This window comes from Macaca mulatta, chromosome 19 (assembly GCF_049350105.2).
Source record: "Macaca mulatta isolate MMU2019108-1 chromosome 19, T2T-MMU8v2.0, whole genome shotgun sequence".
NCBI classification, from domain to species: domain Eukaryota; kingdom Metazoa; phylum Chordata; class Mammalia; order Primates; family Cercopithecidae; genus Macaca; species Macaca mulatta.
In genome coordinates, this window is record NC_133424.1 from 22,368,843 (window position 1) to 22,440,931 (window position 72,089).

A 72,089-nucleotide genomic window follows, 5' to 3' on the forward strand; every position below is an offset into this window, starting at 1 on the left:
TTGTATTTTTAGTACAGACGGGGTTTTACCATGTTGGTCAGGCTGGTCACGAACTCCTGACCTCATGATCCACCCGCCTTGGTCTCCAAAAGGGCTGGGATTACAGGCGTGAACCACTGCACCTGGTCAAGACAAAAATTTTTTAAACCAATTACAAACAAAGTGACTCTTTCTCTGTATAAAATGAATAAAACCATCAATAAGTTTATCTCAAGAGTACAGGATAAGTTGAACACTGTATAATCTACATGTCTACATAAAATAGGCACAGTCTACATGTAGACACAGTTACATGTCTACATAAAATAGGCTTGGTAACTAGAAATAAAAGAATATTTTATTTTACTTTCTAAATATACAAGGTATTTCAAATAAAGTACAGCAAACGTACATAATAAACTACTGAAAGCTTGTATTTTAATGTCATAAATGTAATAACTACGTTGGTGTTCAAGATTTTTATTAAACATTGCATCCATGGTTTTAGCCAACAGGTTAAAATGAGAAATCAGTTACACGATTATACTGGCAAAGCAGAACTAGTCGATAAACTAATAAACTATTGGTTCTACCTAGGTAGATTGGATCCTTGCAAAGCAACTAACACAAAAATTGTGCATATATATCGAGGATTTAAAACTTCTAGGAGAGGCCTGGTGGGGTGGCTCATGCCTGTAATCCTCGCACTTTGGGAAGCTGAGGCGGCAGATCATGAGGTGGGGAGTTCGAGAACAGCCTGGCCAATATGGTGAAACCCTGCCTCCACTAATAATACAAAAATTAGCCGGGCATGGTGCCTTGGGAGGCTGAAGCAGAAGAATCGCTTGAACCTGGGAGGCGGAGGTTGAAGTGAGCCAAGATTGCGCCACTGCATTCCAGCCTGGGTGACAAAGTGAGACTCTGTCTCAAAAACAAAAAACAAAATATAACAAAAAACAAAACTTCCATGAAAACATGAAGAACAATATTGTTATTATAATTGTGGGAAAATAAAAACTTCTTAGACATCGCACAATATAAAAATTATACATAGGCTGGGAGCGGTGGCTTGTACCTGTAATCCTAGCATTCTTTGAGGCCCAGGCAGGCAGATCACTTCAAGTCAGGGGTTCCAGACCAGCTTCACCAACATGGTAAAACCCTGTCTCAATTAGAAACACAAAAATCAGCAGGGTGTGCTGCGCATGTCTGTTGTCCCAGCTATTCGGGAGGCTGAGGCATGAAGAGCGCTTGAACCCAGGAGGCGAAGATTGCACAAAGATTGCAGTGAGCTGAGATTGCGCCATTGCACTCCCTGGGTGATAGAGTGAGACTTTATCTAAAAAAAAAAAAAGCATTAAAATATTTATAAATTAGACTATATCAATTTTAAGAATTTTTGATTATCAAAAACATAAAAGCCTGTTTTAATAAAGATGGTGAAAAGGCAAATCATAACTGGGGGAAAATCGTTTAAAAACACATAGTACAAAAAATTAGTATTTAGAAAATATATATTACAGAATATGTATGAATAAACAAGGAAATGGAAAACATAAATAGGACAGATGACAAGTCTTAAAGCACAAACTTATGAAAAATGTTAACTTCATTAGTAACTATGGAAATGCTCAATAAAACTATAAATAGTATGTCTAATTAACCATTTTGTCAAAAAATTATGTCTAGCAATTCCAAGAGTTGGTAAAAGCTATGCAATATCTGGAATGCACAAATATCCACTGGCAATAGACTTGATTTATAAATTGATGTATATTTACACTATGCAATAGTGAAAATGGAGAGCTATAGCTATGCAAAGCAACATGAAAATAAAACAATTATAAATAAAAAAGCAAGTCAGATGAAAACTCATGCTAGCATGTATAGACAGGCAAATAGTATGTAACGCTGAAACATATACTGTTAATAGACAAAATTGCACAAAGTACATAATAACACAAAATTCAGATAGAGGTCACTATTGGGTAGGAGGTTAATAGAAGACTTTAGAGGTATTGACAGGAGTGTGTGAGGATTTTATGCAGCAAGACTGAAAGTTTTATAAGAATAAAGAGCAAAATTTATTTTTTCTCCATTTTATCTCCTAAGGCTAGCAGAAAGTATGGCACAACGTGTGTGCTCCACACACATTTATCAGTTAAATGAATAAATTCCCCTTGTAAACGGTCGAGCTGTGCAAACCAAGACTTTATTTATTATTGTTTAGTTGATACAATCAAATAGAAGGTAATAAACTGTAAAATTCAGAAAGCACTGTTGAAAGTTTGATGTTACTTCGGCATTCTTAGGTAAAATAGAGTAAAATTTTTAGTTTCTAAGTTTGTGACCATTATAAAATTAAATTGCCACGTGAGAATGAAAAATGAAATCTTACTTTAAGCGAGCATAATTTGAGAGGAAAAGGCGAAAAGAGAAAAGAAAAACTGAAAACTCGGTTGGGTCAGATATGCCAGTTCTACTCTATACTTTCTTTTTTTGGAAATAGTTCCCTCCTGACGCAGAGGGAGGCTGGCTGGGGCACCCTGGGCCCCTCTGTCCTTGTCGCGGTGGCAATGACTGATATCTGCTTAGGCGCGAGGGGTGCGGCCCTGCGCTGGGCTTGAGCCTGCCCGGCCCAGCCCCTCCTCACTTCCCTGGACTCTTCACGATGTCTACCCGCCCCCGCACAATCGTGAGCGTCCCTCTGGTGCAAGGGGAGGTGGCAGCAGAAAACCAGTGGGAGGAACTGGCCCCGCAGGTCCAGGAGGGCTCGCCCAGCTGTGGGAAATGCCCTGGTTGACGGCGGATTTCCGTGCACCGAGCTGAGCCCCGACCCCGGCTTTGAGCTCAGGGGTCCCCGCGCTGGGCGACCTTAGGCGTGGGTGCTCCGGCTGCTGCGGTGGTTCCTGCTGTGCTCAGCTGGGTCACGAGTGGAACTGGTGCCCGCCAGAAGTGAAGGAGGTGCCCCGCAGGCGGGAGGAGGCGGTAGCCGTGGTCCCTGTAAACCAGGCCTTGCTGACAAATCTCAGACGCCAAGAACAGAAGAACGGAGAGTTTCAGCCAAATGGACGAACTGTTGGAGCGGCTGAGGGTGAAGCTGCCCAAACTCCTCAAAGCGGAGCAGCGAAGCAAACACCAGAGGAAAAGAAAAATGAAAGTCAAAGAAAATTAGCAGGAACCAAAGGCAGATGCTAACGCAGTGCAAAACAGTTCACACCATGATAGAAAGAGTTGATGAGTCTCAGAAACTCATCTTAGTGACAGAGCGAAAGGACAGCAGTGAACGTGGTAAGGTGCTGACGATTCTGGTCCACTAGGACAGTAAATACCATCACAGTCACCACACAGTGAGTTACACCTGCATCATTTCCTATTTATTCCTAAATGAATAAAGGTGATTCTCATCACAAGTGCAAATAAAAAGTTATTTATCTTTTTTTTTAAACTGAAGTGTCATGCTTTAACTTTTTTTTTTTAGTTCTTATAATTTTGAAAATGAAATTGGCCGGGCGCGGTGGCTCAAGCCTGTAATCCCAGCACTTTGGGAGGCCGAGACGGGTGGATCACGAGGTCAGGAGATCGAGACCATCCTGGCTAACACAGTGAAACCCCGTCTCTACTAAAAAATACAAAAAAAATAGCCGGGCGAGGTGGCGGGCGCCTGTAGTCCCAGCTACTCGGGAGGCTCAGGCAGGAGAATGGCGCAAACCCGGGAGGCGGAGCTTGCAGTGAGCTGAGATCCGGCCAGTGCACTCCAGCCTGGGCGACAGCGCAAGACTCCGTCTCAAAAAAAAAAAAAAAAAAAAAAAAGAAAATGAAATTGACATTTGTATGGCTTATGAAGTTTTCGATAGTCTTGCATTAGTTGAATTGTTCTAAGTAAGTATATTGTAAACTAAGAAGAGTAAACTGTATGTGTTTTACATATTAAAGGCTCAAAGTAACAAATAATGTATCTGTTTATGATTTGAAAAGTTAAAAGTTTGATTATTTATCCATACATACACAGAATAGTGTATCATGCTAAAACATTTGTTTTTTAAAGTGGCAGCCATAGTTCCTGCCTGTCTGGATATATTTTGGACTTTTGTATGTTAAATACAACGCAAAAAAACTTTATTATGTTTCAGAAAATCTTAGATTGGTATACACAAACAAACTTCAAAGGAATATCATATGGTGTTCCTTTAAATTAAGCATTTAAATGAAAGCACAGCAAGGCTTTCTTAAGATGCTAATCTGCTCTATATAAAAATTTCTAAAAGATTGTAAAAGATTTGTAAAAATCGGAGATCCATTCCAAGATAGCCAAATAGGAAGAGCTGTGGTCTGCAGCTCCCAGTATGATTGAAGCAGAAGATGGGTGATTTCTGCATTTCCAACTGAGGTACCTGGTTCATCTCATTGGGACTGGATGCACAGTGGATGCAGCCCATGGAGGGTGAGCTGAAGCAGGGCAGGGCATCACCTCACTCAGGAAGCACAAGGAGTTTGGGGATTTCCCTTTCCTAGCTAGGCAAAGCCGGAACAGACTGCACTTGGAAAAACAGGACATTCTCATCCAAATGCTGCACCTTTCCCAAGGTCTTAGCAACCAGCAAACAAGAAGATTCTCTCCTATACCTGGCTCAGCTGGTCCTGCACCCATGGAGCCTTGCTCACTGCTAATGCACCAGTCTAAGATCAAATGGCAACACAGCAACCTGGCTGGGGGAGATGCATTCAACATTGCTGAGGCTTGAGTAGCCAAACAAAGTGGCTGGGAAGCTCGAACTGGGCAGAGCCCACTGCAGCTCAGCAAGGCCTACTGCCTCTATAGACTCCACCTTTGTGGGCAGGGCATAGCTGAACAAAAGGCAGCAGACAGCTTCTGCAGATTAAAACGTTCCTGTCTGACAGCCCTGAAGAGAGCAGTGGTTCTCCCAGCATGGCATTTGAGCTCTGAGAATGGACAGACTGCCTCCTCAAGTCAATCTCTGACCTCATGTAGCCTAACTGGGAGACACTTCCCAGTAGGGGTCGAGAGACACTTCATATAGGCGGGTGTCCCTCTGGGACAAATCTTCCAGAGGAAGGATAAGTCAGCAATATTTGCTGTTCTGTAATAACTGCCATTCTGCAGCATCCACTGGTGATAATCAGGCAAACAGGGTCTGCAGTGGACCTCCAGCAAATTCCAATAGACCTGCAGCTGAGAGACCTGACTGTTAGAAAGAAAACCAGCAAACAGAAAGGAATAGAAGCAACATCAACAAAAGGACATATACACCAAAACCCCATCTGTAGGTCACCAACATCAAAGACCAAATGTAGATAAAACCACAAAGATGGGGAGAAACCAGAGCAGAAAAGCTGAAAATTCTAAAAACCAGGACACCTCTTCTCCAAAGGATTGCAGTTCCTCACCAGCAATGGAACAAAGCTGGATGGTGAATAACTTTGATGAGTTGACAGAAGTAGGCTTCAGAAGGTCGGTATTAACAAACTTCTCAGAGCTAAAGGAGCACGTTCAAACCCACCACCAGGAACCTAAAAACCTTGAAAAAGGGTTAGACAAATGGATAACTAGAATAAACAGTGAAGAGAACACCTTAAATGACCTAGTGGAGCTGAAAACCATGGCATGAGAACTTCGTGACACATGCACAAGCTTCAATAGCTGATTCAATCAAGTGGAAGAAAGGCTACCAGTGATTGAAGATAAAATTAATGAAATAAAGTGAGAAGACAAGGTTAGGGGAAAAATAGTAAAAAGAAATGAACAAAGCCTCCAAGAAATATGGGACTATGTGAAAAGACCAAATCTACGTCTGATTGGTGCACCTGAAAGTGATGGGGAGAAAGGAACCAAGTTGGAAAATGCTCTTCAGGATATTATCCAGGAGAATTTCCCCAACCTAGTGAGGCAGGCCAACATTCAAATTCAGGAAATACAGAGAACACCACAAAGATACTCCTCTAGAAGAGCAACTCCAAGACACATAATTGTCAGATTCACCAAGGTTGAAATGAAAGAAAAAATGTTAAGCGTAGCCAGAGACAAATGTCAGGTTACCCACAAAGGGAAGCCCATCAGACTAACAGCGGATCTCGCAGCAAAAATCCTACAAACTAGAAGAGAGTGGGGGCCAATATTCAACATTCTCAAGGAAGAGGGTTTTCAACCCATAATTTCATGTCCAGCCAAACTAAGCTTCATAAGTGAAGAAGAAATAAGATCCTTTACAGACATGCAAATGCTGAGAGATTTCATCAGCACCAGGCCTGCCTTACAAGAGCTCCTGAAGGAAGCAATAAAAATGGAAAGAAACAACGGGTACCAGCCACTGCAAAAACATGTCAAACTGTAAAGACCATCAATGTTATGAAGAAACCATCAATTAACCAGCAAAACAAACAGCTAATATAAAAAAGACAGGATCAAATTCACACAAAACAATATTAACCTTAAATGTAAATGGGCTAAATGCCCAATTAAAAGACACAGACTGGCAAATTGGATAAAGAGTCAATACCCATCTGCGTGCTGTATTTAGGAGACCCATCTCACATTCATATACACACATAGGCTCAAAATAAAGGGATGGAGGAAGATCTACCAAGCAAATGGAAAACAAAAAAAAAAGCAGGGGTTGCAATCCTAGTCGCTGATAAAACAAAATTTAAACCAGCAAAGATCAAAAGAGACAAAGAAGGATATTACATAATGGTGAAGGGATTAATACAACAAGAAGAGCTAACTATCCTAAATAGATATGCACCCAATACAGGAGCACCTAGATTCATAAAGCAAGTCACCAGAGACCTACAAAGAGACTTAGACTCCCAAACAATAAAAACGGGAGACTTTAACACCCCACTGTCAACATCAGACAGATCAACAAGACAGAAGGCTAACAAGGATATCCAGGACTTGAACTCAGCTCTGCACCAAGCAGACCTAACTAACATCTACAAAACTCTCCATCCCACATCAACAAAATATACATTCTTTTCAGCACCACATCACACTTATTCTAAAATTGACAACATAATTGGAAGTAAAGCATTCTTCAGCAAATATAAAATAACAGAAATCACAACAAACTGTCTCTCAGACCACAGTGCAGTCAAATTAGAATTCAGGATTAAGAAACTCACTAAAAACTGCAAAACTACATGGAAACTGAACAAGCTGCTCCTGAATGACTACTGGGTAAATAATGAAATGAAGGCAGAAATAAAGATGTTCTTTGAAACCAATGAGAAAAGACACAACATACCAGAATCTGTGGTGCACATTTAAAGCAGTGTGTAAAGGGAAATTTATAGCACAAAATGCCCACAAGAGAAAGCAGGAGAGATCTAAAACTGACATCCTACAATTGCAATTAAAAGAACTGGAGAAGCAAGAGCAAACAAATTCAAAAACTAGCAGAAGGCAAGAAACAACTAAGATTAGAACAGAAGTGAAAGAGATGGAGACACAAAAAACCCTTCAAAAAATCAATGAATCCAGAATTTGTTTTTTTGAAAAGATCAACAAAATTGACAGAACACTAGCAAGACTAATAAAGAAGAAAAGTGAAGAATAAAAAGGATGCAATAAAAAATGATAAAGGAGATATCACTACTGATCCCACAGAAATACAAACTACCATCAGAGAGTACTATAAACACATCTATGCAAATAAACTAGAAACTGTAGAAGAAATGGATAAATTCCTGGAAACATACACCTTCCCAAAACTAAACCATGAAGAAGTTGAATCTGTGAATACACCAATAACAGGTTCTGAAATTGAGGAAATAATGAATAGCCTACCAACAAAAAAGGTCCAGGACCAGATGGATTCACAGCAGAATTCTACCAGAGGTACAAAAAGGAGATGGTACCATTCCTTCTGAAACTATTCCAATCAATAGAAAAAGACAGAATCCCCCCTAACTCAATTTATGAGGCCAGCATCATCCTGACAAAAAAGCTTGGCAGAGAAACAACAAAATAGAATTTTACACCAATATCCCTGATGAACATTGATGCAAAAACTCTCAATAAAATACTGGCAACCCAAATCCAGCACCACATCAAAAAGCTTATCCACCACAAGCAAGTCAGCTTCACCCCTGGGGTGCAAGACTGGTTCAACATGTGCAAATCAATAAACGCAATCCATTACATAAACAGAACCATCGACAAAAACCACATGATTATCTCCATAGATGCAGAAAAGGCCTTTGACAAAATTCAACAGCCCTTCATGCTAAAAACTCTCAATAAACTAGATATTGATGGAATGTTTCTCAAAATAATAAGAGTTATTTATGACAAACCCACAGCCAATATCATACTGAATGGGCAAAAACTGGAAGCATTTCCTTTGAAAACTGTCACAAGACAGGGATGCCCTCTCTCACTACTCCTATTCAACATGATGCTGGAAGTTCTGGCCAGGGCAATCAGGCAAGAGAAAGAAATAAAGGGTATTCAGTCAGGAAAAGATGTAGTCAAATTGCCCTTGTTTGCCGATGACTTGATTATATATTTAGAAAACCCCATCATCTCAACCCCATGTCTCCTTAAGCTGATAAGCAACTTCAGCAAATTCTCAGAATACGAAAGTTTTCAATGTGTAAAAATCACAATCATTCCTATACACCAATAACAGACAGAAAGCCAAATCATGAGTGAACTCCCATTTACAATTACTACAAAGAAAATAAAATACCTAGGAATACAATTTACAAGGGATGTGAAGGACCTCTTCAAGGAGAACTACAAACCACTGCTAATGAAATAAGAGAGGACACAAACAAATGGAAGAAATTTCCATGCTCATGGAAGTCCTTGCCCATTCCTATGTCCTGAATGGTATTGCCTAGGTTTTCTTCTAGGATTTTCTTCTAGGGTTTTTATGGTTTTCTGGTTTTAGGTCTAACATTTAAGTCTTTAATCCATCTTGAATTAATTTTTGTATAAGGTGTAAGGAAGGGATCCAGTTTCAGCTTTCTACATATGGCTAGCCAGTTTTCCCAGCATCATTTATTAAATATGGAATTCTTTCCCCATTTCTTGTTTTTGTCAGGTTTGTCAAAGATCAATGATTGTAGATGTGTGGTGTTATTTCTGAGGCCTCTGTTCTGATCCATTGGTCTATATCTCTGTTTTGGTACCAGTACCATGCTGTTTTCGTTACTGTAGCCTTGTAGTATAGGTTGAAGTCAGGTAATGTGATGTCTCCAGCTTTGTTCTTTCTTGGCAATGAGGGCTCTTTTGTGGTTCCATATGAACTTTAAAGTAGTTTTTTCCAATTCTGTGAAGAAGGTCAATGGTAGCTTGATGGGGATGGCATTGAATCTATAAATTACCTTGGGCAGTATGGCCATTTTCACGATATTGTCTTCCCATCCACGAGCATGAAATGTACTTCCATTTGTGGTGTCCTCTTTTTTTTTTGAGACGGAGTCTCGCTCTGTCACCCAGGCTGGAGTGCAGTGGCCGGATCTCAGCTCACTGCAAGCTCCGCCTCCCGGGTTTACGCCATTCTCCTGCCTCAGCCTCCCGAGTAGCTGGGACTACAGGCGCCTGCCACCTCGCCCGGCTAAGTTTTTGTATTTTTAGTAGAGACGGGGTTTCACTGTGTTAGCCAGGGTGGTCTCGATCTCCTGACCTCATGATCCGCCCGTCTCGGCCTCCCAAAGTGCTGGGATTACAGGCTTGAGCCACCGCGCCCGGCCTGTGGTGTCCTCTTTTATTTCATTGAGTAACTCTGCTTGAAGAGGTCCTTCACATCTCTTGTAAGTTGGATTCCTAGGCATTTTATTCTCTTTGAAGCAATTGTGAATGGGAGTTCACTCATGATTGGCTCTCTGTTTGTCTGTTATTGGTGTATAGGAATGATTGTGATTTTTGCACATTGAAAAATTTTGTATTCTGAGACTTTGCTGAAGTTGCTTAGCAGCTTAAGGAGATTTTGGGTTGAAACGATGGGGTTTTCTAAATGTACAATCATGTCATCTGCAGACAGGGACCATTTCACTTTGTCTTTTCCTAATTGAATACCCTTTATTTCTTTCTCTTGCCTGATTGCCCTGGCCAGAACTTCCAACACTATGTTGAATAGGAGTGGTGAGAGAGGGCATCCCTGTCTTGTGCCAGTTTTCAAAGGGAATGCTTCCAGTTTTTGCCCATTCAGTATGTTATTGGCTGTGGGTTTGTCATAAATAACTCTTATTATTTTGAGATACATCACATTAATACCTAGTTGACTGAGAGTTTTTAGCTTCAAGGGCTGTTGGGTTTTGTTGTATGCCTTTTCTGCATCTATTGAGATAATGATGTGGTTTTTGTCATTGGTTCTGTTTATGCAGATTAAGTCTGCAGAAGCTGCCTTTTGTTCAGCTATGCCCTGCCCCCAGAGGTGGAGTCTAAAGAAGTAGGCAGGCCTCTTTGAGCTGCGGTGAACTCCACCCAGTTTGCGGTTCCCAATGGCTTTGTTTACCTACTCAAGCCTCAGCAATGGCAGACGCCTCTCCGCCAGCCTCACTGCTGCTTTGCAGTGGGATGTCAGAATGCTGTGCCAGCAGTGAGTGAGGCTCCACGGGCATGGGACTCTCTGAGCCAGGCATGGGATATAATCTCCTGGTGTGCCATTTGCTAAGACCATTGGAAAAGCACAGTATTAGGGTGGGAGTATCCCCATTTTCCAGATACGGTCTGTCAGGGCTTCCCTTGGCTAGGAAAGGTATTACCCCAATGCCTTGAGCTTCCTGGGTGAGGCGATGCCCTGCCCTGCTTCAGCTCACGCTCTGTAGGCTACACCCACTGTCCGACAAGCACCAGTGAGATGAACCCAGTACCTCAGTTAAGAATGCAGAAATCACCCATTGTCTGAGTCACTCATGCTGGGAACTGTAGACTGGAGTTGACCCTACTTGGCCATCTTGGAACCTTTATCAACTATTTATAAGTATTCTTAACTTACAACAATATAGTTGTTTGCATCAGTGAAACAAAAATCCATTTTCTATTTTTTTTTTTTTTCTGAGACATACTCTCACTCTGTCTGTGGTTGGCACGCAGTGGCATAATCTCAGCTCACTGCAACCTCTGTCTCTCAGATTCAAGTGATTCTCCAGCCTCAACTTCCTGAGTAGCTGAGACTACAGGCATGCACCACCATGGGCAGCTAATTTTTATATTTTTAGTAGAGATGGGGTTTCACCATGTTGGTTAGGATGATCTTGATCTCTTGACCTTGTGATCTGCCCACCTCAGCATACCAAAGTGCTGCAATTACAGGTATGAGCCACTGTGCCCAACTGAAAAATCCATTTTCTTCTGCAGTGAAACACAATAGAAAAATGCTAGTTCTTTTACCACAGCTTTAACTGGAAGGATGTGTTTTCCTTTAAGAAATCAAGTTTAAGTTGCAAAGCCAGTAACAGCCTCTTGGGAAAGCTGGTCTCATACCTTGTCTACACAGTCCTCATACAGAATTCCTGGCCTATGGTGAGTAAAAAAAATGTCACTTTGTAACAGAATCAGAAACAGTCTGCTCTTGGAGCCTCAGAAACACAGGAGTTTAACCAACTCACAGGTATTTAAGCATACAAATCCATGGCTTGGCCCAGCTTTAAAAAGTCCTATCTAAGATTTCTTTCGGAACAGAGTTCCATCAAAGCCTATCAAAAAGGCCTATGGAGAGATAGTTATTCTTGCTGCACTATGGCCAAATAGGCTGAGCATAATACTAAAGTCTATTTTGCAAACAATTCAGACTCTTGTGAGTTGTTTTTAACAAAACAAAATCTTAAAAAAAAAATTATGCTTCAAAACTTATCATACATTTCTCGTGAACTTCTAGTCTCATTCATTGTTTTAAAGTTTTTGATGACATTTTAAACTAACCCTGCTTATTCCTGAAAGCCAACCAGAAATCTCTGCCTGTGGCTCAGAAAAAAAAGAAAGGGATGGGTAATGTAAAAATCTAAATCAATACTCTAGTTCTAAGCAATTATTCTGTAAATCTGGCTGGGTGATGGTAATAAATAAGGTGCCAATAACTCACAAGTTTCTTTTTTTTTTTTTTTTGAGACGGAGTCTCGCTCTGTCGCCCAGGCTGGAGTGCAGTGGCCGAATCTCAGCTCACTGCAAGCTCCACCTCCCGGGTTTACGCCATTCTCCTGCCTCGGCCTCCCGAGTAGCTGGGACTATAGGCGCCTGCCACCTCACCCGGCTATTTTTTTGTATTTTTTAGTAGAGACGGGGTTTCACCGTTTTAGCCAGGATGGTCTCGATCTCCTGACCCCGTGATCCGCCCGTCTCAGCCTCCCAAAGTGCTGGGATTACAGGCTTGAGCCACCGCGCCCGGCCCACAGGTTTCTTTTATCAGAAAGTAAGATCAAGGGAGCTAACCAAAGCCAAGTCTCATGCCCCCAAATCTTAGCAAACATAACTATAGCTACCAGTTATCGGGGTGTGTCAGCAGCCTCAACATTTTTAGACTTTTCCTACCCTCATTTCATTTCATTGCATGTCCTCTACTAAACCAGATTGTTTATTTTTCCCTAAAAACTATCAAGCTCCAAGTGGTAATGCAAATGGAATGATGCATAAACACACGTTTCTTTTGAGACACTTAAACCAGCCCTGGAAGAAATTATAGCTGCTGTTTTCTACACAGCACCCCTCTCCAGCGAGGAATAGCCAAAAATATCAATGCCTATTCTCCCTAACAGAAGTTAGGATCTCCACTCCTGAGAGGTGACTGAGAGGGATTAGCTAGCTAGCCTAAGGTAGACAGCGAGGGAAGGGTCCTCAGAGAGCCCCCAACCCATGAGTCAGTGCCTCATAACCACATACCTACCAACCTAGGCAAAATGGCACACACCTGAAATCCCAGTGACTCAGGAGGCTGAGGTATGAGAATTGCTTGAACCTTGGAGGCGGAGGTGGCAGTGAACTGAGATCACGCCATTGTGCTCCAGCCTGGGTGACAGAACGAGACTCAGTCTCAACAAACACACACACACACACACACAAACCTCATCTTTCATCAATATTTTAATAGTTTTATGTCTGAGTACTTAAGCCTCAAGGACAGGACCCTGGATGATGATAAGAGCATATTTAAATTCACAAAGTAAAAAATGACCATCGGAGTCTAAAGTGATGAATACAGCAACATAATACTTCACAAAATCATTCCGGGTATGTTTGACAAACAAGAAGGTTGCACAGGACCTTCTTCTGCTACTCATGTGAAGTGTTCTTCTCTCTCACTTTAGTCTCAATTCCCAACCTTACAACTACCTCATACTCACATACACAGAATGAGAAAAATTAAGAAGGCCATGATTCACATTTTATTCTGTCGTTTCCATATTGCTGTTATAATTGTGTTGAAGTGCACCCTCTTTCACCAGAACACTTTTGTGAATGTGAATACACTGACACTGGAGAAGACCATCTCAGCACACTCACCTGAATGATCCCTTTGCTTTACAGGCATTAAAAATGCCTTCGAGGAGTGAGAGTGACTGCGGATTGAGTAGCGTTATACATTGAAAAACATTTGTCAATTGTTTGAAGATTACATTGCACAGTCTACAACTTTTAAAATATAAAATGCATAGCATAAACACTGCAGAAGAAAACAGAATAAAAATAAGGGAGTTGACCACAAAAGACAGCCAAAGCTGTATTATAGCAATATAGAAAAATATATATCTACTGTCAGAAGAAGGTAACTTGAAGTATTTCAGAGATGTTCTCTAACAAACTAAAAATATTTTTAGTTTTAGATTCTGTAAAAAATATTTAAGCATTTTTAATTTTCCAAAAAATGTGAGTGCATACTTTGTCAACTTAGTTTTTCTGAACAATTTAAATAGAGTAAAATAATGTATTTAAAATACCTTTTCTGGTAATAGAGCAGTTTAAAGATTAAAAAAGTAAAATTTTACAAAATTATATGCTGACCAATTTAATCAGAAGCTTCTTTCTTACAACTGTGAGAAATGACACAAAGATTCAACTTTTATGTTGGGCAGAAGAGAAAATGATTACCGGGTCTAGAAAATTGTTGTTTCACTAATCAATGTTGATTTTTAATGCTATAATGTCTCAGATCATGTTAATAATAAAGTAATGGCCTTGATCCAAAAATTTGTTTAAAAATTTATTGTTTCAATCAGCCAAAATATTAACCAAAAGAAGGCATAGAGGCCGGGCGCGGTGGCTCAAGCCTGTAATCCCAGCACTTTGGGAGGCCGAGACGGGTGGATCACGAGGTCAGGAGATCGAGACCATCCTGGCTAATACGGTGAAACCCCGTCTCTACTAAAAATACAAAAAACTAGCCGGGCGAGGTGGCGGGCGCCTGTGGTCCCAGCTACTCGGGAGGCTGAGGCAGGAGAATGGCGGGAACCCGGGAGGCGGAGCTTGCAGTGAGCTGAGGTCCGGCCACTGCACTCCAGCCCGGCGACAGAGCGAGACTCCGTCTCAAAAAAAAAAAAAAAAAAAAGAAGGCATAGAAATAAAGGCATTTAACAGTCAGAATTTATAGTATAAAATTAAAATGTGTCTAGAAATACAAAGAAAAAAAGAGATGTATAAATAAGAAAAGGAAAAAAAGTAGATTATTTACAATAGCTAAGGTATGAAATTAACCTAAGTGTCCATCAACAGTTGAATGAACTTTAAAAAGTGGTATATTTACACAATGGAATGCTCTTTATTCCTTAAAATGAAAGAAGTCTTAGAGGTGGGCTCAGCAGTCTGTATCTTAGTAAGCCTTGCAGGGACTCTGGTGCATGCTGAAGTTTGAGTATCACTGAAATGGATAGTGTCAATTTGATTGCTGGGTCACCATGTCTGAATGTTAAGAACATCTGGAGACAGACCAGTAAGTATATTGTAGCTCTTTCTCCAGCCATAACCAGAAAGTCTTTGCTTTCCCTTTGCCTTGCACCATGATTGTAAGTTTCTTGAAGCCTCTGCAGCTGTGTGAAACTAGAAAAAGATGCACACCCAAAAGCCTCATTAGAGTTTAAACACAGTTGTGGAAAAGAAAGCAACCCAACCTGGTGTGAAGATGAGAATGAATACCTTTATGATGATCTACTTCCAGTTAATAGTGATTCGAGAATTCTTAAGACAGCACTCAGCCACCAATGCCAATGAATAAGATTTTGCATCACAGTTGAAATCTGTTCACCACTCCTTTTGTAGATGTTCTGAATTGTGTACCAGAAGTCAAGCGTTATTGGGATCCCACCCCCAATATTTCAATGTAGCTTCTGTTTTCCCTAAGTGTCGGGCAGTCTGAGAAATAAAAAGAGTACAAAGAATTACAAAGAGTACAAAGAGAGGAATTTTGCAGCTGGGCCTCCAGGGGTGATGTCACATATTGATAGGACCGTGATGCCCACCTGAGCTGCAAAACAAAGATCATATGCTTCTGATGAAACAGGGCAAGGACAAAAGCAAAGATCACAAGGCAAAGGGCAAAAATTAGAATTACTGATTTTTATTTTCTGAAAGATCTATTGACAGTAATTGCACCCTTAATGCTTTTATTTAGTATGAACTCTCTGATGTTTAATAAGATGTGAGAAGATATTAGTGGCATTCAAAATTTTTTTTTTCCAGAGTTGCCCAGGCTAGTATAAATGCTTTCCTTTGCAATAAGGCATGAGCATTGGTTAAATGTTTTGCCACACTGTTTATTATAGCAGTTTTCTTCAGTATGAGTTATTTTACCTACAATCAAGTGTGACAGCCATTTAAAGGCTTTATCACATTCTTCACATTCCTAGGATTTCTCATCAGTATGATTTCTTTTATATTCTTTTATATTCAGAAAAGTCTTGAGGTGTTGCCAAAAGCATTGTCACATCTTTCAGGTTGTAGAGTCTGGTTTGTAGAGTCTGTTAAGAATTGAGGATCTATTAGAGGCTTTCCCACATTCTTCACACGTGTATGGTTTCTCTAGAGTGTAAGTTGTCTTATATGTAGTAAGCCTTAAGGACTGGTTAAAGGCTTTGCCACATTCCACACAATTGTAGGAATTCCCTCCAGTATGAATTACATGAATGTTTAGTAAGGATTGAGGAACAGTGAAAAGGCTAGCCACGTTTTTCACATTTGTAAGGTTTCTCTCCAGTATGAATTCTCCTGTGTTTAGTAAGGCTTGAGGATCAGTTGAAGGCTTTGCCACATTCTTCACATTCGTAGGGTTTCTAGTATGAATTACCTTGTGTTTAGTAAGGACTGAGAACTTACTAAAGGCTTTGCCACATTCTTCACATTTGTAGGGTTTCTCTCCAGTATGAATTACCTTATGTTTAGTAAGGATTGAGAACATACTAAACCCTTTGCCACATTCTTCAAATTTGTAGAGTTTCTCTCCAGTGTAAATTTTCTTGTGATAACTAAGGTTTGAGGGCCACTTATAGGTTTTGCCACATTCTTCACATTTGTAGAGTTTCTCTCCATTATGAACTACCTTATGTTTAGTAAGGATTAAGAACATACTAAAGCCTTTGCCACATTCTTCACATTTGTAGTGTTTCTCTCCAGTATGAATTACCTTATGTTTAGTAAGGATTGAGAACATACCAAAGCCTTTGCCACATTCTTCACATTCGTAGGGTTTCTCTCCAGTATGAATTTTCTTATGATAACTAAGGGTTGAGAACCAGTTAAAGGCTTTGCCACATTCTTCACAATTGTAGGGTTTCTCTCAAGCATGAATTCTCTTGTGTTTACTAAGGCTTGAGGGCCAGCTGAAGGCTTTGCCACATTCTTCACATTTGTAGGGTTTCTCTCCAGTATGAATTTTCTTATGTTTAGTAAGGATTGAGAACGTACTAAAGCCTTTGCCACATTCTTCACATTTGTAGGGTTTCTCTCCAGTATGAATTACCTTATGTTTAGTAAGGATTGAGAACATACTAAAGCCTTTGCCACATTCTTCACATTTATAGGGTTTCTCTCCGGTATGAATTTTCTTATGATAACTAAGGGTTGAGGGCCAGTTATAGGCTTTGCCACATTCTTCGCATTTGTAGAGTTTCTCTCCAGTATGAATTTTCTTATGATAACTAAGGGTTGAGGGCCACTTATAGACTTTGCCACACTCTTCACATTTGTAGAGTTTCTCTCCAGTATGAATTACCTTATGGTTACCAAAGACTGAGAAAGAGCTGAAGACTTTACCACATTCTTCACATTTGTAGGGTTTCTCTCCAGTATGAATTTTCTTATGTTTAGTAAAGATTGAGAACGTATTAAAGTCTTTGCCACATTCTTCACATTTATAGGGTTTCTCTCCAGTATGAATTACCTTATGGTTACTAAAGACTGAGAAACAGCCGAAGGCTTTACCACATTCTTCACATTTGTAAGATTTCTCTGCAGCGTGAATTTTCTTATGAAAACTAAGGGTTGAGGACCACTTACAGGCTTTGCCACATTCTTCACATTTGTAAGGTTTCTCTCCAGTATGAATTTTCTTATGATAACTAAGGGTTGAGGGCCACTTATAGGCTTTGCCACATTCTTCACATTTATAGGGTTTCTCTCCAGTATGAATTTTCTTATGATAACTAAGGGTTGAGCGCCACTTATAGGCTTTCCCACATACTTCACATTTGTAGAGTTTCTCTCCAGTATGAATTACCCTATGTGTAGTAAGGATTGAGAACATACTAAAGCCTTTGCCACATTCTTCACATTTGTAGGGTTTCTCTCCAGTATGAATTTTCTTGTGACAACAAAGGGTTGAGAACCACTTAAAGGCTTCGCCACATTCTTCACATTTATAGGGTTTCTCTCCATCATGAATTCTCTTGTGTTTAGTAAGGTTTGAGGACCAGCTGAAGGCTTTGCCACATTCTTCACATTTGTAAGGTTTCTCTCCAGTATGAAGTACCTTATGTTTAGTAAGGCTTGAGAACACACTAAAGCTTTTGCCACATTCTTCACATTTGTAGGGTTTCTCTCCAGTATGAATTTTCTTATGATAACTAAGGGTTGAGCGACACTTAAAGGTTTTGCCACATTTTTCACATTTGTAGGGTTTCTCTCCAGCATGAATTCTCTTGTGCTTAGAAAGGTTTGAGGACCAGCTGAAGACTTTGCCATGTTCTTTATATTTGTAGAGTTTCTCTCTGGTATGAATTACCTTGTGTTTACTAAGGACTGAGAACTTACTAAAGGCTTTGCCACATTCTTTACATTTGTAGGATTTCTTTCCAGTATGAATTCTCTTATAATAAGTAAGTGTTGAGGACCAGTTAAAGGCTTTGCCATCTTCTTCACATTTGTAGGAATTCTCTCTAGTACAAATTCTTTTATGGTGAGATAGGTGTGAAAGCATGCAAAATGATCTGACATATTCTTTACATTTCAAAAGTTTCTTTCCAGTATGTCTTGTCTTATGTCTGTTTGAATTTGAACGTTTATTAAAGACGTTTGCATATTTGCCACATTGAAATACTTTGCTCTGTGTAGTTGTCAAACTCTGGTTAAGCCGATTATAACCTTTTTTGTGCACCTTACACTCATCCACATTGGTACAATCAATTTTTAACTGTAAATTCTCACGTCCACATTTTTCATATTTTCTCAATATCACTTTTTGGAGAGAATCTTCTATGCCCTGCTCTGGCCAAAGGTCTTGAGCAAAATGAGAACATATAACTGAAAAGAAATAAAAACAACAAATTAGTCCACTTATTAGACTCAGATAAATATAGTTTCCAAATCTAACCTATAAATTATTCAAACTACATAAGCAAGATGACATTGCAAATGACACAGGCCCTAATTCTTCACAGACATATAAATGTAATGAAAACATACAGACCAAACTACGTATGAAGATAATTTATACATGAGTTAAGTGTGTGCAGTGCCTGAATTAAGCCCAATGCAAAGAGCCACATAGAAGAAAGAAAAGTTTGTTAAATTTACCCAATACAACTCTTTCTGCTCCTCAATATTACCTAGTCCCTTCAGAAGTAAATTGTCAACTTGTTTGTTTGTTTGTTTGTTAAGGAAAGTAAAATATTGGCACATACGATTTAATTTCTGTCTTCCACGGTCCTTACCACACACTGGTTTCTGTCTCCCACGACAAAAAGTGCTGACAGATATGGTGATATACTTTGAAATGACACTTTTGAGTCTGCTGAGACCAAAGGTAAATGCACTGCAGCAGAGCACTGCAGTGCTGCAGAGAAAGAACAGGTGTACCAAGTGATTACTTTTCAGAAGAAACATAAATAATCTCTCTTAACTAAAACTAAACACAAAATTTCAGACAAGACAAATCTGAAGACGTTTGAGAGACCCACATAATCTCTAGCCAAGATCATTATTTTCTGACTGTGCCAGGACAAAGCTACATTATAAACTTTGTGACAGGTAGCCTTTTTAAATGTCCAAATCTCAAAGATTACAATCTATACAAAATAGGGCAATATAATCTCATCAAAAATATTATAAAATTTTCATAAAGAAACCATTAAAATGTATACACTAATTTTAAAAACTGAATAACATTCGGTGAGTGAAATAGGAAAACAAAAGAGTATAGAAAATCAGAAAAATGAGGATAAGAAAAAAAATAACCAGTGAATTGTCAATAAAAGATTTGCAGGCCAGAAGAGAATTGCATGATATAGTCAAAGTCCTAAAAAAAAAAAAAGAAAAAAGAAAAAAAAAATAGCAAACAAGTGAGAATAATACCATCAGCAAATCTGTCCTGTCTAATAGGAAAAAACAAACAAAAGAAAGAAACTTTCATAATAACTAAATTCTTAAGAAGTATATTGGGACTGCATATGTCTTCCATAGGAAACATGCCGAAAGCAGTTCTTACCACTGAAAATAACATAATACAAGAAAAAAATACATTATTTTCTAGAAAAGATATGCACATACAAAAAATTGAATTTCTAGCATTATTCTAATGGTGCAGAAAAGATTTTTAATTATTCTCTAACATTTGAGAGATAAAAGCATAGGAATTATTATAAACATCTGTTAATGAATATACAACATAAATAGATAAACTTAGCAACATCAGTGACAAATTTAAGGGCAGACATAATCAGGAAGAATTTTTTATGCAACCAAAGTTAATTTTTCACCTGATTAAAGTATGTTGTTGTATTTTTAGAGGTTTTATGTAATCCCCAAGATACCACACACATAAAAACTATATATATATACAAAAGAAAAATAAGAAAGTGAAAGCATATCAATACAAAAATCAGAAAGAAACAAAGGAAGACAGAGAGAGAAAATGAGGGACAACAGGCAAGAATCAAATAGAATAGGTAATAAAATAAAAGTAACGCCTTCACTTTCCAAAATGTATTTAAATATATGGAAAATTAACTTTCAAATCAACAGATTTTTTATAGATTTATTAACATTTTTTCTTTTGAGACAAAGTTTTACTCTTGTCGCCCAGGCTGGAGTGCAATGAGACTATCTCAGCTCACTGTAACCTCTGCCTTTCAGGTTCAAGAAATTCTCCTGCCTCAGATTCCCAAGTAGCTGGGATTACCAAAGTCCACCAACACGCCCAGCTAATTTTTGTATTTTTAGTAGAGATGGGGTTTCACAATGTTGGCCAGGGTGGTCTGGAACCCCTGACCTCAGGTGATCCACCCACCTTGGCCTCCTAAAGTGCTAGGATTACAGGCATGAGTCACTGTGCACGGCCTATTAAATATTTTAAATATCAAGAACCAACTTGCCTTTCTACAAGGATCAGTTGAAATCTAATATTAAAAAGGCTCAAAGTAGCAAGATGGAAGTAGACATTTCATGCAAATATTAATCAAATGAGAGTAGAATAAGTCAAAATAATATTACACAAGCTAAATTTTTAGTCAAGGACTCATATGTTATAAAATGCACTTGACAGTGAAACTCCAAAGAGACAAAGAAAGATATTAAAAATAATAGATTAAGTGGGAACCTGTGAAAACTTTGAATACGTGTGTGTGTGTGTGTGTGTGTGCGTCACACAGGATTACAAATATATAAATCAAATACTGACAGAGTAGAAGAAACACAAGGAGAGCAATATAATTATAGTAGGATATTATTATACCACACTTTCTGTAATAAAAATCAAAATAGAGGAGGCTGGCAAGATGGCTGAATAGGAACAGCTCTGGTCTGCAGCTCCCAGGGTGATCGACACAGAAGGTGGGTGATTTCTGCATTTCCAACTGAGGTACCCGGTTCATCCCATTAGGACTGGTTGAACAGTGGGTGCAGCTCACTGAGTAGGAGCCAAAGCAGCGTGGGACATTGCCTCACGGGGAAGTGCAAGGGGTTGGGGAACTCCCTCTCCTAGCCAAGGGAAGGGTTTAGGGACTGCACCATGAAGCACAGTGCTCTCCAGCACAGATACTGTGCTTTTCCTGTGGTCTTCATAAGCTGCAGACCAGGAGATTCCCTCCGGTGCCTATGACACCAGGTCCCTGGGTTTCGAGCACAAAACTTGAAAGCACAAAGACTGAACTGGGTGGAGCCTACCGCAGCTCAGCAAGATCAGACTGTATCTCAAGATTCCTCCTCTTTGGGCAGGGCATCTCTGAAAAAAGAGGCAGCAGCCACAGTCAGGGGAATATAGATAAAACACCCATCTCCCTGGGACAGAGCACCTGGGGTAAGGGACAGCTGTGAGTGCAGCTTTAGCAGACTTAAACATCCCTGCTGGACAACTCTGAAGAGAGAAGTGGATCTATCAGCACAGCATTCGAGCTCTGCTAAGGGTCAGACTGCCACCTCAAGTCTCCTGATGCTCTGCTAAGGGTCAGACTGCCACCTCAAGTCTCCTGATTGAGACTCCTGATTGCCACCCGTGTCTCCTGATTGAGAGACACCTCCCAGTAGAAGCTGATAGACACCTCGTACAGGAGAGCTCTAGCTGGCCTTTGGCGGGTGGCCTCTGGGACAAAGCTTCCAGAGGAAGGAACAGGCAGCAATCTTTGCTGTTCTGCAGCCTCCACTGGTGATACCCAGGCAACCAGGGTCTGGAGTGGGCCTCCAGCAAGCTCCAGCAGATCTGCAGCAGAGGGTCCTGACTGTTAAAAGGAAAACAAACAGAAAGGAATAGAAGCAACATGTACAAAAAGGATGTTTACTCAGAGACCCCATCCGAACGTCATCAACATCAAAGACCAAAGATAGATAAATCCATAAAGATGGGGAGAAGTCAGCGCAAAAAGGCTGAAAATTCCAAAAACCAGAATGCCTGTTCTCCTCCAAAGGATCACAACTCATCACCAGTAAAAAAACAAAACTGAATGGAAAATAAGTCTGATGAATTGACAAACTCAAATTTGACAAATTTCAGAGGTGGGTAATAACAAACTCCTCCAAGCTAAAGGAGCATGTTCTAACCCAATGCCAGGAAGCCAAGAACCTTGAAAAAAAGGTTAGATGGATTGCTAATGAGAATAACCACTTCAGAGAAGAACATAAATGCCTGATGGAGATGAAAAACACAGCATGGCCAGGCGCGGTGGCTCAAGCCTGTAATCCCAGCACTTTGGGAGGCCGAGACGGGCGGATCACGAGGTCAGGAGATCGAGACCATCCTGGGTAACACAGTGAAACCCCGTCTCTACTAAAAATACAAAAACTTAGCCGGGCGAGGTGGCAGGCGCCTGTAGTCCCAGCTACTCGGGAGGCTGAGGCAGGAGAATGGCGTGAACCTGGGAGGCGGAGCTTGCAGTGAGCTGAGATCCAGCCACTGCACTCCAGCATGGGTGACAGAGCGAGACTCCGTCTCAATAAAAAAAAAAAAAGAAAAACACAGCATGAGAACTTCATGAAGCATGCGCAAATATCAACAGCTCAATTGATAAAGCGGAAGAAAGGATATCACAGATTGAAGATCAATTTAATGAAATAAAGCAAGAAGACAAGATTAGAGAAAAAAAAGAATAAAAAGAAATGAACAAAGCCTCCAAGAAATATGGGACTATGTAAAAAAAGACCAAATCTATGTTTGATTGGAGTACCTGAAAGTGACAGGGAGAATGGAACCAAGTTGGAAAACACTCTTTAGGATATCATCTAGGAGAATATCCCCAACCTAGCGAGACAGGCCAACATTCAAATTCAGAAAATACAGAGACCACCACAAAGATACTCCTCGAGAAGAGCAACCCCAAGACACAGAATCGTCAGATACGCCAAGGTTGAAATGAAAAGAAAACGGTAGAGGGCAGCCTGAAAGAAAGGCTGGGTTACCCATCAAAGTAAGCCCATCAGACTAACAATGGATCTCTCTACAGAAACCCTACAAGCCAGAACAGAGTGGGGCCAATACTCAACATTCTTAAAGAAAGGAATTTTCAACCCAGAATTTCATATCCAGCCAAACTAAGCTTCATAAGTAAAGGAGAAAATCCTTTACAGACAAGCAAATGTTGAGAGATTTTGTCACCACCGGGCCTGCCTTACAAGAGCTCATGAAGGAAGCACTGAACATAAAAAGGAAAGACTGGTACCAGCCACTGCAAAAACATACCAAATTGTAAAGACAATTAACACTATGAAGAAACCGCATCAACTAATAGGCAAAATAACCAGCTAGCATCATAATGACAGGATCAAATTCACACATAACAATATTAACCTTAAATGTAAACATGCTAAATGCCCCAATTAAAAGACACAGAATGGCAAATTGAATAAAGAGTCAAGATCCATCGCAGTGATGTATTCAGGAGATCCATCTCACATGAAGAGACACACAGAAGGCTCAGAATAAAGGGATGAAGATCTACCAAACAAATGAAAACAAACAAACAAAAAAAGCAGGGGTTGCAAATCTACTCTCTGATAAAACCAGACTTTAAACCAGCAAAGATCAAAAGAGACAAAGAAGGTCATTACATAATGGTAAAGGGATAAATTCAACCAGAAGAGCTAACTATCCTAAATATATATGCACCCAATACAGGAGCATCCAGATTCACAGAGTTAAGTCCTTAGAGACCTACAAAGAGACTGAGACTTCCATATAATAACAGGAGATTTTAATACCCTGCTGTTAGATCAATGTGACAGGTTAACAAGGATATCCAGGACTTGAACTCAGCTCTGCACCAAGCAGACCCAATAGACATCTACAGAACTCTCCACCCCAAATCTACAGAATATACATTCTTCTCAGCACCACATCTAAAATCACTCCTCAGAAAACGGAAGAGAACAGAAATTACTACAAACTGTCTCTCGGACCACAGTGCAATCAAATTAGAACTCAGGATTAAGAAACTCACTCAAAACTGCACAACTTACATGGAAACTGAACTACCTGCTCCTGAATGACTACTGGGTAAATAACAAAATGAAGGCAGAAATAAGATCAAGTCAGCTTCATCCCTGGGATGCAAGACTAGTTCAATATACATGAAACAATTAACATAATCAATCACATAAACAGAACCAGTGACAAAAACCACATGATTATCTCAAAAGATGCAGAAAAGGTCTTCAACAAAATTCAACAGTCTTCATGCTAAAAACTCACAATAAACTAGATATAGATGGAACGTATCTCAAAATAATAAGAGCTATTTATGACAACCCCCACAGACAATATCATACTAAGTGGGCAAAAACTGGAAGCATTCCCTTTGAAAACTGGCACAAGCCGGGCACGGTGGCTCAAGCCTGTAATCCCAGCACTTTGGGAGGCTGAGACGGGCGGATCACAAGGTCAGGAGATCGAGACCATCCTGGCTAACACGGTGAAACCCCGTCTCTACTAAAAAATACAAAAAACTAGCCGGGCGAGGTGGCGGGCGCCTGTGGTCCCAGCTACTCCGGAGGCTGAGGCAGGAGAATGGCGTAAACCCGGGAGGCAGAGCTTGCAGTGAGCTGAGATCCGGCCACTGCACTCCAGCCTGGGCGACAGAGCCAGACTCAGTCTCAAAAAAAAAAAAAAAAAAAAAGAAAACTGGCACAAGACAGGGATGCCCTCTCTCACCACTCCTATTCAACACATTACTGGAGGTTCTGGTGACAGCAATCAGGCAAGAAAAAGAAATAAAGGATATTCAAATACGAAAAGAGGAAGTCAAATTGTCTCTATTTGCAGATGACATGATCGTATATTTAGAAAACACCATTGTCTCAGCCCAAAATCTCCCTAAATGGATAAGCAACTTCAGCAAAGTCTCAGAATACAAAATCGATGTGCAAAAATCATAAGCATTCCTATATCCTATACATCAATAATAGAGTCAAATCATGAGTGAACTCCCATTCATAATTGCTACAAAGAGAGTAAAATACCTAGCAATACAACTTACAAGGGATGTGAAGGACCTCTTCAAGAACTGCAAACCACTGCTCAAGAAAATAAGAGAGGACACAAAAAATGTAAGAACATTCCATGGCCAGGTGCAGTGGCTCATGCCTCTAATCCCAGAACTTTGGGAGGCCGAGACGGGCAGATCACAAGGTCAGGAGATCGAGATCATCCTGGCTAACACTGTGAAACCCCGTGTCTACTAAAAATACAGAAAATTAGCTGGGCATGGTGGCGGGTGCCTGTAGTCCCAGCTACTCGGGAGGCTGAGGCAGGAAAATGGTGTGAACCTGTCAGGCAGAACTTGCAGTGAGCTGAGATCGAGCCACTGCACTTCAGCCTAGGCAACAGAGTGAGACTTCGTCTCAAAAAACAAACAAACAAACAAAAAAACAGAAAACAAAATGCAAGAACATTCCATACTCATGCATAGAAATAATCAATATCATGAAAATGGCCACACTGCCCAAAGTAATTTATAGATTCAGTGCTATCCCCATCAATCTCCCATTGACTTTCTTCACAGAATTAGAAAAAACTGCTTTAAATTTCATATGGAACGAAAAAAAAGCTCATATAGCCAAGACAATCCTAAGTAAAAAGAACAAAGCTGGAGGCATCATGCTACCTGACTTCAAACTATACTACAAGGCTATAGTAACCAAAATAGTATGGTACTGGTATCAAAACAGAAATATAGACCAATGGAACAAAGAGGCCTCAGAAATAACACCACTCATCTACAACCACCTGATCTTTGACAAAGATGACAAAAACAAGCAATGGGGAAAGGATTCCCTATTTAATAAATGGTGTTGAAAAAAATGGCTAGCCATATGCGGAAAACTGAAACTGGTCCCCTTCCTTACACCTTACACAAAAATTAACTCAAGATGAATGAAAGACTTAAATGTTAACACCCCAAACCATAAAAACCCTAGAAGAAAACCTAGACAGTACTATTCAGGACACAGGCATGGACAAAGACTTCATGACTAAAACACCAAAAACAATGGCAACAAAAGCCAAAATTGACAAATGGAACCTAATTAACTAAAGAGCTTCTGCATAGCAAAGGAAACTATCATCAGAGTGTACAGGCAACCTACGGAATGGGAGAAAAATTATGCAATCTATCCATCTGACAAAGGGCTAATATCCAGGATCTACAAAGAACTTAAACAAATTTACAAGAAAAAAAAAAAAAAAAAAACCACCCCACCAAAAAGTGGGCAAAAAGGATCTAGAACTAGAAATACCGTTTGACCCAGCAATCCCATTACTGAGTATATACTCAAAAGATTATAAATCATTCTACTATAAAGGCACATGAACTCGTATGTTTTTTGCAGCACTATTCACAATAGAAAAGACTTGGAACCAACCCAAATGACCATCAGTAATATACTGGATAAAGAAAATGTGGCACATATACACCATGGAATACTATGCAGCCATAAAAAAAAAAAGAGTTCATGTCCTTTGCAGGGACATCGATGAAGCTGGAAACCATCATTCTCAGCAAACTAACACAAGAACAGAAACTGAAACACAGCATGTTCTCACTCATAAGTGGGAGTGGAACAATGAAAACACAGGGACACAGGAAGCGGAACATCACACGGGGTCCTGTCAGGGGGTGGGGGACTAGGGGAGGGATAACATTAGGAGAAATACCTAATGTAGATAATGAGTTGATGGGTGCAGCAAACCCCCATGGCACGTGTATACCTATGTAAGAAACCTGCACGTTCTGCACATGTACCCCAGAATTTAAATTATAATAAAAAATCATGGCATAAACCCGGGAGGCGGAGCTTGCAGTGAGCTGAGATCCGGCCACTGCACCCCAGCCTGGGCGACAGAGCAAGACTCCGTCTTAAAAAAAAAAAAAAAAAAATCAAAACAGAATATCAATAAGGAAACAGACTAATTAAAAGTGGTATAAAACAACTATTTCTGACAGAGGTATAAAGAACACTCGTACACACCTTTCTTAATAGTTCATACAATATATTTCTTGATAGACCATCTCTTAGGCCAAACAAGAAGTCTCACCAAATTTTTTAAAACTGAAATTTTATGAATTATTTTCTATGACTAAACTCGAATGTGAGTATACAACAACAACAACAACAACAACAACACCTGAAAAACAAACAAATGATCAAAAAAAACCCAAATATGCCAGGCACGGTGGCTCATGCCTGTAATCCCAGCACCTTGGAAGGCCAAGGCAGGCAAATCACAAGGTCAGGAGATCAAGACCATTCTGGCCAACACAGTAAAACCCTGTCTCTACCAAAATACAAAAAAAAAGCGAGGCTTGGTGGCACACACCTGCAGTCCGAGCTACTTGGGAGGCTTAGGCAGGGAAATCGCTTGAACCCAAGAGGTGGAGGTTGCAATGAGCTGAGATCATGCCACTGCACTGCAGCCTGGTGGTACAGCAAGACTCCATCTCAAAAAAAGCAAAAATAAGGGCCGGGCGCGGTGGCTCAAGCCTGTAATCCCAGCACTTTGGGAGGCCGAGACGGGTGGATCACGAGGTCAGGAGATCGAGACCATCCTGGCTAACACGGTGAAACCCCGTCTCTACTAAAAAAATACAAAAACCTAGCTGGGCGAGGTGGCGGGCGCCTGTAGTCCCAGCTACTCGGGAGGCTGAGGCAGGAGAATGGCGTAAACCCGGGAGGCGGAGCTTGCAGTGAGCTGAGATCCGGCCACTGCACTCCAGCCTGGGTGACAGAGCTAGACACCGTCTCAAAACAAACAAACAAAAAAATATATACATATATATATGAATTTAACAAAACACTCGAGCATGCTCTTAAGCAAAGGTTGTAATGTTAATATTGTAAAGAGGTTCAAACTGCTCAATATATTCTACAAATTTAATGAAATGTTTTTCAAATTTCTCATTGCATTTTTGAAAAAATAGAAACAGCACCCTAATACACTTAAACTATATGATAAAAGAGGAAGAAAACAATCTTATTTACAATAGCACTAAAATAATAAATATCTGAGAACAAATTTAACTGAGGAGCTGAAAAAGTTTTCAAGTGAAATATTTATCAATGAAAAATAATGAGAACACAAACAAATTTAAATATATTTTATGTCTATCAATTCAAAGAATAAATGTTAAAATGCCATATTATCCAAAATGATCTCCAGATTCAATGAACTCTCTATCAATATTACAGTTTTTTTTTCACAGTAATAAAAAATACAATCATAAAATTTACATGAAACTACAAGAAAGTGAATAGGCAAAGCAATCTTGAAGAAAAAGAAAAAAGCAGGACATCATACTTTATACTTTCAAACTATATTTCAAGACTATAGTAATAAAAACAGGAGAAATGTGCAGAAAAATGAGCCAAAAAAACCCAATGATACAGAAACCACTAGTCTCACATTTCAGAGATGATGGAAAAAGAGAATGTAAAAGATAGTTTAACATGAAGTATCTTAAAATTATGCAGATATCTGTGTGTCCACAAACACAAACAAACAAAAGTCAGATTGTACACTCTCTTGTACGCCATGAACAGTACTTTGGCTGTCACTGTAAACTTGAAGATTACTGAAGGGAAAGAATTCTTAGAAATTTTGAAAGCATAAGATAGAAGATGCCCCTGTGTGAGAGAAAATTTAAAAAATAAAAATAAAAATTAGGCTTTCCAGAAACTATTTATTTGGAACACAGCTTCCGTATCACTTTAAGGACTGGCTTTCTCCTTGACCTTGGACCTCTCATGCATGTCATCTATTGTATTCATTCTCACCTACCTGGGGGTTCTTCCACCATCTCATATCTCTTCACATTCCAGGGCTCTTTTCCTTGCTCCAGAAAAATGATCAGGTCTGGCTTAAAGGCAGCAATCCCTGTTTTATTAAAAATGAACAACATGTATCTTGCTCATATTCTCCAATTACCAACTTGGTAATGTGCTCAGTAAAGAGGATGTAATAGAATATTCTAATACATTTATCCCAAAATACTAAACTATAAAACGTTGGGAAAAAGGTTTATGGGGTGCCTGTATAAACTGGCCACAAAAATATGGGACAATAAGTTGTGGAAAGACACAGGAGGTCTCTGAGGAAAGCCTCCTTACTACCGTCACGTTCCCATGACCACAGCGTGACCTGCTCTCTTATTTATAAACACCGTGCTCAAGGAGAAAGATACTCCTTTGAAGCATTGGAATGTGGCCAGATATGCTGGCTCCCAGTTAGGCCCACTCCCCACAGCTGCTGTCTGATAAGTTAAAGAATAAATCAGTAGTTAAGTTTATGCTGCTTCAGCACAAAGAAAATGTACCCCAACTACCACTACTCTAGGTGTATGACACACCGCCTCCCTTTCACCGTTTCACCCCTTCTCATTCCTTCATCCCCACCACACTTTATGTACCCTACAGGTGGTGTTAAGGCTGGTCCCCAACAATAACAGAAATTTCTAAATATTTAGAAAATACTCTAATTTTGCAGGTTCTTAATTTTATCACCTGGTACTACTGAATTAAAACTTGGGGGTTGCCAGCAAACTTTTTTTTTTTTTTTTTTTTTTTTTTTGAGACGGAGTCTGGCTCTGTCACCCAGGCTGGATGGAGTGCAGTGGCGCGATCTCGGCTCACTGCAAGCTCCGCCTCCCGGGTTTACGCCATTCTCCTGCCTCAGCCTCCCGAGTAGCTGGGACTACAGGCGCCCGCCACCTCGCCCGGCTAGTTTTTTGTATTTTTTAGTAGAGACGGGGTTTCACCGTGTTAGCCAGGATGGTCTCGATCTCCTGACCTCGTGATCCGCCCGTCTCGGCCTCCCAAAGTGCTGGGATTACAGGCTTGAGCCACCGCGCCCGGCCTGCCAGCAAACTTTTGAAATTACCATTAATCTAAAGTGAAGGACACAGATCAGCTCAAAAATGTGGTAAGTTCAGGTCAAGATGAAACATCTTGAAATTTTTTTTCTATATGGAAAAATCCCCATGATTTTCTTGAAAACAAAAATCTGAAAGCATAAATTACCAAAAAGAAATTATACAAAAAAGAAATGATGTTGGGAGCTGAAAGCCTGAGGGTCGTGACCCACTCAGCATTCCACTGGAGGCTATATGATCAAACAGCAAACTGTTTATCATGAATGCAAAATGTGGGCAAACTCGCTTCTGCTCCTGCCACCAGAAGGTACATTGAGGGCAGTCACTCCCTGGTGCCATGTTTCTTGAGGTTATCTACTGTAACATCTGGAGACTACTGTTCAAAGAATGCAGTCGTGCAGTCCTGCACTGAGTCAAGCAGCTGACCACAACCTCCCCCTTCTCCCTATCTCCTTGATTCAATAAATACAAAGGGCTATAGAGGCTCAGGGCCCTTATTACTAGAAGCAAAGAGTCCCCTGACTCCTTCTTCCAAATATACTCTTTTTTCTTTGTCTTTATTCCCACATTCATCCCCCTTTGTTCAGTCCAATAAGGTCTGCAGCAAAGCGGCATCCACACACAGGGACTTTGAGACATGAATGAAGAAAGGTCTGCTGGAGCAGAAGTGAAATTGACCAGATGAATGGGGACCCTGAGACAAAATTGCCAGAAGTGGATATAAGGTCAGTGCTCTAAAGAAATACTGGGAATGGGAACTTTCTGAATCAAGGTAACATGAGCAGAATTTGTCTATTGAAGAAACACATTTATGTGCAGTTGCTTAAAGTTCTGTTGAAACAGTCTGGAGCTCAAGTTAATTCACAGACATTAACTAAGCTTCTGAAGGAGGTTATTACGTATAACTTATGGTTTCTGCAGGCAGGCACTCTCAATGTGGAAAATTGGGACAGAGTAGGAGACGGATTGAAATGGGTTCATCAAAAAGGCCTTAAAGTAGACCCTTCTGTTCTTTTCTGCTTGGGGTTTGGTTTGCACAGTCCTACTGCTGCTGTCTCCTTCTTATTCTGTCAGACAACAAGAGTCAGGTTCTGAGTCTCAAGAATTAAAAAGATAATTTGTTCCTCCGACAATGCCTATTGAAAATAATGAGCAAAAGAAAGGGGAGAATTGGCCACTTGCTAAGCAGGAAACAGGAGAGAATTGGTCTCTGCCACCCCCTGCAATAACAGAAGTAGAAACCCCCATACAAAATAATTTTGCATGCTGCTGCTGTGGCTGGGGAGCCTTTAGGACCTTGTGCTTTTCCTATTACTGTGAGGACTGATCCAAACAATCCGCAACGTCTTTTACGTGAGCACACTCCTGTACAGTTTAAATTACTAAAAGAATTAAAAGTTAGTGTGGTTAATTCACTATAGGGCTGTTAGAATCGGTGTTTAGTGTCATGCACCTCCCACCCTTTCATATAAAACATTTGGCTGCACTTGCTTATCCACCAGGACACAGCTGACATGGAGCTTAAATTGGCAAGAAATGTGTGCAGACCAGGCGAGGCAGAATCAAGCCGCTGGTCAAGGAAACATTACAGAGGAAATGATGACAGGCAGTGGCCCATTTTCAGATCTGGTACAACAATTAACATTCCCAGAGGCTGCCTGCCTTAGCCGCCAAGCACACTTGGAGAACAATTCCTGAAGAGGGAGTTCCAGTGCAGTCTTTCTACATATCACGCAGGGATCATGAAAGCCTTATGCACAATTTATTGCATGGCTGCTAGAGGCAGTGTGGCATCAGATCCCTCATAACCCGGCTCCAGAAATGCTTACCATAATTCTAACCTATGAAAACCCAAATGCAGATTGCAAGCGAGTAATGGCTCCCGTGAGATCCACAAAAAGCTTGGGGAATTATCTTAAAGCTTGTCAGAATGTAGGAATTTGATTTCATTGTTCTACAATGTTAGCGCAAGTAATAGCTAGTTTAGCAGTTGACAGATCTAAAAGGAGCCAAGAGTCAAACCTTCAAGTGGAAAAATGTTATAATTGTGGAAAAACCGGACATTTCAAAAAGGGATGTCACCAGATCTCAGGACAGAAAGGACCTCACAATGCAGTGCCCCCAACCCTGAGCAGAAAAAACACCAGGACTCTGTCCTCACTGTAACAAAGGGAATCACTCGGGTGTACCAATGGCAATCATTGGGCTAATCAGTGCTGCTTGAATGACACCCCCCTGTTGGGAATCGAGAAGGGGGCCTGGACCCAGGCCCCTCAAACAATGAAGACATTCCCAGTTCAGACCACAACCCCATATAAAGGGTTGGTCCCAGGAGAAACATTGATTTCCTCTCCCCAGGAACACCAGGAAGTACTGGATTAGATCTCCCAGTCAGAGAAAGAATTACATTAGTCGCAGGAGACAAACCTACCAAAGTACCCAATGTTATTTGGGGACCTATACCAGCAGCATACATGGGACTAATTTTAGGCAAAAGCTGCCTTAACTTGCAAGGCATCACTGTAGTCCCAGGAGTAGTTGACTCTGATTATGAAGGAGAAATTCAAGTAGTTTTAATATCACAAGATCTTTGGGTTTTTGAACCAGGGGAATATATAGTGTAAATATTGCTTATGTCCTGCAAATTACACCCTTCTCCACAAAAGGAGAAATGAAGAAATAAAGGGTTTGGGAGCACAACTACATGAGAAACCCATCTATCACAACCCATAGTCTCTAATAGACCCACCTGTGTAGTGCAAATTAAAAGAAATTTTATGGGCTTATGGAAACAGGAGCTGATGTGTCAGTAATATCCAGTAAGGATTAGCCCGTATCTTGGCCCATTTTGGGTCGCATCCCTGGGCTATGGATTCCTGTTAATCTGTCCGAGCCTTGGGCTGCCACCCCCTCTCTGCACTTCATGAAACTTCTTCTAATTCAACTTACTCATTGTGTCCGTACAGCCTTAGGCATAATAGTTTTTGCTATTGTTTCCTTGGTCACACTAATAACTTCTGTTGTGATGTCCTCTGTAGCTTTGCATAGTTCTATTCAACAGTTCTACGGTGAGGAGAACAAGTACAAAGCTTCAATTGCAACAGCAATTGTGTTCTCATTTAAATCACACTCATATTTGTGTAACCAACTTAGAATATAACCAAAGTGAGTATCCATGGGAACTTGTGAGAGCCCATTTGCAGGGAACTTTCACATCCAACATCACCTTTGACACTGGTGAATTACAAAACAAAATTCTTGATTTAAATAGGTAAACTCAAGAGTTTCAGCATTCTTTAGAAGACTGGACCGAATTCCAGAAAGGCTTGGAGAGCCTCAATCCTTGGACCTATCTAAAGCACCACATTAAAATCTCATATGTAGTTCTTGGGGTAATGCTGTTCTGTCTCTGTTTTCTGTTCATAGTCTGTAAAATTGGATGGACCAGCAATCAGAAAATGACAGCTGCCCAACCTGGCCTTACATTTATTCGATTAATGCATAAACAGAAAGGGGGAAATGTTAGGAGCTGAAACTCTGAGGGTCATTCCACTGGAAGGAATATGATCAAACAGTAAACTGTTTATAATGAATGCAGAATGTGGGCAAACTTGCATCTGCTCCTGCCACCAGAAGGTACACTGAGGGCAGTCACCCCCTGGTGCCATGCTCCTTGTGGTTATCTACTGGAACATCTGGAGAGTACTGTTCAAAGAATAGTCATGCAGGCCTGCATTAAGTCAAGCGGCTGACCACAACCTCCTTCTGCTCCCTGTCTCCTTTACTCCATAAATATGAAGGGCTATAGAAGCTCCAGTCGCTTGTTCACTAGAAGCAAGGAGCCCCCTGACCCCTTCTTCCAAATATACTCTTTTGTCTTTGCATTTATTCTCGCGTTCATCCTCCTTTGTTCAGTCCAATAAGGTCTGCAGCAAAATGAAACCTGTAGCGTATACTAGGAATTGCATATTAAAGTTATTCTCACCCAGGAAGACCAGGTTTCTGTAGTTCTCTAACATCACATTTCTATATAAATTCTGCTGTGCAGTGTCCAGGAATTGCCACTCCTCCAGAGAGAATTCTACGGCCACATCCCTAAATGTCAGAGATCCCTGGAAAACACAAACAAACACTCATACTTACCAATTGGTCATGGGCAGAATTTTTAATTTCACTCAAGGTAAAATGGAGAGAGTAAAGAGAGCTGGTTCTGACTCATAAGCAGGATGGAAATTATTCAATAAAATAGTTTTCAACACAGAAATATTCTCTAATGTTTTCTCTAACTCTGACAAAAGAAAGTGGTATAAGATCCATAACATCAGTGTATATGTAATATTTTTCTGGATAATAAAGTATAAATTGGGGAAATAAACACTAGCACATACAATTTTGAGTGCTGTATTTACATCATACAGAATTAATTGTGTGCCAGGCATGGTGGCTCATGCCTGTAATCCCAGCACTTTGGGAAGCTGAGGCGGGCAGATCACCTGACGTTGGAAGTTCGAGACCAGCCTGACCAACATGGAGAAAGTCTCTACTAAAAACACAAAATTAGCCAGTCGTGGTGGCATATGCCTGTAATCCTAGCTACTCAGGAGGCTGAGGTAGGAGAATCACTTGAATCCGGGAGGTGGAGGTTGCGGTGAGCCGAGATCACACCATTGCACTCCAGCTCGGGCAACATTAGCGAAACTCCATTTCAAAAAAAAAAAAAGGAATTAATTGTATTTTTCAGATGAAAAAGACATAGTTTTATATATTATTCAGATGGAATAGACATGTTAAGTTAGAAGGTATCAGTCCAATTTTAATGTGTACAATAAGGTAGAGATCCTGTTAACGCAGCTTTTTTTTTTTTTTTCAGAAGTTCTAGGATAAAGTCTGAGTTGCTGAATTTCTAATAAGCTCATCAGTATGCCAATGATTTTGGCACAAAAAGATTATTTGGTCAAACATCCAGTAATTGAATGAGCCTGTGTTTTTCTCAATTTTTCTGGTTTGTAGACAAAGGTGAGAGCCTTCATTTTCCAAAAACAGACAAATGCAAAGGAAACCTAAGAAAGAAGGGCAGCTGCCAGATTAAATGTGGTGGTTTGTTCACATCAGCTGCATAAAGATACCTAATAATGAAGAGAGGCCGGGTGTGGTGGCTCACACCTGTAATCCCAGCACTTTGGGAGGCCGAGGCAGGCGGATCACGACGTCAGGAGATCGAGACCATCCTGGCTAACACGGTGAAATCCCGTCTCTACTAAAAAATACAAAAAACTAGCTGGGCGAGGTGGCGGGCACCTGTAGTCCCAGCTACTTGGGAGGCTGAGGCAGGAGAATGGTGTGAACCCAGGAGGCGGAGCTTGCAGTGAGCAGAGATCATGCCATTGCACTCCAGCCTGGGCGACTGAGCGAGACTCTGTCTCCAAAAAAATAATAACTAAGAGAAAAATAATTCTATAGTGAAAAAATGTGTCAGAGACCTTATCGACTAAGTGATTTATTAACATCAACTACACTAGAACAAACTTTTATAATGTCCTGATGCACCCAGAAGGACACAGCATTGTTGCTGAGATACTGCACCCTGAAAGGTAAATCATAGTGTGAATTTGACCATAAGGAAACATTAGTTTTATGGAAAGTTCAAGATAGAGATATCTCCCATGTGCTGTAATGTTTAATAGTGATTTTAAGTAGTCTTTCTTTAGCACTGTAGAGAGCAGGTATCTCCTAACAATTCTTTAAGAATTTTCTCGGTAACAAATACCATACTGCTTCAATGAGTGTTTTCTTAATCCTGTACTGCATAGACATAATAAAGAACACAGATGAAACCTCAACATTACATGTTCTCTGTCTTCACTAAAAACACCAGGTTTTCCTCGATAGGTATTTGGAGTATCTACACCTTCCATGTTCAACAGCCACAAAGGGACATTTTTAATATTGCAGATTATAAATTCACAGTGATATTTCTGCATGGCATATAAGAAGCCGTAATATAGAGAAGGCTCTGGTATATAGAAAAATATATATTTTTCAGAGACTTTGATTATTGTAAGAATTTTTTAAAGTAGTTAAGAAAAACTCATTAGGGAGTAAAAACACAAGTACAGAAGTACACATTTGCAAGTACTAAACGCATGTTTCCTGGAGGAAGCAGAGTGGACACAGATCTTGATCTGAGACATGTTTAGCTGTAAAAGAAAAGGCCATTTTTTTTTCTCTTTCTCCTCCTTCTCTAGGATTCTTTCTCAGATAAAATGTTCTGGACAAGTTACACCGGCATCTTGAGAATATGCCTTTAAAAGTGTCAGTACCAGAGGTCTACCTGCTGTCACCACATCCACAGGCAGAAGGACCAACACAGAAAAACTCCATCCATTTGTGTCCTTTATAGCAGAAAAGACTAACAAAGAGTAGCTCCACAGAGATAAAAATATGCTTTTCTTTATTTTGTCCTCAGGAGCCATCCCCTGACACAAGCACCAGCAATTTCTGCTACAGATCTCTGACATTAATGGAAATAAGGGCCATGCTGTACTGTTCCTACCAAATCCAAACAGAATAGGTTCTTGGACCACCCTTTAATGCAAAGATGGAACTTAACTGTCATGAATGTATTTTGAATTCCTCATACTTGATTCTGGCCTCACCTTAGAGTCACATGAGCCACTTAATTACAACAACATGGATGCTTCCACCTGAACAATAAACAGAATCCATGGGCAGGGCACAAGTAAAAAGAGTTCTGCAAAATGGCCAGGTGATACTAATTAGAAGCCTGGGCTGATAACCCCTTAATTAAGCATTTCCTCTCAAGCTCTAATGAGCTTATAAAATCACTTGGTAATTTTGGTCCCACTCTATGAAACGTAATTCTGAGGTATGGAAAGGGTCCATAAACGGGTCTTTTAAACAAGTGCCCTGTCAATCATGATGTTGCTCCCCCTGGGCTTATTATTAGCATTAGTTAGAGAAATGAGGCACAACAGAGTCCCTTACATGCACCACTCTTGTCACAACACAAATACTTCTGGTACAAATGAAAACAATCATTCTTCATCCTAAAGTATTATATTCTTTGCTGTCTCTTTAAAGTTTACAGAGAAATAAAAAGCAATTTCTGAGTAAGTCTGCGTTTGGAGAACATGTGCACATGTACTAATGCAGTCTTTATTAAGCAGGTACTATGGGCTCAATAGGATGTTACAGAGCACTGTGATAGCACATTATGTGGTTTAATCCTAATAACACCCTGTGAGTTGATACTAAGTGTTCAATAATTCCAAGGCTTTAAAGGACCCAGCATTTTTATTTCTATTTCTGTTGATCTGTCACTGATTTTTTTCAAAAAATGCATAGAATAAAAGCTAAATATACACAGATGAAAGGGATACAAATGGAAAGAGTTTAATAAAATTTAGATAAATTTTTATTGTGTTTATATTTACTTTCTTGGGACTTGTGAATCAACTACTAGATCTGCAGGAACAGAAAACAAGCTGCTCAATAATGTCTCTGCAAGCTCTGGTTTTAATAAAAAATTTGAAAAGTAAGATCCTATAATGCATACTTTATATTTCCCATTTATCTGTTGGGTTGCAGAAAATGTTGAGCACCAGCTCTAAAAAGGCAACAGGATTCATGACCCAAAACTCTGATCTCTTCTAATCAGTTCTTTGAGGCAAGACTCCAGGGTAGAGCCAGACATAAATAAGGATTCCAAAAAGGGTGAATATGAACAAGGCTGGGGCAGAGTGTAGAGCCGATGTACAATTCTGTTCTCTATGCCACTGGGGGGTATTGTCAGTTCTTTTTTTTTAAAGCTTACTTAAGTAAACTTAAATCTGAGTTTGTGTAATTTTAATCTTTTTTAGCCACTGCCCTGTAAATTTTATATATAATATAATATACTAATACTAATACACTAATAGGCAGTTCAAAAAAAATTCCCTTAAGGTTTTCTAGAATAATTTTTTTTAGAAGAAAAATAAGTATTCACCCAGGCTGGAGTGCAGTGGCTGGATCTCAGCTCACTGCAAGCTCCGCCTCCTGGGTTTACGCCATTCTCCTGCCTCAGCCTCCCAAGTAGCTGGGACTACAGACGCCCGCCACCTCGCCCGGCTAGTTTTCTGTATTTTTTAGTAGAAAGGGGGTTTCACCGTGTTAGCCAGGATGGTCTGGACCTCCTGACGTCGTGATCCGCCCGTCTCGGCCTCCCAAAGTGCTGGGATTACAGGCTTGAGCCACCGCGCCCGGCCCGAAAAATAAGTATTCTTAGCAGGGTAAAAGAAATACAAATAATAATAACGACTCTTCTGTTTATAAGTTCAGGTGTAGACATCAGAAACCACAATATAAAGAAAGTGGCTCAAATAAAGCCCAAGTTTTTTGTACATATCTATTTATTGTACCCACCATCTGATGCATAATTCAACCACTTTTCCAGTTGCTATTCTAGACTAAAACTGCCAGGATGGTAGGAACCATGACTGCTTCATCTATTTTTCCTCTTTTTTCTGTCTTTCTTTAATTTTTTTTTTCTTTTTCTGAGACTGAGTCTCACTTTTTTGCCCAGGCTGGAGCGCAATGATGTGATCTTGACTCACTGCAGCCTCCTCCTCCCAGGTTCAATAGATTCTCCTGTCTCAGCCTCCCAAGTAGCCCGGACAACAGGCATGAGCCACCACACCCGGATAATTTTGGTATTTTTACCAGAGATGGGATTTCACCATGCTGACCAGGCTGGTCTAGAATTTCCTGACCTCAGGTGATCCACCCGTCTTGGCTTCCCAAAGTGCTGGGATTACAGGTATGAGCCACTGCACCCAGCCTTTTTCATCTATTTTTTTATGACTATATAAAATGGAAACAATTAGTTTATCTGTTTGAGCCTCCAGCCCTCCTGATTTTTTACCCAAGTACCAGGGAACTGGAAAAACTCTCATCTGGGTACCAATCAAAGATACTTCTTGTATAAGGGGAGAAACAAACACAAGATGACTCATTTCTCTCACACTGGGACAGAAGTAGAATTAACCACTCTTATCAGCCTGACACAATTCTGTTCTGGACATCCTCAAATGTCTCAAAGATTCACAGGTGATTGTGAGAGGGTTCCCAGTGACCCTGGGCTGATGGTCCAACGATAAGCCAGGCACAGAAGACTCAGGATGATTCTAAATAAAAAATAGAACTACTATGGCTGAACTCCAGAATCTGGGTTGTCTGTCCTGATTTGCTAGCTGTCCTGATTTGCTGGCTGTTGGGTAAGTAGAAGGACAAGAATACTTTACTCCAGTATCACATTTTACAGGTAGGTATAGTTGTGGTCGTGGCTCTGGATACTTTGTGGCCTTAAGATGCTTGTTTACCCTTACAGATGCTGCCATCATATTCCATTTATTCCTGGAGCCTCTCACATAACTGTGGCAGGTTAATGACGAAGATGTGAAAAGGTCAAAAAGACACATAAAAAGAGGAATTTAAAAATGTCCACGTTGATATCTCACAATGCAGAAAATATCTCCTGTTGGTTTTCTGTAAATTCTCAATCCAAAATCAGGCCCTGCCTTGTAAATCCCAGCAGAGGCCAGACCTAATTTGCTGATTCTAGCTGAAATCAACCTCACTCTGCATTTTTGGGTGACACAGCAAGTAGAGTGAAATCAAAGGAGAAATCCCCTCATAGAGGCTGCTCTAGAATATTCTAAATAATATTTTACCTTTAAAAAGCTGACACAAAATGAACATAAGAAGACAGTTTATTTGGGTCAAGCTTAAAGATTTTAACTTGAGACAAAATATTCAAATTGCCTGGAACCTACATTTTGATTAGCAGCACTTACAAGTGGATTTGTAAAGGTAAAAAAGAGGAACAGTGAGTGAGCTGACACAAAATTGGTTGTGAGAGATTCTTATTCATGCAAAATAACTTTAATAATTGATTGGATATACATCGTTAAGGTTAAGGATATGGAATATAGTGTCCAGTGTGGAATTATTAGTTTAATTTATAGCTACTTGTGGCAATAGTGAGCAGTCTCAAGAGATACATATATAGCTAAAAAAAGGGGGTGAAAAACACAATTGTGCTCTCATTTTAATGTCTGAGTTTGATACCTAAAAGGACTTGCATTCCTCATATATAAAATTTTTTTTTCTTTTCAATTCTGAAGACCTAGATTTAGAATATGGAGCTGCAAATTCAGGTCCTGCATGGGTAAAGTAGCAGCAATGTTCAGGTAAATGTTACCTGAACATTTGTGAGCACTTTAGCATGAGGAGGGAGGGAGAAGTGGAGATTCTCATGTCTACAGGTCTACTCAATGCACATATTTTACTCTGATTGGGTTTCGGTGCCCCATGGTCACTGAATCAGTTTCAGGTCTGAAGACACAAGTCATGGAAAGAGGTAAAATGGTTAATATCTGACCTATGAAGTTTGTAGAAATCTGTTCTAGCCTCTCTAAAAGTGACTGTAGAGGATGATAGATACCAAGTAGGTACAGACACAATTCCACCTGCATATTTAGGGGACAGCATGCACTTCGCAGCACAATTGTGAATTGACTGGAAGCCTGAGCAGAAAAGGCCTATCTAGACTAAAGCTTAGTTGGCACCTTATGTGTTTACATTACGTCTGGTAATTCTAGACAAGGTTTGGAAAATACAATTAGAAGCAAACTTTTCTTCAGTCCCAGAGGAACTCCACAATAACAGAACAGAAAGAAAACTGTTTTATTACACAATTATATGTGAATGTAACATGTATTAACAGTCAATTTGCTCAAGAGATTGCAAAGACAGAAAGACAGTCACCATAATTCATCTAAAAGTAGAATTTACAACACCATGTCATACATAGTTCATCATAAATTCACCTGGTAGTTAGGAAGGCCATCTCTGTATGCTAATCCGTTATAATCAATGACAAAATAAACTTTTCACATCTTCATGACTGGAGGTAGTTTTCAACTTGAACCCCGGTGCCTGCTGAAACTAGGCCTTAACTGTTCGACAAAAATTGTTGATTTGGGTGCTATCCTTTTGGCTATTTACATTTTAAAGCAATAGCTCTCTACTCCCTGAGCACTGGGCTAGAGTACTCCTGCTTTCCCTCTCCTGGTGGCTAGTGTACTCTCTTGACCCCATCATCTGCCACTGAGGAACAGCCCACAGCACAGGGCTCACAGCTGGAAACTGGCATCTTAGGTGAACCCCAATTGCCACAGCAGCACTCCAGCGCCACATCAGAGAGTGAAGCCTGAGCAGCAGGAGGAGAGCCTGCAGACCTCCTGGGTAGAATTGCACCTTCACAATAATAGAAAAGGGAGAAGTGTTTCAGCCTTAGTTTTTATTTAGAACGGTGACATGAAAAAATACTGCCGGGTTTTAGCATGAGTCCAGATAGAGACAGCTCTGAGAGTTCTCACTGTGACAGCCCACGTCTTTCACAGACACCATGGAATACTAATAGGGTTTCTGAAACAGATACGCAATGCATTCGAGAGAAAAACAGCTCTCATTCTGAGAAAGATTATATTGAGAGAAAAATGTTACAGCGTCTTAAGAAAAAACTGAGATTAGATGTAAGATTGATCAAGTTGGCCAGAAAATATCTCCCAAAGAAGAGTATCTTTCCAAATACCCAAAGTGTATAGCTACTCCCAGCAAAAGAAACATGAGCATTATTGAATAAAGGGGGCATATTCTCACTAAAATTTTTTTTTTCTTTTTTAAGATGGAGTTTCATTCTTGTTGCCCAGGCTGGAGTGCAATGGTGTGATCTTGGCTCACTGCAACCTCCGCCTCCGGGTTCAAGCGATTCTCCTGTCTCAGCCTCTTAAATACCTGGGACTACACGCACACACCACCACAAATGGCTAATTCTGTTATTTTTGGTAGAGAGGAGGTTTCACCATTGTCCAGGCTGGTCTCAAACTCCTGACCTCAGGTGATCCACACACCTTGGCCTCCCAAAGTGCTGGGATTACAGGCATGAGCCACAACACCCAGCTCTCAGCAGAATTTTAAAAGATTTATCCTCCATCTCTGCTGTTCTCTTATTTCCTAACCATTGAATGTGAGATCTATATTGGAATACATCTGACAACTTCCACCGGCGCATTTTTATAAAAAATTGAAATCTCACTGTGATAATATAGTAGAATATATTAGAGCTTGCAACATAGCTGACTGGAGAGCTATTACGGTTTCTGGGTAGCCATATCACCTGTCTTTATTTGTCCTGTAATAGCAGCACACTAATCTGGTAAAATATATGACACTAAAATTATGCTTACCTATAATTATTCCCACTGGATACATTAATAAGCATGTCAGACTAATATCTAGTGTAACAATTTAATGGTAAACTTTTTGGATATCAGATATAAATATATAAGTATCAGTAATTTTATGTACTAGTCATAACGTATGTAAGATTTTAAAAAATTATCTGAACTATAATTCGGTTGAAACTATATTTCAAAAGTATGAATAATAATGTTAAAATAACTAAGGAATTCAATCAAAGTAAATATTGTGGTCTTAAATTCATACTATTGTAGAAAATACTGTTTAATTTATATGAATGCAGGTTGCCTACAAACACTACACATAACTACACTAACTGTACTGAAGTAACCCAAGTACAACAGACTCCACTGTTCAGTTTATACACTGAACTCTTCTGGCTTTTGCAGTGCAAGTATGTCAGCCTGCAAATAATCACCTTGGATAACCAGGTTTCTGCCAAAGAACTTACTCAGTATCTTTTAGTCTTTCTTATTCTGTATTGCTAAATTTATTCCTATCTTTGTGCTCAACTTTATTATGCTCTTGAAATGAACTTTACTCTGAACAAAGTTGTGTCTACTTTAAAGACTAAAGATAAAAAAAAAATAATCTTTTGCCAAGACAAAAGGAAAGCAATGAATCTCAGGTCCCAGATAAAGACAATTCTGAGTCAAAAAGAATGGCAAAAGGTTTATTTCATTGCTAATATGATTTACATATATTTCAAAAAGCAAAGAAAATATATACATATAATCTAAACCTTTTATAAAAATCAGGTAGTTATCCTCCCTTATTTTCATATATGAGAATAAAGCCTCTTATTTATAATTTATATTTTCTCTTAAAACAACCAGGTCTCTGGACAGGTTCTTGAACTCTTGGACTGAATTTTGCACACTGTGTGCACTTGAAAGAATGCTTATGGGGGGAAAAGCAGAAGAGAGAAAGGTGTTATAAAAAAATCCATAGGTTCACATGAATAAAGCAAGTTCTTAGAGACCTATGAAGAGACTTAGAATCTCACACAGTAATAATCAGAGACTACATCTCACAGGCACTGATGGACATATCATTGAAGAAGAAAATTAACAACAATATTAGGACCTGAACTCAACACTTGACCAGATAAATAGTCCTAATAGACATCTACAGAACTCTTCATCTAAATATACCATAAAACACATTCTTCTCATCACCACATGGCACATACTCAAAAACTGACCACATGATCGAAACAAAACAATTCTCAGCAAATTCAAAAATCCCAAAATGATACAAACGACACACAGATTACAGCTTAAGAAAAATATGTTTCAATACCAATAAAACAATTGGAAACTATACAATTAAATAAAATTAAATGGCCTACACTTGAATAACTTCTTGGTAAATAATGAAATTAAGGCAGAAACCAAGAAGTGTTTTGAAACAAATAAGAATGAAAATACAACACACCAGAACCCCTGAAATACAGCTAAGGCAGTGTTAAAAGAAACATTTATATCATTAAATCCTCACATCAAAAAGTTATAGAAAGATCTCAGGTTTTTTTTTTTTTTTTTTTTTTTTTTGAGACGGAGTCTCGATCTGTCGCCCAGGCTGGAGTGCAGTGGCGTGATCTCGGCTCACTGCAAGCTCCGCCTCCCGGGCCGACGCCATTCTCCTGCCTCAGCCTCCCCAGTAGCTGGGACCACAGGCGCCCGCCTCCACGCCCGGCTAATTTTTTGTATTTTTAGTAGAGACGGGGTTTCACCGTTTTAGCCAGGATGGTCTCGATCTCCTGACCTTGTGATCCACCCGCCTCAGCCTCCCAAAGTGCTGGGATTACAGACGTGAGCCACTGCGCCCGGCCGAAAGATCTCAGTTTAACAACCTGACATCATAAATAAAAGACTGAGAGCAATAAAAGCAAATCAGCCCCTAAGCTAGCAAAAGACAAGAAATAACCAAAATCAGATCTGAACTGAATGAAGGAGATTTAGACATGAAAAACTACAAAATATCAAGAAATCCAGATATTAAATCTATTTTTAAAAAAGGTAAATAAACTACTAGCTAGATTAATGAAGATACAAATAAATACAATTAGAAATGGCAAAAGGAGACATTACCACTGACCCCACAAAAATATACTGAAGTCTGCTATGCACATAAACAAAAATCTAGAAGAAATGAAAAAATTCTTGAACAAATACATCTTCCCAAGACTGAACACATACACAAAAAAATCAAAGCCCTTAATACATAGATAAGCTCAAAAAATTGAATGAGTAATAAATAGCCTAGCAACCAAATGAAGCTCAGGACCAGACATATTCACAGCTGAATTCTACCAGATGTACAAATAGAAGCTGATATTATTTCTACTAGAACAATTTCAAAAGATTAAAAAGAAACTCCTCTCCAACTCATTATGTAAGAAAAGTACCATTCTGATATCAAAACCTAACAGAGATAAAACCAAAAAAAAGGCAACTTCAGGCCAATATCCTTGAAATCTTCAACAAAACCGCTGGGTCCGGTGGCTCATGCCTGTAATCCCAGAACTTTGGGAGGCCAAGGTAGGCTGATTTCCTGAGGTCAGGAGTTCAAGACCAGCCTGGCCAACATGATGAAATCCCATCTCTTCTAAAAACACAAAAAAATTAGCTGGGCATGGTAGCACACACCTGTAATCCCAGCTACCCAAGAGGCTGAGGCAGGAGAATCACTTGAACCTGGGAGGCAGAGGTTACAGTGAGCCAAGATCACACCACTTACACTCCAGCCTGGATGACACAGTGAGACTCCATCTCAAAAAAAAAAAAAAAAAAAAAAAAGAAAAGAAAAAAAACCAGAAATCTTCAACAAACTACTGGCAAACCAAATGCAGCAGCTTATCAAAAAGCTAACCCACTGTGATAAACTACAGTTTATTTTTGGGGATTCAAGGTTTGTTCAACATACACAAATCAATAAATGTGATTCATTGCATAAACAGAATTAAAGAGAGCAACCACAAGATTATCTCAATAGATGCACAAAAAGCTTTCAATAAAATTTAACATTTTTCATGTTAAAAACCCTCAACAAATGAGGCAGGGAAGGTACATACTGAATGGACAAAACCTGGAAGCATTCCTTCTTGATAACTGGCACAAGACAAGGATGCCTTCTCTCAACACTCCTATTCAACATAAAATTGGAAGTCTTAGCCAGAGCAATCAGGCAAAAGATAACAATAAAAGACATTCAAACAAAAAGAGAGAAAGTCAAACCATCCCTGTTTGCAAACAACATGATTCTACATCTGGAAACCCATATACTCTCAGCAGAAAAGCTCTTTAAACTGACAAACCTCAGTGAAGTCTCAAGATACAAAAACATGTACAAAAACTAGTAGCAACCCTATATATCAAGAACATCCAGGCCAAATCTAAATTGAAAACACAATTCCATTCACATCTGCCAAAGAAAAGAATAACATATCTAGAAATACAGATAGCCAGAGAGGCAAAAGATCTCTATGACAAGAATTATAAAACAATGCTTAAAGAAGCCAGAGATGACAGAAACAAATGGAAAACCACTTTATGCTCATGAATAAAAAAAATCACTATCATAAAAACAACCATACTGCTTAAATAAATTTACAGATGTAATGCTAACTTAATCAAACCACCAAAATATTTTTTAACAGAACTAAAATAACAAACTATTTTAAAATTCACATGGAACCAAAAAAGAGCCTGAATAGCCAAGGCAATCATAAGCAAAAACAACAAAGTTGAAGGCATTACATTACCTGACTTCAAACTACACAACAGTGCTACAGTAAACAAAGCAACATGGTACAGGCACAAAAACAAACTCATAGGCCAATGCGACAGACTAGGAAGCCCAGAAATAATGCCACACACCTAAAGCCATCTGATATTCAACAAAGGTGACAACAGGAATGTGGGAAGAATTTCGTATTTAATAAATGGTGCTAGAATAACTAGCTAGCACTATGTAGCAAATTGAAACTGGACCCTTTTATAATACCATGTAAAAAAACCAACTCAAGGTAAATGAAAGACTTAAATGTTAATCCTAAAAATTATATATAAAGAAGAAACCCTGGAAGGTAAGAAGTGCCATTCTAGACATAGAAACTGGCAAAGATTTCATGACGAAGATATGAAAAGCAATTGCAACAAAAGCAAAAATTGACAAATGGGACCTAATTAAACTTTTTCACAACGAAGGAAATTATCAACACAGAAAAGAGACATCCTACAAAATAATAGAAATATTTGCAAACTATGCTTCTGACAAAGGTCTACTATCCAGAATCCATAAAAAACTAAAACAAGTTTACAAGAAAAAAAAAAAAACTAACTTAAAAGACAAAAAAAAAAAAAAGAAAAAGATGTTTGTCTTCAAAAGAAGACAAACATGTGGCTAACAAGCATATAAAAAGGCCCATCACTAATCATTAGAGAAATGCAAAAGAAAACCACAATGAGAAATTACCTCAAACCAGTGAGAATGGCCATTATTATAATTCAACCATTGTGAAAAGCAGTGTGGTGATTCCTCACTAAACCAAAAACAAAATTACCATTTGATCCAGTAACCTCACAACTGAGTATATACCTAAAAATATATAAAGTATTCTATCATAAAGACACATGCACAATCACATTCATTGCAGCGCTATTCTCAATAGCAAAGACATGGAATCAACCTAAATGCCTATCACACTGGTAGACTGGATAAAGAAAATATGGTATGGTTGGGCAGGATGGCACATGCCTGTAATCCAGCACTTTGGGGGCTGAGCCAGGTGGATTGCCTGAGTTCAGGAGTTTGAGACCCGCATGGACCACATGGCAAAATCCCATCTATTAAAAAGAAAGTACAAAAATAAAAATTAGCTAAGTATGGTGGCACAAGCCTTTAGTCTTAGCTACTTGTGAAGCTTAGGTAGAAGAGGATTTCTTGAGCCTGAGAGGTTGAGGTTTCAGTGAGCCAAGATCACACCACTGCACTCCAGCCTGGGAAAAAGAGTGAGACCCTGTCTCCAAAAATAACAAAAAATTAAAAACTTAATAAACTTAATAAAAACAAAATATGGGCTGGGTGTGGTGGCTCACACCTGTAATCCTAGCACTTTGGGAGGCCAGGGGGGTGGATCACCTGAAGTCAGGAGTTCGAGACCAACCTGGCCAACATGGCAAAACTCTTGTCTATTCTAAAAATACAAAAATTAGCTGAGTGTGGTGGCACACACCTGTAATCCCAGCTACTCTGGAGGCTGTGGCAGAATTGCTTGAACCCAGGAGGTGGAGGGTGCAGTGAGCCGAGATCATGCCACTGCACTCCAGCCTGAGTGACAGAGCTGGGCTCCATCTCAAACCAACCAACCAACTAAATATGGTACATAAACATCATGAAATCATGAAATACTGTGTGGTCATAAAAAAAAAAAACAAAAACAAGATTATGTCCTTTGCAGCAACATGGATGAAGCTGGAGATCACTATTCTTAGAAAGTTGATGCAGAAACAGAAAACCAAATGCATGTTATTATTTATAAGTAAGAGCTAAATAATAACACAAGAACACAGAGGAGAAAAAGACACTGAGGCCTAGTTGAGGGTGAAGGGTGGGAGGACTAAAAGGGTCAGAAAAAAATACCTTTTTGGTGCTATGATTAGTACTGCAGGGACAAAATAATCTGCACACCAAACTCCCATGACACAATTTTAGCTGTATGACAAAGCTGCACATGTACCCTTGAACCAAACAAAAAGTTAAAAGAAAAAAAAGTCCCTGCATTGGAGAGAGTACAAGGCAGGTAGAAGGACTGGTTTGTGCTACAGGTAGTGGCCCAAGTGGGGCTGTACTCTGATTTATTTCTGGGTCCATGCAGGCAGATAAGATTATGAACCCTAGGCTGGTGGAGAAAACAAAAAGGTTGCTACTGCAGATTCAGTGTCTGAAAATAGACATATGCCAGGAGACTCGTAGACACTTTTGTAGGTTTCTGGCCAAAAAAACCAGGCCGGGCGCGGTGGCTCAAGCCTGTAATCCCAGCACTTTGGGAGGCCGAGATGGGCGGATCACGAGGTCAGGAGATCCAGACCATCCTGGCTAACACGGTGAATCCCCGTCTCTACTAAAATATACAAAAAACTAGCTGGGCGTGGTGGCGGGCGCCTGTAGTCCCAGCTACATGGGAGGCTGAGGCAGGAGAATGGCGTGAACCCGGGAGGCGGAGCTTGCAGTGAGCTGAGATCTGGCCACTGCACTCCAGCCCGGGGGACAGAGCAAGACTCCGTCTCAAAAAAAAAAAAAAAAAAAAAAAACCACTAGGATCAAAAATGCTGTGGTAAAATTCCTGAGGGTGGTGCCTTGTCCTGAGAGGGGTGTGGACACATCAATGTCTAGTGGGAGTTTGTGAGTGGGTGGAAATCCTCTGCTGGCAGCTGTGGAAAAGGGGATTTGTCATCAGATCTCCTTTAAGTTTTCAGTCCTCTGTCACCCTGGGAGGAATTCTGAAATTAAAGAACAAAGGACAGTGTGACAGCCTGTGTAGAGGAGAGCAGAGCCTCCCATTCCCAGACACCTAGAGTTTCATTCCAGGCCAAAAGTCTGTGCTATCTTTCTTCTGGCACCAAATCTGCAGAGTTTGATGAACACCAACAACTCTCCAACACCAACTCATTGTCTAACACTTGAATTCTGACACCACCCAGAGTCAGCACAGACCTGATTCAGGGCTCAGTCCCACAACACTGTCCTCACTGCAGATGTCAGTCACAAACTCCATGGGCTCATCTATGCTTCTGACCTACTGTTTAAAAATTGGGGACTCTCCTTTTTGAAATCCAATAATCTGAGAGAACTCAACAGAACACTATAGTTATATTCACTGGCTTCAAATAAAATATACAAACCCCAAAAAGTCAAATGGAAGAAAAGTATAGAACCAAGGAAAGAGGTGGGAAAAGATGAAGCATACAGATAATAAACAGCTGTGATTAATAAAATTCTCTATCCTCTGTGTTCTCCAGGAACATTTTACGAAAAGACACACCCTTCCCATTATGACTTAGATGCTGCTCTCTTTACTTACCCAATACACAGCCAGGAAGACACTGCATATTTTCCTCTTCTCATTAAAAAAATCAGCTAAATTTGCCTTCAGTGGTCAACATAAAATACTTTTTAATCAAACTTAAGTTTATTTTCTTCCCACAGGATCCTGAAATCTAAGCTATGCTCAGTGTGAGTCACTATACAACCTCATTTTATGCTACTGCAAATTAAGTGTCTGAAGAACACTCCTAAACATTCTGGTCTAAAATCTGAGTATTTCACCCTTCATTTAAACATTCCCCTCACCTTCTTTCTAATCTTATTTGCTTTTCCCTAGGAAAAAAAGTCCTTTTCTACCTAATCTTTGCAATCCTTAAAGATCTTATAGTTGGAGCTTCCTCCTGTTGCAATACTCCTTTGGAATTAAATTTTTTTTTTATGTACATCTAACTGGTTTATTTTAAAACCTCTTGAAACTGCCACAAAACAGTAACAATTTTATCTTCAGTAAGACCCCCAAACCCCTTCTATCCTAATCTTAACTGCTTCCGCCTATGGGGCCCCAGCTTTCCAGGGCTCTGTAGCTTCTCTCACTATGGAGGCTTCTTCCACCGCTGGGGTGAGCAGGCTGGGACATCTGCAGGAAAGGCTTTCCAGAAGGAACTAACGGGGCCTTTAATAACCTCCTTTTGCCGGCTCAAAATTAACCTCAGCTTGCAGTCATGGGGCTCAAGCTTTAATTACCATGTCAGTCATTCACTTAGTTTTTGAAACTAAGTGTTTGAAAAATCCAGCAAAATGATTCAAAAAGTGTCCATATAAGAAAAATTTAAGGTGCTTACCTTTTGTACCTCAGTAAAAGAAGCAAATGTATTTTTCTGACAATAAAGCATTATTTTACTTATTCTATTAAAAATCATGTGGTAAACAGTTATACGGGAACACTTCTAGGAGGTACCAAGTTTCATCACATAAAATTTACCATTAAATTCAGAAATTGAAATAACAGGATATAGAACAAAGATATTTATTTTTGCAAATTCACTGCAAAAAAAAGAAACTGATGTTTCCACGAATCTATGTAACTCACCAATTATCTACCACATTTTCTTGTGGAAATATATTAATTCTCTATAGCCGAAATGGAAGAAAAATTTTGATTTTTTTCCTCGGTAGCTAACATTCTTTTTTTTTTTTTTTTTTTTGAGACGGAGTCTCGCTGTGTCGCCCAGGCTGGAGTGCAGTGGCCGGAACTCAGCTCACTGCAAGCTCTGCCTCCCGGGTTTTTACGCCATTCTCCTGCCTCAGCCTCCCGAGTAGCTGGGACTACAGGCGCCCACCACCTCGCCCGGCTAGTTTTTTGTATTTTTTAGTAGAGACGGGGTTTCACCGTGTTAGCCAGGATGGTCTCGAACCCCTGACCTCGTGATCCGCCCATCTCGGCCTCCCAAAGTGCTGGGATTACAGGCTTGAGCCACCGCGCCCGGCCGGTAGCTAACATTCTAAAAGCTAGATGGAATTCTGTTTGAAATCACTCAGAAATAAAAAAACACACCTGAGGGCCAGGCGCGGTGGCTCGTGCCTGTAATCCCAGCACTTTAGGAGGCTAAGGCAGGCAGATCATGAGGTCAGGGGATTGAGACCATCATGGTAAACACGGTAAAACCCTGTCTCTACTAAAAATACAAAAAAATTAGCTGGGCGTGGTGGCAGGCACCTGCAGTCCCAGCTACTCGGGAGGCTAAGGCCGGAGAATGCCATGAACTCAGGAGGCAGAGCCTGCAGTGACTGAGATCCCACCACTGCACTCCAGCCTGGGTGACAAAGCAAGACTCTGTCTCTTAAAAAAAAAAAAAACAAAAAACACACACACACACACAAAACAAAAAAAACAAAAAAAAACCCTGAAAAAACTCCTAAATTCACTGAGAAAAAAAACAGGTGAATGAGAACTTCAACAAAAAAAACATATTAGATATTTTTTTGAAACTCACCTTTTTTATGGCCTTTGTAAATATTTTCTTACCTTTCAAGACCTACTAATAAAATGCAATGTACAGTTAAAAAACTGAGGTCGGGCACAGTGGCTCACACCTGCAATCCCAGCACTTTGGGAGGCCAAGGCGGGCAGATTACTTGAGGTCAGAATTTTAAGCTCACACAGCCTGGTCAACATGGCAAACTCGCATCTCTACTAAAAGTACAAAAAGTACCCAGGTGTGGTGGCGGACACTTGTAGTCCCAGCTACTCGGGAGGCTGAGGCATGAGAAACACTTGAACTCGGAATGAGGAGGTTTCAGTGAGATTGCACCACTGCACTCCAGCCTGGGGGACAGAGGAAAACACTATCTTAAAAAAAAAAAAAAAAAAAAAAGGCCGGGCGCGGTGGCTGACGCCTGTAATCCCAGCATTTCGGGAGGCTGGGACGGGCGGATCACGAGGTCAAGAGTTTGAGAACAGCCTGACCAATATGGTGAAATTCCATCTCTACCACAAATACAAAAATTAGCCGGGCTTTCTGGTGCACGCCTGTAGTCCCAGCTACCCGGGAGGCTGAGGCAGAAGAATTGCTTGAATTCGGGAGGCGGACGGCGGTTGCAGTCAGCAGAGATCCTGCCACTGCACTGCAGCCTGGGTGACAGAATGAAACTCTGTCTCAAAAAATTAAAAAAAAATGCCGGGCCCGGTGGCTCCAGCCTGTAATCCCCCAGCACTTTGGGACGCCGAGACGGGCGGATCACGAAGTCACGAGATCGAGACCATCCTGGCTAACACGGTGAAACCCGTCTCTACTAAAAAATACAAAAAACTAGCCATGCGAGGTGGCGGGCGCCTGTAGTCCCAGCTACTCGGGAGGCTGAGGCAGGAGAAGGGCATAAACCCGGGAGGCGGGGATTGACACCTGCACTCCAGCCTGGGCGACAGAGCGAGACTCCCGTCTCAAAAAATAAATAAATAAATAAAATAAAAATCAAAAATTAAAAAGAAAACTGAGGTCAAAATAAGTGAACAAATCATTTAATCATTTCAAGGTACAGATATGTCTGACTCATGTGTCAAGTCAGGTCATCCAATTACTTTAGAGATTCTCTCACCCCATCCTGTTCACTTAAGTGCTCAATAATCATTCTCTGAACTATGCCCCAGTGAGTGCCCCAGGTACATTTTACTTTGCAAGTTCTTGCACCATCTCACTGGAGTCATTTTTTTTTTCTTTGTCTTTGGAGAGCTATTTCTTTTCACAAACTTTTTGCCATTTTTATTTCACTATTTTTCTGTCCCCTAAGAGAATCCAGGGGCAAAAATTATTTTGGTTTCCCCTTCAATACCAGCATCTGATTGTCTGAACAGCAACGCGTCTCCAAGAAATGGAAGCTGGGTTGGGTAAAGACAATATTAATATCTCAAGGGGGTAGCTTTCCAAAAAACAGCGCACCGGAAGATGCTTCTCAGCCCCAGGGCATTCACCTGTTCTCTTGAGAGGCTACACTCCATATCTCAGTTTGTGTTATGGGAGAAGAGAGGCTACACTCTGTACTTCAGGGTGTCTTATGGGAGAAAATGATCCAGGAACTGATACTCACTAGACGCTCTGGCAGACAAAGCTATGGCGGGTACTTTGGTTTTTCCCCAGACAGTACTGAATCTCAGGTCCAAGAAAAAACTGAAGGGTGGCTGAGGACATAGCTCCCTATAAAGTTGCCAAAGGGAAACCTTGACCCAAAAACATTCTCATATGTGTCTAGGGAAAACAGAAGAAAAAATATTAACAAACAGAAAACAAATCTTTTTAAATGTGCCATCAAATGCTGTGTCAAAATATGATTAAAATAGGTATCAAAACATACACTAAAGGACAAATAGTTTATAATGTGAACAAGGGAGGGGAAATTGGCTTTTGGGAATGTCAGAAGGAAGTGGAAATTAAGTATTTTACTGCAAGCCAGTCAGGCTGGAGAACTAGGGGGTGTCGGAATGACTTGAGGCCCTGCTTGGGACTCATGTGAAAAACGCAATAAACAGCAGTTCCTTGTGGGGTGTGAAAATAATTAAGTGGCTGGCAGTTAGACTGAGGAGGCTCTAGTTCCTAATTTCTACTTTTAAAACATCTACTTCGGCCAGGTGCGGCGGCTTGCACCTGTAACCCCAACACTTTGGCAGGCCGAAGCAGGTGGATCACTTGAAATCAGGAGTTCGAGACCAGCCTGACCAACATGGTAAAACCCCGTCCCTGTTAAAAATACAAAGTTAGCCAGGCATGGTGGCGCATGCCTGTAATCCCAGCTACTTGGGAGACTGAGGCAAGAGAATCGCTTGAACCTGGGAGGCGGAGATTGCAGTGAGCCCAGATGGCGCCATTGCACTCCAGCCTGGGCGACAGAGTGAGACTTGATATCAAAAAACAATATCTAGGCCGGGTGCAGTGGCTCACGCCTGTAATCCTAGCACTTTGGGAGACCGAGGCGGGCGGATCACGAGGTCAGGAGATTGAGACCATCCTGGTTAACACGGTGAAACCCCGTCTCTATTAAAAATGCAAAAAATTAGCCGGGGGTGGCGGCGGACGCCTGTAGTCCCAGCTACTTGGGAGGCTGAGGCAGGAGAATGGCGTGAACCCGGGAGGCGGAGTTTGCAGTGAGCCGAGATCGCCCCACTGCACTCCAGCCTGGGCGACTGAGCGAGACTCCGTCTCAAAAAAAAAAAAAAAATCTAATACAAATACATTTTTTGTAAATTACTACTTTGGGGGGAAAAAATTCAGGCTTAACAGACTATAAACTGCCAATTAACTTCTGATTACATAACCAAGAAATTTCCATCTTGATGTTACAAATTAAGAAACTACAAGGCTCACGCCTATAATCTCAGCACCTTTCGAGGCCGAGGCGGGCGGAACCCCGCCTCTACTAAAAATATACAAAAAAAGGCGGGCGGAACCCCGCCTCTACTAAAAATATACAAAAAAAATTAGCGGGGCGCGGTGGCAGGGAACTGTTGTCCCAGCTATCTGAAGGCTAAGGCAGGGGAATGGGGTGAACCCGGGAGGCGGAGCTTGCAGTGAACCAAGATCGTGCCACTGCACTCCAGCCTGGGCGACAGAAGGAAGACTCGGCCTCAAAAAATAGTAATAAAACAAAACAATAAACTAGGTAACTGTACCTAACCAATTATTGAATGTGGTCTTCTTCATTATGCACCTCATAAAACTCTTTCCGTCAAACCCCTTCAATAGGCCATAAACTACAACCCATAGCTGGGTGCTCTACAATTTTGGAATCACTCTTTGATTAAATTCTTTAAAATTTTTGCAGTGACTTCCATAAATTTTTAATAAGAGGAAACAGGAACTGGGACCCTCGCGGACCAAAGCTCTTCCCATTCATGAACCCACACCCCGAGTCAGGATTCTCCTCTGACTAACCTCCCACGGTCCCTGCACATCTGGGAGAGACTCCGCGCTGCGGGTGCTGAGCTGCCCCAAGGGGGCTCCAGGCCAGGGCACAATTACAGCGCAGGGAAGAGACACGACGCCCGGGGCCGGCTGTCGGCGCAGCCGCCATCTTACGGCTGAAGGGGACTGAGGTGCAGCTAGGCAAGGAGAACTCGGGGCGCAGATGTGGAGCTGACTGCGGGGAGGCCAGAGTCCCGCCACAGCCACTTCCCGCCAGTTCCAACCACCCCTGCCACTCCCTCGGGACGTCGGACCCGGCACACTCACCATTTCTAGGCTTCTAGGGGGTCCTGGCGACTTAGTTGTGGATCTCCCAACACCTGCAGGTCACAGGGCCGCAGATCTGGACCTCTAGGAGCAGAGGATACACAGCAGTAAGGAAGAGACCTTGACCTCGGGCTGCAGGGAAAGCCTAGGGTTCCTACGTCCCCGGAAACCGCCCTTTCCGCTCCAGCTGCGTGCCTGATTGGACGTTCGCAGCCCAGAGTCCTTGATTGGATAACGTTTAAGGCCCCGTCCCTTCAGGCCCTGAGTGACAGAAAATGTGATCAGAGGCAGGGCTGAATGAAGAAACAGTGCCAGCCAAGGCTGCAGCCTTTTCAGGCAGGGCTTCCTCCCTGAGCTGAGCCAGGCCCACTCCAGAGCATGGGAAAATTCTATCTCTTCTTTACTCTCTCTCTTTTTAAATGTATTCGAAATGTGAACAAATGTATTGTACTGTCATGTTAATACATAAAACTTTTGTTCAAGAGTAAACCAATTTTTACTTTAGTAATAGTGTATTATCAATACTGAAGGCCGGGCGCGATGGCTTACGCCTTTAATCAGAACAGTTTGGGAGGCCTAGGCGGGCGGATCACTGGAGGTCAGAAGTTCAAGACCAGCCTGGTCAACATGGTGAAACCCCCTTCTCTACTAAAAATACAAAAATTAGTTGGGCATGGTGGTGGGCGCCTGTTATCCCAGCTACTCAGGAGGCTGAGGCAGGAGAATCATTTGAACCCAGGAGGTGGAGATTACAGTGAACCAAGATCTGGCCATTGCACTCCAGCCTAGGCAACAAGAGGGAAACGCCATGTCAAAACCCAAAACAACAAAAAAACTAAACCTAATTTTAGTAAAACCTTATAAATCCATCAAACTTGTCATTTTTGAACACCCTAGATTTTCATATATATTTTATAATTTCACTTTTTGACTTTTTATATTTTAATTTAATAGACTTTTTTTTTTTTTAACGTGAAACAACCTTATTTTTTTTTTTTTTTTTTTTTTTTTGAGACAGAGTCTTGCTCTGTCGGCCAGGCTAGAGTGCAATGGCATAATCTCAGCTCACTGTAACCTCCGCCTCCTGGGTTCAAGTGATTCTCCTGCCTCAGCCTCCAGAGTAGGTGGGATTACAGGTGCCCGCCACCACACCCAGCTAATTTAGCATGGTGACCCGAACCTGTAGGGGCTGAAGTAGGAGGATTGCCTGAGCCCAGGAGGTTGTGGCTGCAGTGAGCCCTGATCAAGCCACTGCACTCCATTCTGGGTGACAGAGTGAGCCCTTTCTAAAAAAAAAAAAAAAAAAAAAAAAAAAAAAAAAAAAAAAAAAAAAAGCCAAAGCATATAAACTTAAACTTATGGGAGTTTGGGGATTTTTTATTTTTGTCTTAAATTATTATATTTCAATAGTTTTGGGGTATAGGTAGTATTTGGTTACATGGATAAGCTCTTTTGTGGTGATTTCTGAGATTTAGGTGCACCAATCTCCCAAGCAATGTTCGCTGTACCCAAAGTGTTGTAATACCTAACCTTGTTTTTTACTAACTTTGTTTTTAAACTCTCCCTTTCTTCCTTAATCACCTAGCCTTGTTTCCACATGAATAAGCTCTCCCTTAGCTGAAAAAGCCGGATGAACTCCATTTGGCTCCATCATTTGCAAGGCTTCAAGGACTCCTTACCCACCCCCTTCCTCAAGGAGTTAACTTGTATGAGCAGACTCAACATATCAAAAAGTCCAATTAACTGATAACGTACTGAAGCAAGAAATGTAGGAAGTTCTCAGGATTTTGCTGAAGAGATAACAACATAAAGCCTTGAGTTTGTGTCCGGCAGAGCCCACATATATAACATCTTATGAAAGATTTAGAGCCCCTGCACCTGGAAACTGTTTCTCTGTAACCATCTGTCTTTTTAACTTTTTTACATGTTTTTACTTCTGTAGAATTGTTGCAACTGAGCTCCCAGCTCCCCTTCCTAACCCTAAATATAAAAGAAAATCAAGCCCCTTCCTCGGGCTGAGAGAATTTCGAGCGTTAGCCCTCTCTCGGTCGCCGGCTAATAAAGGACTCTTAACTTTGTCTCAAACTATGGTGTTTCTCTAACTCGCTCAGGTACAACAGTGTAGTCTTTTTTTTTTTTTTTTTTTGAGACAGAGTCTCCCTCTGTCGCCCAGGCTGGAGTGCAGTGACCAGATCTCGGCTCACTGCAAGCTCTGCCTCTCGGGTTTACGCCATTCTCCTGCCTCAGCCTCCCGAGTAGCTGGGACTACAGGCACTCGCCACCTCGCCTGGCTAGTTTTTTGTATTTTTTAGTAGAGACGGAGTTTCACCGTGTTAGTCAGGATAGTCTCGATCTCCTGACCTCGTGATCCGCCCGTCTCGGCCTCCCAAAGTGCTGGGATTACAGGCTTGAGCCACCGTGCCCAGCAACAGTGTAGTCTTTCATCCTTCACCCCCTCTCCCACCCTTCCCGCTGAGTGCCCAGAGTCCATTATATTATTTATTTATTCATTTGTTTATTTATTTTGAGACAGAGTTTCGCTCTTGTTGCCCAGGCTGGAGTATAGTGGCATGATCTCGGCTCACCGCAACCTCCGCCTCCCAGGTTCAAGCGATTCTCCTACCTCAGCCTTCCCAAGTAGCTGGGATTACAGGCGTGCCCCAACATACCTAGCTAATTTTGTATTGTTAGTAGAGACAAGGTTTCTCCATGTTGGTCAGGCTGGTCTTGAACTCCTGACCTCAGGTGATCTCCCGTCTTTGCCTCCCAAAGTGCTGGGATTCCAGTCGTGAGCCACCGCACCCGGCCCCATTATATTATTTTCATGCCTTTGCATCTTCACAGCTTAGCTCTCACTTATAAGTGAGGACATAAAATATTTGGGGTTTTATCCCCTATTTCTTTTTTTTCTTTTCTTTTTTCTTTTTTTTTTTTATTTTTTTGAAACGGAGTTTGCGGTGATTACAGGCATGAGTCACTGTGCCTGGCCTATTTTTTGATGTTTTAATTATGGTCTTTTCTGTTTGTTTGTTTGTTTGCTTGCTTGCTTGTTTGTTTCTGAGATGGAGTCTCGCTCTGTTGCCCACACTGGAGTGCAGTGGTGTGATCTCAGCTCATTGCAACCTCCGCCTCTGTGGTTCAAGCGATTCTCCAGCCTCAGACTCCGCAGTACCAGGGATTACAGACACATGCCGTCGCGCCCTGCTAATTTTTATATTTTTAGTAGAGGCAGGGTTTTACCACTGGCCAGGCTGCTCTGGAACTCCTGACCTCAGGTGATTCACCCTTCTCAGTCTCCCAGAGTGCTGGGATTACAGGCAAGATCCACCATGCGCGGCCACTCATGGTCATTCTTGCAAGAGTAAGGTGGTATCACATTGTGGTTTTGATTTGCATTTCCCTGATTGTTAATCATTAGTGATGTTCAGTATTTTTTTTTCTATGTTTGTTGGCCATTTGTATATCTTCTTTTGAGAACTGTTTAAGTCCCATCTGTCTTTGTTTTTGTTGCATTTGCTTTGGGGTTCTTGGCCGTGCACTCTTTGCCTAAGTCAATGCCTGGAAGAGTTTTTCAATGCTTTAGAATTTGGGTAGTTTCAGGTCTTAGTTTAAAGTATTTTTCACTCGCATCCCTGTGAAGAGACCAGCAAACAGGCTTTGTGTGAGCAACAGGGCTGTTTATTTCACCTGGGTGCAGGCAGACTGAGTCCGAAAAGAGTCAGCGAAGGGAGATAGAGTGGAGCCGTTTTACAAGATCTGGGTAGGTAAAGGAAAATTACAGTCAAAGGGGGGTTGTTCTCTGGCGGGCAGGAGTGGGGGTCACAAGGTGCTCAGTGGGGGAGATTTCTGAGCCAGGATGAGCCCGGAGAAGGAATTTCACAAGGTAATGTCCTCAGTTAAGGCAAGGACCAGCCATTTTCACTTCTTTTGTGGTGGAATGTCATTAGTTAAGGCAGGAACAGGCCATTTAAATTGCACTTCTTTTGTGATTCTTCAGTTACTTTAGGCCATCTGGATGTATACGTGCAGGTCACAGGGGTATGATGGCTTATTTGGGTTCACAGGCCTGACAGTATTTGATCCATCTTGAGTTGATTTTTGTATAAGGTGAAAGATGATGATCCCCTTATTTTATTTTTTTTATTTTTATTTTTTTGAGGCAGAGTCTCTCTGTTCCCAGGCTGGAGTGCAGGGGCGCAATCTTGGCTCACTGCAACCTCTGGCTCCTGGATGGAAGCAATTCTCTCCTTAACCTCCAAGTAACTGGGATTACAGGCACCCGCCACCATACTTGGCTAATTTTTTTTTTTTTTTTTTTTTTTTTGTATTTTTAGTTGAGACAGGGATTCACCATCTTGGCCAGTTTGGCCTTAATTTCCTGACCTCGTGATCCACCCACCTCAACCTCCCAAAGTGCTAGGATTACAGGTATGAGCCAATGCCCCCAGCCGAAGATCCAGTTTTATTCTTCAGTATGTGGCTTCCCAATTATCCCAGCACCATTTATTGAATAGGGTGTTCTTTCCCCACCTTATATCTTTGTTTACTTTGTCAAACATCAGTTGGCTATAAGTATTTGGGTTTATTTCTGGTTTTCCTATTCTGTTTCATTGGTCTACATGTCTATTTTTATACCCATACAATGCTGTTTTGGTAACTATAGCCTTATGGTATAGTTTGAAGTCAGATAACGTGATGCTTTCAGATTTTTTGGTCTGTGTTTTTGGTTTGGTTTTGTTTTGTTTTTCTTAGTCTTGCTTTGACTATGGAGGCTCTCTTTTTAAATTATATAAATTTTAGGATTTTTTTCTAGTTCTGTGAAGAATGATAGTGTTATTTTGACAGAAATTACATTGAATTTGTAGACTGATTTTGGTAGGTTGATCATTGTCACAATAGGATTGCTACCCATCCATAAGCATGAAATATGTTTCCATTTGTTTTTGTCGTCTATGTCAGGACTCTGAGCCAAAGCTAAGCCATCATATCCCCTGTGACCTGCACGTACACATCCAGATGGCCGGTTCCTGCCTTAACTGATAACATTCTACCACGAAAGAAGTGAAAATGGCCTGTTCCTGCCTTAACTGAAGACATTACCTATTGAAATTCCTTTTCGTGGCTCAAAAGATCCCCCACTGAGCACCTTGTGACCACCCCCCGACCCCTCCCCGCCAGAGAACAACTGCCTTTGACTGTAATTTTCCTTTACATACCCAAATCCTAGAAAACGGCCCCGCCCCTATCTCCCTTCACTGACTCTCTTTTCGGACTCAGCCCACCTGCACCCAGGTGATTAAAAACCTTTATTGCTCACACAAAGCCTGTTTGGTGGTCTCTTCACACAGACACGCATGACAGTCTATGACTTCTTTCATCAACGTTTTGTAGTTTCCCTTGTAAAGATCTTTCACCACCTTGATTAGACATATTCCTAATTACTTTTTTTTGCAGCTATTTTAAAATAATGAGTTCTTAATTTAATCCTTAGTTTGGTCACTGTTGGTGTACACCAGTGCCACTAATTTGTGCACATTGATTTTGTGTCCTGAAATTTTACTGAATTTATGTATCAGATCGAAAAGGTTTTTTTGTTTGTTTGTTTTTCTTTTTCTTTTTGAGACAAGGTCTTATTCTGTCACCCAGGCTGGAGTGCAGTGGCGTGATCTCAGCTCACTGCCACCTCTGCCTCCCGGATTCAAGTGATTCTCCTGTCTCAGCCTCCCTAGTAGCTGGGATTACACCACTCCCCACCACGACCGGCTAATTTTTGTATTCTTATTGGAGACGGGGTTTTACCATGTTGGCCAGGCTGGTCTTGAACTCCTGACCTTGGGTAATCCACCTGCCTCCACCTCCCAAAGTGCTGGGATTACAGGCTTGAGCCACTGCACCCGGCCCTAAAAGCTTTTTAGATGAGTGTTTAGGGTTTCCTAGTAAGGGAGGAGACCACCCCTCATATTGTTTTATGCCCAATTTCTGCCTCCAAAGAAAGAAGAAGTAAAAACTAAAAGGCAGAAATGAAATCCACAGGCAGACAGCCCGCCGCCACACCCTGGGCCTGGTAGTTAAAGATGGAGCCCTGACCTAATTGGTTCTGTTATCTATAGATTACAGACATTGTATAGAAATGCACTGTGAAAATCCCTATCTTGTTTTACCGGTGCATGCAGCCCCCAGTCAGGTACCCCTTGCTTGCTCAATCAGTCACGACCCTCTCGCATGCACCCCCTTAGAGTTGTGAGCCCTTAAAATGGACAGGAATTGCTCACTCAGGGAGCTCAGTTCTTGAGACTGAAGTCTTGCCGATGCCCCCGGCCGAATAACCCCTTCCTTCTGTAACTCAGTGTCTGAGGAGTTTTGTCTACCGCTCATCCTGCTACACTAGGTATACAACTATATCACTGGTAAACAGTGACAATTTGACTTCCTCTTTACCAATTTAGATGCTGTTTAATTTATTTTATTTTATTTTTATTTATTTATTTATTTGAGACGGAGCCTCGCTCTGTCACCCAGGCTGGAGTGCAGTGGCACAATCTCAGCTCACTCCAAGTTCTGCCTCCCAGGTTCATGCCATTCTCCTGCCTCAGCCTCCCAAGTATCTGGGACTACAAGCGTCCCCCACCACGCCCGGCTAATTTTTTGTATTTTTAGTAGAGACAGGGTTTCACCGTGTTAGCCAGGATGGTCTGGATATCCTGACCTTGTGATCCACCTACCTCGGCCTCCCAGAGTTCTGGGATTACAGGTGTGAGCCACTGCCTCTGGCCGATGCTGTTTATTTTTTGCTTTACTCTGATTGCTCTGGCTAAGACATCCATTACTGTGTTGAATAGAAGTGGTGAGACTGCACATTATTATCTTGTTCCAGTTCTCAGAAAAAATCCTTTCAACTTTTTCCCGTTCAGTATACTGTAGGCTGTTTATCATAGACGGCTTTTTTTTTTTTTTTTTTTTTCAGACGGAGTCTCACTCTGTCACCCAGGCTGGAGTGCAATGTCAGGATCTCTGCTCACTGCAATCTCTGCCTTCCAGACTCAACCGATTCTCCTACCTCAGCCTCCCCAGTAACTGGGACCACTAGGCACCCACCATCATGCCTGGCTAATTTTTGTATTTTGAACAGACGAGGTTTCACCAGTTGACCAGGCTGATCTCAAACTCCTGACCTCAGGTAATCTGCCAACCTCGGCCTCCCAAAGTGCTGGGATTACAGGTGTGAGCAACCGTGCCCGGCCTGTCATAGATGGCTTTTATGACCTCACAATATGTTCCCTCTATCCCAATTTTGCTGAGGATTTTGATCATAAAGGGATGCTGGATTTTGCCAAATGATTTTTCTATGTATATTGAGATATTTATATAATTTTTGTTTTAATTCTGTTTATTTGGTGTATAACATGTATTGACTTGCCCATGTTAAATCATCTCTGCATCCCTAGCATAAAATGTTCTCGATTATGGTGTACTATCTTATTAATATGCTGCTGTGTTTGGTTAGCTAGTATTTTATTGAAGATTTTTGCATTTATGCTCATCAAGAATATTGGTGCATAGTTTTTTTTTTATTACGTCTTTTCCTGATCTCGGTATTATAGTGATATTGGCTTCTTAGAATGATTTAGGAAGGATTCCCTTTCTCTCTATCTTTTGGAATAGTTTCAGTAGGACTGGTACCAATTCTTTGAATGTTGCATAGAATTGAGCTATGAATCCATCTTTTCCTGGACGTTTTTTGTTGGCAGTTTTTTTTTGTTTTTTTTTTCTTGAGTCTTGCTCTGTTACCCAGGCTGGAGTGCAATGGTGCAATCTTGACTCACTGCAACCTCTGCCTCTTGGATTTAAGTGATTCTCCTGCTTCAGCCTCCCAAGTAGCTGGGATTACAGGCACAAACCACCATGCCTGGCCAATTTTTGTATTTTTAGTAGAGATGGGGTTTTGCCATATTGATCAGGCTGGTCTCAAACCCCTGACTTCAAGTGATCCACCCGCCTCATCCTACCAAAGTGCTAAGATTGCAGGCATGAGCCACTGCACCCAACTGGCAATTTTTTGTTACTAGTTTAATCTTGCTACTTGTTACTGGTCTGTTCAGAGCTTTTATTTCTTCTTGGTTTAATCTAGGAGGTTTGTATATTTCCAGGAATTTATCAAACTCCCCTAGGTTTTCTAGTTTGAACACGTAAAGATGTTCATAGTAGCTTTGAATGATCTTTTATTTCTAATTGATCATATTTGGATCTTCCTTCTGCTTTTCTGGGTTAATCTCACTAATAGTCTATCAATTTGATTTATCTTTTCAAATAACTACCTTATTGTTTTATTTATCTTTTGTATTTTTTTAATTCCAATTTTATTTAGTTCTGCTCTGATCTTTGTTATTTATTTATTTATTTCTGCTGGGTTTGGGTTTGGTGTCTTCTTGTTTCTCTTGTTCCTTGAGGTGTAATCTTAGGTTGTTTTTTGTACTTTTTTGAACTTTTTGATGCATGTATTTAATGCTATGAATTTTCCTCTTAGCACCGCTTTTGCTGTATCCCAGAGGTTTTAATATGTTGTGTCACTATTATTCAGTTTAAAGAATTATTTAATTTCCATCTTGATTTCATTGTGGAACCAACAATCATTCAGGAGCAGTTTATTTAATTTTCATGTATTTGTACGGTTTTGAGTGTTCCTATTGGAATTGATTTCTAATTTTATTCCACTGTGGCCTAAGACAGTACTTGATATAATTTTGATATTCTTACATTTATTCAGGGGCTGAGCATGGTGACTCATGCTTAATCCCAGCACTTTGGGACACCAAGGCAGGTGGATCACCTGAGGTCAGAAGTTCAAAACCAGCCTGGCCAACATGGGGAAACCCCATCTCTACTAAAAATACAAAAATTAGGCAGGCATGCCTGTAATCCCAGCTACTCAGAAGGCTGAGGTAGGAGAATCCCTTGAACCTGGGAGGCAGAGGTTGCTGTAAGCCGAGATTGTGCCATTGCACTCCAGCCTTGGTGACAGAGCAAGACTCACACAAAAAAATTCAGACATTGGCCGGGCGCGGTGGCTCAAGCCTGTAATCCCAGCACTTTGGGAGGCCGAGACGGGCGGATCAGGAGGTCAGGAGATCGAGACCATCCTGGCTAACACGATGAAACCCCGTCTCTACTAAAAAATACAAAAAACTAGCCGGGCGAGGTGGCGGGCGCCTGTAGTCCCAGCTACTCGGGAGGCTGAGGCAGGAGAATGGCGGGAACCCGGGAGGCGGAGCTTGCAGTGAGCTGAGATCCGGCCACAGCACTCCAGCCTGGGCGACAGAGCGAGACTCCGTCTCAATAAAAAATAAAAATAAAAATTCAGACATGGCCGGGCGCGGTGGCTCAAGCCTGTAATCCCAGCACTTTGGGAGGCCGAGACGGGCGGATCACGAGGTCAAGAGATCGAGACCATCCTGGCTAACACGGTGAAACCCCGTCTCTACTAAAAAATACAAAAAAAACTAGCCGGGCGAGGTGGCGGGCGCCTGTAGTTCCACCTACTCCAGAGGCTAAGGCAGGAGAATGGCATAAACCCGGGAGGCGGAGCTTGCAGTGAGCTGAGATCCCGCCACTGCACTCTAGCCTGGGCGACAGAGCGAGGCTCTGTCTCAAAAAAAAAAAAAAAAAAAAAAATTCAGACTTGTCTTGTGGCCTATCATGTGGTCTATCTTGAAGACTGTTTCATGTGCTGATAGAAAGAATGTGTATTCTGCAGTTGTTGGGTAGAATCTAAGGGACAACTTAGGTGAAACAAGAAAATTTATATTTCTGAAGCACAGAACTAACAGTTCAGGCTAAAAAATTTTTTTTTCTTTGAGATGGAGTCTCGCTGTGTTACCCAAGCTGGAGTGCAGTGGCATGATCTTGGCTCACTGCAACCTCCGCCTCCCAGTTCAAGTGATTCTCCTGCCTCAAACTCTTGAGTAGCAGGAACCGCAGGCGCCCACCACCACGCATGGCTAATTTTTCTGCTTTTAGTAGAAACAAGGTTTCACCATATTGGCCAGGCTGGTTTCAAACACCTGACCTCGGGTGATCTGCCTGCCTTGGCCTGCCAAAGTGCTGGGATTACAGGTGTGAGCCACCATGCCTGGCCTTAAATGTACTGTTTATTTTTTTTTTTAATATATAAGATTATATGATTTGCAAACAGAAACTTTTTACTTATTTATCTTCAATTTCAATGGCTTTAAACAATTTTTTTGCGTAATTCTTCTGCCACATACTTCCAGGGTTATGTTAAAATAGAAGCATTGACAATGGAGATAATATAGTTTTGCATTACATTGGTTTTTGTAAATTTCTTTTTTTTTTTTTTTTTTTTTTTTCGAGACGGAGTCTCACGCTGTTGCCCAGGCTGGAGTGCAGTGGCGCGATCTCGGCTCACTGCAAGCTCCGCCTCCCGGGTTCCCGCCATTCTCCTGCCTCAGCCTCCTGAGTAGCTGGGACTACAGGCGCCCGCCACCGCGCCCGGCTAATTTTTTGTATTTTTAGTAGAGACGGGGTTTCACTGTGGTCTCGATCTCCTGACCTTGTGATCCGCCCGCCTCGGCCTCCCAAAGTGCTGGGATTACAGGCTTGAGCCACCGCGCCCGGCCGGTTTTTGTAAATTTCATGGAGTAAAAACCTCTTCAAGTTTATATAAACTGGTTACAAGAGGTCAAGATCTTCTTTTGTTGGGCCTCCATATTTATAGAATGCCCTCTTTATTTGTAATAGAGAGAAGTGGTAGGTTGGTCACAAGGCTGCTGCCTCTGTATAGGATTTACCTTTAGTTCGCTTCTTACAGAAGGCTTGGGTAGTGGTAATTCCCATTTTATTATTGGAAGACTGAGTATCTTTCAGGACTTTCATCTGTAGAGCAGGCACTAGGGGAAGTTGTTGCCGTCATAGCTGCATATGGTGGGCCTTACATCAGGATGTGGATGAGGATGCCTTTCACTGAGTACCAGAGGAGGTCTTCCCAGGTCACTGTGTGGGATTCTACCTCAGCAGAATTGGCCATGAACTGTGGCTTGGAGTTAGAACTAAAACATTAAACTATGGCTACAAATGGGTGTCTTCCTCCAGGCCTCTGGAAGGGCAGGAGCTCTCCCAGGCTGTGGCTGGGAGGAGTTTGGAATGGTTACAGGGTAAGTTCAGAATTCTCAGTGGGAGCAAGTTGGATTGGCTGTTTTTTGGTCTGTAGCCAAGAACAGAAGTCCTGTAGTTGCCATCTTAATGGAAGCCTGTCTCCTGAAAAGAACGTTCCTCAATCTTGAGCTTTAGCAAAGTTTCACAACTCCATCCCTGGATCTCAAAGCTCTTTTGAAGGTACTTGTTTTAGAGATGAAGTCTTTCTACGTAACACAGTCTGCTCTTGAAATCCTGGCCTGAGGAAATTCTTCAACCTGAATATATTATGTAGCTATCATTACAGATATGAGTCAGGATGCCTGGATCTCTCATAAGGACATTTTTGTCCAGGATGGCTCACAGTTTTCTTGCTGTCGGGGGATAAGAAAATAGGTCATCTTTTTAAAAAAATTTTACTGCTGTCGCTCTCCCTATACATTTTTACTTTCTATTTTCTATTTCAAATTTCTCTGTTATTTTAGATTCAGACATTTAGGATAATATGTTAGAATTTACATGTTATGCCTGAAGTAAATTAGATGATTAGTAGGCATTCTATATTTACTAAAATATTTAGTTATAAATTTAAGTTTGCTGCAGGCAGAAAGGAATTATATGATTTCCATTCACTTTCTTCTGCCCATATTTAAATAATAAAACAAGTTCTTCCCAGATACTGGTTTCATATATCAGAGGCTTTAATTATATTCTGCAAGACATTTTTTTTTTTTTAATTTAGCAAGGTGAGACTATTCTTTGCTTCTAAAGTTAAAGTCCAGCAGTTTCATTTTGTGTAAGAATAGCACATATTCTTTAAGAATATATGTAGCATATATTGCATAAGAACAGCATATATAATGATGAAATTTACCTCTAGTTTTATTTAATCCTTATTTATTAAAAGCTTATCATTAGAATCTTCTGTTTCTGATTATACTGCAATTTCTCTTAAATTTTACTGCCATGCAGTGCATGCTGATGACTCAAAATACCTGCCTTCCATGAGTACACAGATACAGTCAAATATTGCAGTTATCTAGGCAAATTTTTTTAATGGTACATCAATGTTGCATACCAGATCTTATGAGTAAACATTTCTCTTATTATTATTTGCAGTTCTGTATGTGTGCTTTTTAGTGTCAGTTTCTTAATATCAATGTATTGGGGTTTTTTGTTTTACTTGTGTATTATAATTCTAGACAATTTGCAATTCTGTTTGTACACTTTAACTCAATGTGGGGTTTAATTAAGAAATAAATTAGCCATATGTCTATCACAATCAGATTATATATTTGTGTGTTTTTATCTATAAATATCATCCCAATTATGGTTATGGCTTATCTTGTGTATATTCTTTCTTAGCAGATTTTCAGTGGTTTTATCTTGTCTAAGTGAGCAGTTGTGGAAATAACCTTATTTTCACCCTGTGTTTAATAATGAATATATACTTCCTTTGTGTGAGGGAAACACTTTTGTGATTTGAAGGTAATTCTAGAAAAGATTTATAATTCTGCATTTAGTTTTTCTTCTAAAATAATTTTTGTAGAAACAGATAACATAAAATTAATTATCTAAAATCTATTTAAGTATACATCTTATGACCAGGCATGGTAGTGGCTCACCTCTGTAATCCCAGAAATGTGAGAGGTCAAAAATAGAAGGATTACCTGAGCTCAAACGTTTGAGACCATCTGGGAAACAAACACCTGTTGTATCCAAAAAATTTTTTTTAATAACAAGCCATGGTGGTGTGCACCTGTGGTTCCAACAACCTGGGAGATTAAGGGACAAGGAGTACTTTATCCTGGGAGTTTGAAGCTGAAGTGAGCCATAATTTTGCCACTGCACACCAGCTTGGGTGACAAAGTGAGATACTCTGTCAAAAAAAAAAAACTGTGGATTTCAGGCATGTTAAAGTATATTCACCTGGTTATGCAAAAGGCTTCTAGAGGTTCTACATCTTGTAAAACTAAAACTCAATACCCACTAAATAACAACTGCCCATTTTACCCTCTCTCCAGCCCTTGGCAAACACCTTTCAACTTTTTGTTTTTATGAGTTTGACTATTTAACTTCTCTCATAAATGGAATCCTGTAGTATTCATTATTTTGTTACTGGTTTATTTCATGTGACATAATATTTTCAAAGTTTATCATAAAATGTGACAAAATTTTCTCTTTTAAGAATGAAATGAATAATATTCCATGTATGTATATGTTAAATTTTTTGTTGTATTTATAAATCAAGGGACATCTAGGTTGCCTCAGACATTTCACTTTTGTGAAATCTGGTACAATAAGCATAAACGTTTACATATCTCTTCCAGGTTCTGCGTTGCATACTTTGGAAATCAATTTGTAAATAAGATTGCTGTAGTTGATTATAATTTTATTTTTAATTATCTGAGGAACATTTATAACATTTTAAAATAATGGCTGCATCTTTGTTTTCTACCAAAAATCAACATAGGCTTCATTTTCATAGCATCATCAACAGATTTGGTTTTCTGAAAAAAATTGATAGTGGCCGTTCTAATGGGTGTGAAGTTATTTTGTATTTCATTGTGACATTTATGAATTCCTCTACAAATTACTAATTTTGTGTGTCCTTTCAAATGATCTTACCATTTATACTTTTGATAAAAGTTTAGTTTAACTAGTTTTCCATTTCTAAATCCTGTTATTCAACGTTATTGTTCAGTTTTAAGAGTTGCTTATATGTTCTGAATATTAACTTCTATCACATGTGATTTGCAAATATTTTCATTGATTTCCTAGGAGGAATTGTCACTCTCTTGAATTTTTTTTTTTTTTGATGTGCAAAAATTTTGGCGTATATTTCAGTTAAATTTTTCTGTTCTTTCCATTGTTGCGCATGCATTTAATGTTATCTAAGACAATGATTCCAAGGCTAATGTCATGTTTTTCTCCATTTTTTTAAAGAGATTTGTGAGCTATTTTTTATATCTAAGTACTTTATTTAAAAATTTTTTGCATAGGGTTCAAGGAAAGAATTCAACTTTATCAGTATAGATATTCAGTTTTCAGCATTAATTTTTGAAGATATTATCCTTTCTCTATTGTGTGTTCATGGTAGCTTTGTGGAAGATCACTTATTTACAGAAGGGTTCATTTCTGGGTTCTGTATTCTGATTTATCATCTGTTTATCTGTCTTTATGTCAGTACTACATTGTTTTTATTATAGTTTTTAATATGTTTTGAAATGAGAAAGTATATTGCCTCCTCTTTTTCATGGGTGTTTGGCTAATTATAGTTCATAATCAAATTTTAAAATGTTAAAGAAGATTTTCTGGGCCGGGCGCGGTGGCTCAAGCCTGTAATCCCAGCACTTTGGGAGGCCGAGACTGGCGGATCACGAGGTCAAGAGATCGAGACAATCCTGGCTAACACGCTGAAACCCCGTCTCTACTAAAAAAAAATACAAAAAACTAGCCAGGCGAGGTGGCGGGCGCCTGTAGTCCCAGCTACTCGGGAGGCTGAGGCAGGAGAATGGCGTGAACCCGGGCAGTAGATCTTGCAGTGAGCTGAGATCGCGCCACTGGGCAACAGAGTGAGAGTCCGTCTCAAAAAAAAAAAAACAAAAAAAAACACAAAAAAAACAAAAAAAAGAAGATTTCTGTTTAAAAATCCTGTGCTATTAGGATTTTTATAGAAATTATGTCGAATTTGTTTTTCCACTATAGGTTATACTGACATCTTAACAAAATTAAAATTTTTGACTCTTAAGAATATGTTAAAGAGTGTTTTATTTTTGTTTCATTTTATTTTTGTTTTTTAGAGAGATAAAGCATCTTGCTTTTTTTTTTCTTTTTCTTTTTCTGTGAGATGGAGTCTCTCTCTGTCATCCAGGCAGGAGTGCAGAGGCATGATCTCGATTCAACACAACCTCCACCTTCTGGGTTAAAGTGATTCTCCTTCCTCAGCCTCCTGAATAGTTGGGATAACAGGCATCCACCACCATGCCCAGCTAATTTTTTTGTATTTTTAGTAGAGACGAGGTTTCACCATGTTGGTCAGGCTGGTCTCAAACTCTTGATGTCAGGTAATCCACCTGCCTCAGCCTCCCAAAGTGCTTGGATTGCAGAGGTGAGCCACTGCGTCCAGCTCGTGTGTTTAATTTTTATATGTTTTTGGATTTTCCTGTTTTACTTTTACTTTAAGTCAGAATAATAGCATCAGCAAATGTGTCCTGCCAAATCAAAAGAGGGAAATCTTTCAAAATAGCCAAATTTTGAAAAAGCATACTGACACTGTATATACCTTATAAAGAATGCTGAAAAGTATCCCACTTATTCTGAAATTGACCACAGGCCGGGCGCGGTGGCTCAAGCCTGTAATCCCAGCACTTTGGGAGGCCGAGACCGGCGGATCACGAGGTCAGGAGATCGAGACCATCCTGGCTAACCCAGTGAAACCCCGTGTCTACTAAAAAATACAAAAAACTAGCCGGGCGAGGCGGCGGGCGCCTGTAGTACCAGCTACTCGGGAGGCTGAGGCAGGAGAATGGCATCAACCCGGGAGGCGGAGCTTGCAGTGAGCTGAGATCCCGCCACTGCACTCCAGCCTGGGCGACAGACCGAGACTCCGTCTCAAAAAAAAAAAAAAAATAAAATAAAATAAATGAAATTGACCACATAATTGGAAGTAAAACACTCCTCAGCAAGTGCAAAACAATGGAAATCATAACACACAGTCTCTCAGACCACAGTGCAATCAAATTAAAACTCTGAATTAAGAAACTCACTCAAAACCACACAACTACATGGAAATTGAACAACCTGCTCCAGAATGCCTACTGGGTAAATCATGAAATGAAGGCAGAAACAAATAAGTTCTTTGAAACCAATGAGAACAATGACACAATGTACCAGAATCTCTGGGACACACACAAAGCAGTGTTTAGAGGGAAATTTATAGCACTAAATGCTCACAAGGGAAAGCAGAGAAGGTCTAAAATTGACATTCTAAAATAATAATGAAAAGAACTAGAGAAGCAAGAGCAAACAAATTCAAATACTAGCAGTAGATGAGAAATAACTAAGATCAGAGCAGAACTGAAGTAGATAAAGACACAAAAGACCCTTCAAAAAATCAAGGAGGCTGGGTGCGGTGGCTCACTCCTGTAATCCCAGCACTTTGGGAGGCTGAGGTGGGCGGATCATGAGGTCAGGAGATCGAGACCATCCTGGCTAACACAGTGAAACCCCATCTCTACTAAAAATAAAAAATAAATAAATAAATAAAAATAGCTGGGCGTGGTGGTGGGTGCCTGTAGTCCCAGCTACTCAGGAGGCTGAGGCAGGAGAATGATGTGAACCCGGGAGGTGGAGCTTGCAGTGAGCCGAGATCACACCACTGTACTCCAGCCTGGGGACAGAGAGAGACTCTGCCTCAAAAAAAAAAAAAAAAAAAAAAAAAAAAAATCAGTGAATCCAGGAGCTAGTTTTTTTGAAAGATCAACAAAATAGATGGACCACTAGCCAGACTAATAAAGAAGAAAAGAGCCGGGCGCGGTGGCTCAAGCCTGTAATCCCAGCACTTTGGGAGGCCGAGATGGGCGGATCACGGGGTCAGGAGATCGAGACCATCCTGGCTAACCCAGTGAAACCCCG

General features: G+C 40.6%; 1 protein-coding gene across 2 annotated transcripts; it reads right to left on the reverse strand.

Moving 5' to 3' along the window:
* Positions 1–15,481: 15,481 nt before the first annotated feature.
* Positions 15,482–55,475, reverse strand: LOC694780 (uncharacterized). Of its 2 annotated transcripts, XM_077978610.1 has the most exons (6): positions 55,305–55,433; positions 34,199–34,325; positions 29,124–29,219; positions 18,153–18,670; positions 17,429–18,068; positions 15,482–17,095 (listed from the first exon to the last, which is right to left on the reverse strand). In XM_077978610.1, exons 1-6 carry the CDS (start codon positions 55,305–55,307, stop codon positions 16,710–16,712), a joined length of 1,770 nt encoding a protein of 589 aa, XP_077834736.1. In that variant the 5' UTR covers positions 55,308–55,433; the 3' UTR covers positions 15,482–16,709. The 2 variants fall into 2 exon arrangements, with proteins under 2 accessions (XP_077834736.1, XP_077834735.1); XM_077978609.1 differs by having other exon boundaries at positions 15,482–18,670; positions 55,305–55,475.
* Positions 55,476–72,089: the final 16,614 nt, after the last annotated feature.

Coding starts and splice junctions, on each gene's coding strand:
- LOC694780 (XM_077978609.1), bottom strand. Junction 29,220..34,198: donor CAGAAACCTGGTCTTCCTGG/GTGAGAATAACT, acceptor TTAATAAAACAG/GGATTGCTGCCTTTAAGCCA. Junction 18,671..29,123: donor GATGGTGGAAGAACCCCCAG/GTAGGTGAGAAT, acceptor ATTTCTTTTCAG/TTATATGTTCTCATTTTGCT.